General features: G+C 37.7%; 2 protein-coding genes and 1 pseudogene across 4 annotated transcripts; 1 reads left to right on the top strand and 2 right to left on the bottom strand.

Moving 5' to 3' along the window:
- The first annotated feature begins 18,353 nt into the window (after nt 1–18,353).
- LOC107763124 (UDP-glucose iridoid glucosyltransferase-like) lies at nt 18,354–20,530 on the top strand (annotated as a pseudogene).
- A 17,050-nt stretch (nt 20,531–37,580) lies between these two features.
- On the bottom strand, nt 37,581–44,584 carry LOC107763125 (mitochondrial import inner membrane translocase subunit TIM10). Of its 3 annotated transcripts, none has more exons than XM_016581569.2 (6): nt 44,479–44,549; nt 43,733–43,955; nt 43,250–43,301; nt 42,811–42,863; nt 42,482–42,590; nt 37,581–37,957 (listed from the first exon to the last, which is right to left on the bottom strand). In XM_016581569.2, exons 3-6 carry the CDS (start codon nt 43,289–43,291, stop codon nt 37,907–37,909), a joined length of 255 nt encoding a protein of 84 aa, XP_016437055.2. In that variant the 5' UTR covers nt 43,292–43,301; nt 43,733–43,955; nt 44,479–44,549; the 3' UTR covers nt 37,581–37,906. The 3 variants fall into 3 exon arrangements, with proteins under 3 accessions (XP_016437055.2, XP_016437054.2, XP_016437053.2); XM_016581568.2 differs by lacking the exon at nt 43,733–43,955 and adding an exon at nt 43,389–43,677 and having other exon boundaries at nt 44,479–44,495; XM_016581567.2 differs by lacking the exon at nt 43,733–43,955 and having other exon boundaries at nt 44,479–44,584.
- A 17,015-nt stretch (nt 44,585–61,599) lies between these two features.
- Nucleotides 61,600–61,911, bottom strand: LOC142171700 (putative mitochondrial protein AtMg00860). Its single transcript, XM_075235389.1, has one exon. The coding sequence runs from the start codon at nt 61,909–61,911 to the stop codon at nt 61,600–61,602; it is 312 nt and encodes a 103-aa protein (XP_075091490.1).
- Between the last annotated feature and the right edge of the window lie 5,141 nt (nt 61,912–67,052).

The raw sequence follows: 67,052 nt of genomic DNA, 5'->3' as shown, positions 1-67,052 counted from the left end.
ATCTTTTCTCGTCCTTTCTTCGAAGTAGGGGTGGTTGAAGGTGTGGGTGATGGTTCTTTGGGTGGTGAAGAAGGGTTTTCAGAAATGTTTGCCGTTGATGTGTGTTAGAGTGATGTGTTCTTAGAAGAGTTGAGAGAAGATAGAGAGAATTATTTGGCATGTAGAATTTTCTTCGAAAGGATAAAAGAGAAGAAATGGTTGGGTAACGGCTGATTTTTGAATTTTCTTTGGAGTATAGAATTTTCTTTGGTGTATAGAATTTCCTAGATCTTTGGCGTATAGAATTTTCTTAAGAGTGGGTAACAGCTGATTTGTGAAGCTCAGAAGTCCAATCAATCTAGGAAAGTCAGGTTGAATAGACATTGGACTCTTCCCTAGATTCTAGGCAATTATGGCGCGTGGGACTCTTTTGGTGAAACTGGTTTGTTTCTAGCGGATAGACTTGAGGGAGATTGGGATTAATGGGACTCCTTTTTTATCATGATCCAAATACAGTTATTTCAAAATATGCAGAGTGGAGAGTACATACCAAGTAATCTTGATGAACCAGGTTCTAAACTGAGAATTTTCTTGTGATACATTTTAGCACATGGCACAAGAGTATACTATTAAAAGTATGAGACTGAGCAAAATCTAATCTAATTATTTACAAAAATAATAAATTATCTAACTAGTTATTGAGTTAGAACTGATTCCTTTTAGGTGATCTTAATCATCCTTAATTCTAACATGTTCCTTTCAAAGGGATCTCTACTTAGAGCTTTTGTGAAGATGTCAGCTATTTACTTGTCAGTAGCACAAAATTCTACAGTAATCAAGCCTTTCTCATAGTTATCCCTCAAAAAGTGATGCCTAACATCCATGTGCTTAGTTTTTTTGTGATGGAACGGGTTCTTAGTCACAATAATTGCATTGGTGTTATCACAAAAGATGGGGATACAACCTACATTAATTCCAAAATCCATTAATTATTGTTTAATCAATAACAATTGAGCACAACATGAGGCAGCATCCACATATTCAGCTTCAGTAGTAGACAAAGCCACAAAATTTTGCTTTTTGATGGCCCAAGAAAGTGTGCCATACCTAAAGTGATCTTCCTATCCACAAGAAAATCTGCATAATCAGCATCAATATATCCAACTAAGTTGAAATTACTACCTTTTGGATACCATAGGTAGATGTCAGTGGTGCCTTTTAGGTATCTTAAGATCCTCTTGATAGCAATCAAGTGAGACTCCTTTGGATTTACCTAAAATCTAGCACAAAGGCCTACACTGAAAATAATGCCAGGTTTACTAGCAGTGAAAAATAACAAAGAGCCAATCGTTCCCCTATACATCTTCTGATCAACAGATGAACCAAGTTCATCTATATCTAATTTTATGGTTGTTGCTATAGGAGTGTCAATTTTCTTTAGAATCTTCCATTTTAAACCTTTTAAGCAACTCCTTCGCATACTTCTGTTGATGGATCATAGTTCCATTTGAATTTTGTTTAATTTATAAGCCTAAGAAGAAATTAAGCTCACCCATCATACTCATTTCAAATTCACTCCCCATTAGCTTGGCAAATTCATTACTTAACCTATATGTAGTTCCTTCAAAGATTATATCATCAACATATATCTGAACTACCAAGAGATTTTTACCTTTTTCTTTGAAGAACAAAATATTGTCAATTTTACCTCTCTTGTAGCCATGCTCAAGTAAGAATTTAGATAATCTTTCATGCCATGCTCTTAGAGCCAGCTTGAGCCCATAAAGTACCTTGTCAAGCTTGTATACATGATCAAGACATTCCTTGCTTTCAAATCTAGGAGGTTGCTAGACAAACACTTCTTCCTTTAGATAGCCATTGAGGAAGGCACTCTTGATATCCATCTGATGGAGAGTGAATTCCATGTAAGCAGCAAAGTCTATAAGGAGTTTAATTGCTTCCAATCTTGCAACTAGAGCAAAAGTTTTATCATAGTCTATGCCCTCCTCTTGACTATATCCTTGAACCACCAATCTTGCCTTGTTCGTTGTAACTGTTCCATCTTCATCAAGTTTCGTTTTGAAGACCCATTTAGTGCCAATTACTGATCTATCCTTAGTTTTGGTACCAGATGCCAAACTTGACTTCTCTCAAATTGGTTGAGTTCATCTTGCATTGCATTCACCCAGTCTACATCCTATAAAGCCTCAGTAATATATTTAGGTTCAATAAGAGATAAAAAGGCATCAAAAGCACTGATGTTCTTTAAAGAAGATCTGGTTTTGATTCCAGAGATTGGATCAGTGGTTATGTTCCTTCAATGTTTTGTTATTGACGAACAGGTTCATGGACAGGTTCCCTCAAGGTTTGAGGATCAGTTCCTCTTTGTTCAGTTCCTCCTGTCAGGTTATCCTGGGTGGAAGGACCTGTTCCATCGCCGGTTCCTTTCTCTGGTGCAGCTTCAGGCTAGGCTGTAGTTTTATTTGAGCTTCTTATCAGTCCAATTGCTTCATCATCTTGTTCCTGCCTCTCAGAAAGAATGTTTGTTTCATCAAAAACAATATGTACACTTTCTTCTACATACACAGTTCTTTTGTTATATATCTTATAAGCTTTACTATGTGAGAAATATACCAAGAATACTCTCTCATCTCTTCTGGGATCAAATTTACCTAGGGAGTCTTTTCCATTATTGTGCACAAAACACTTGCATCCAAATGCACTTAGGTGGGATATATTGGGCTTTCTTCCTTTAAGTAACTCATAGGGAGTCTCCTCAATAAGAGGTCTAGTCATGTACCAATTTATGATGTAGCACGCAGTATTCATAGCTTCTGCTCAGAAGCTGTGGGGAAATTTACTAGCAAGTAGCATAGTCCTAGCCATTTCCTCCAATGTCCTATTCTTTCTTTCAACCACTCCATTTTGTTGTGGAGTTATAGGAGCAGAAAAGTTATGATCTATGCCATGCTCATCATAAAATTCAGCAAATTTAGCATTCTCAAATTCAGTACCATGATCAGACCTAGTTGATGCAAGTTGGTTACCTAATTGTTTATGTGTTTTTCTAACAAATGAAGTGAACATGTCAAATTCTTCATCTTTAGATGTTAAAAACAATGTCCAAGTAAACCTAGAGTAATCATCAACAAGCACCATAACATATCTCTTACCTCATCTACTCAATGTTCTCATTGGTCCACATAGATCCATATGGATCAGTTCCATCGTCCTGGTTGTCCTTACCATTTTCTTGCTTTTAAAAGAGGATCTTACCTGCTTTCCCCTTTCACAAGCCTCACAAACTTTATCTTTCTTGAACTTAATGTTATGCAACCCTATCACCAAATCCTTGGAGACTAGTTTGTTGAGTTGGCTTAGACTGACATGTCCACGTCTCTTGTGCCAAATGAGGGGATCATTGTCCAACACATAACAAAGTGAGTTCATTATCTGAAAGTGTGGACGGATCCACCACATATATGCTATTCACTCTTTTTTCCTGCAAAACTATCTTATCAGTGGTAAGATTAATCACAAAGTATTTTGTAGAGGTGAAGGCTACTATGTTACCTCTATCACACAATTGTGATACACTTATTAGACTGTACTTCAGTCCAACTATCAAGTAGACATTCTCAATAGAGTGAGAATCAGTCTTACCTACCTTTCCAACCCTAATGATCTCACCTTTCTTTCTGTTTCCAAAGGAGACATTACCTCTTTTAAGGTCCTCAAGTGAAAGGAATTGGTTCTTGCTTCATGTCATGTGCTTAGAACATCCATTATCCATGTACCATATTTGGCTGCTTTCCTTCACTTGGACCTGCAAAAAGAAATCAGGGGTTAGTCTTAGGAACCCAAACTAGTTTGGGTCCCTTTCTATAGGCAAAAGGATAAATCAAGTTCTTTTTAGCCCAACTTGGCAGCCTATTTTTCCCTAGAACAAATTATTTGTTCTTTTTATCTGCCTTTTTTTTGTAGTGCAATCACTCTTGTAGTGACTAGTATTTCCACAATGTGTACAAATCTTAATCTCAGAGAGTGTGAGGTACTTGCTTTTACGATCCCACTTAGGTGTAGAGTTCACAAAGCCAAGTCCCCTTCTGTTGCTACTATGATGTTCTTGCAGCCATGAAAGTGCATCAGAGGACCAGTTCCATTTACAAGTTATGTCTAGCTCATGCTTAACCTTGTTCAGATCCTCCTTTAAGACTCTTACCAGTTTATCCCTTTTATACAACTCATCTTTTATTTTTCCTACATTTTCTTCTAAACTGAGTTGTGTGTGACCAATTGTCTTTTTATCTGTTCTATTTCAATTTTAGATTTTCGGATCTAAGTTCTAGGATAGTTGTATCAAGTTCACAAACCCGGTTCTTTAACACAATATTTTGACTTTCAATTCCACAAGCCTTAAGTTTCAAGTTTTTGCACTTAGCTTTCAAAATTACACATTTTTTTGACAGCTGTTCTTTTGCATTATTCACATCCTCATATTCATCAATCATCTCTAGTAATAACTCAGATAATCTTTCTTTAGACAAAAATTTAATCTTGTATTTGAGATGAAACACACTTACCTTAGTTTCTTCATCAGATTCTCCAATAGCCATTAGTGCTCGTTCGTCGTCATCATCATAATCATCTAAGATTTCTCCCCAAGCATCGACCATAGCCTTGGTTGATCCTTTGTTGTTGCCTTTCTTGGGATGAACCTGTTCCTTCGCTCAGCTCTTTCCTTCTTCCATTCAATTTCCCACAAATGATAGTTTTTGATCATGTGATCAGTCTTTTGACACTTGTACCAGCCATCATTGGTTCTCCGGATCTCTTGCCTTACTGTAACTTTCACTTATTGAAGAACCATTTCCTCTCCTTAGGTACTTCTTGAAGTCTTTGGTGATCATTTACTTTTCATCATCTTCTAGATCAGAACCTTCAGTGATTCTGAGTGCCAAACTCCTTTCCTTCTTAGGTACATCCATTTTCATAGTTTGTATCCTAAGTTCATAGGCAGTGATATTCCCAATCAATTCATCTAGTTGGGGAGTGTCAATATTCTTTGATTCCTGGATAGCAGCGATCTTGCTTTTCCAACTAATTGGCAAGACCCTAGTAAGTATCTTCTCAACTCTTTCTTCTTCAGGGATAATCCTTCCAAGAGATTTTAGTTCATTTGTCAATGTAGTGAACCTTGTGTACATCTCCCGAATGGTTTATCCATCCTTCATAGAAAATTTCTCATACTGAGAGTACAGTAGAGTTCCTCTAGATCGCTTCACTTGAGTCGTTCCTTCATGGGCCACTTGCAGTGTGTCCCAGATTTGCTTAGCAGTGGAACAACCTTGGATTCTGATGTACTAATCCGGACTAAGTCCATAAACAAGCCATTTCTTGGCTTTGGAATTCTTTTCCCACTTCTTCATATCCTCAGTATTGTAATCAGCTCTTGTCTTTGGCACATCTACTCCTTCGGCAGTTTTCTTCAAAGTAGTCAGTGGACCATCGGTGACAATGTCCCATAGCTCATAGTCCTCTCCCTGTATGTGATCTCTCATTATTGACTTCCACCAAGAGTAGTACTGGCCATTAAAAAGTGGTGGCATAGCAGTGGATTGCCCTTCCCAATTTCCATGTGGTGCACTCATCTTGATCTTCTCCTAAAGTGTTAGCCTCTTCAAGGATAACCTCACTCTGATACCAATTGATGATTTATACTTCAATACTACACAAGAGGGGGGGTTATTTGTGTGGTGTCCAATTTTTTATGTGTACAAATTATAGAAGGACATGGTTCTTCTATGTGTTCCTAACACTACAATTGCGGAATAGTAAATATACAAAATAAAGAACACTAGTATTTTTACGTGAAAAACACCTGGCTCAAAAGGTGAAAAAACCACGAACTACTTCCTAGTAGGATTTTTTCCAACACTCCACTAAATCACTGAGCCAAAACAACATTTACAAAACACTCTTGTAAACCTAAGGATTATATCTAACCCTTTGTAACAACCAGCCTCAGGCTGTTGCGACAATTTCATGTTAACTCTAACTTAAACAATACACTTAGAGTACCTAGTACAAATTCTTCTAGAGAAAGTTGAAAGGTTCAACTCAAAATCCCTACTACAATGAAACTATAATAAAAGACAGACACTTGGAACTGGTTCTTCTATCTGTTCATGTAGCTTTAGGTTCGCACACTTGAAACACACAGGAATTGCTTGCAAAATGCCTTGCTATTTTGCTCTCAACTCTTGTTTAATTTCAGCGTTTGTGCGTACCTATAAAAGAAAATAAACTAATATTTATAGAGTTAGTAGATTAAGGATTAACTAGAGTTCTAATTCTTTACTCTTCCTTGGTGGAAGAGTTCTAGTTATCTTCAACTTCTAATTCTTCCCTTATCTAGGATAGAGTTCTCTTCAAGTAAGGAGTCTTGCTCCTTATCAATTATGCAACATTTTCATTCAGAAGATATCATATATAATCACTTGTGCTTACCCTGTCACGTGCATGCCTTGTGTTGGAATCTGCTTGTGCCATGTGTATACTGTGTGTGGACCTGGTTCGTGTATGTGTTTCTTTGTCATTAAATCAAAACAAACTTACTCAAGCCAATAGTTACAAATATTTAAGATCATGAATAACAAGTACCAAGAGGGTTGGAAGGCTTAGAAGCTAAACGAATTGAAGAAAATAAGTTTCGTCGACAAGTTGGAAATGTTATAACGTGTACTTTTGGGGTGAGACTAGGGTACTTAACATGATAATGAGGTTATGTTTTGAGTTATTTTAGTTGTATGATAGTCGTGTGATATTTTTGAAGTCAACCGAGTTGTGAAACAAAAGTTAGCAAAGGTAATCACAAGTTACATTCATAATGTGCTAAAATTAGGTCAAATATATCTGAGCTTTAATCCCAATATACTTAGAATTATGGGATGATAAACATATCAAATTGAATATCTATGAGTCTAGTTTCTAATGCATTAAACCGTTTGTCGATACAATATTGAAGTAGAGATATATTCGTGTTTTTACGAGACCGCGCAAGCAGCTCCTAATAGGACCCACTTAAGCGGTTGATGATTCTCCCATTTTTAAAGATCGGGTAAAGGCTCATTTGTATTCATTTACCCAACCAGACCCTATACTCTTCGAAAACACTCTCAAAGCATCCTCCATCATTCTAGAGTGAAAACTAAAGATAAAAACATGAATCCAACGCTAGAAATCTCATGGTGCTTGCTAGATCATAGTTCTTCATCTTATGACTATTTTGAAGGATTCTTAAAAGTGAAGTAACCTCAGGTTTCATGTTGTTCTTGTTTATTAAGGTGAGAATCAGTCCGTTATTAATATATATGATAGTGTCAAGGCGAACTACAAGTATTTACACACCAACTTGAACACATATTGATTCAAGAAGAGAATAAAAATGTGGGTTGTGTTTGGCTGAAATTTCATATTGTTTCTATTGGTTAAGGTGAGTATAACAGCCTACTAAATCTTCTTGAATTTGTTTGTATGTTGGTTGCATTATTTGAGCAAAATACTACAAGATGAGACTTGAAATCGTTTGAGATGTTATTGTTTTTAAAGGACTGTTTTGGAAAGGTTATTTCCATGAACTTTAAATGGTTGGATACCTTGGATGTTGTTATTATAAATATATTGTCTACATGTTGAGCTTTCTATTGCTACTGTGAATATGTAGACAAAGGACAACATAACAATGAAAAGTTATACTTGTTGTTGTTGGATTATTGGGCTGTTTGAGGGTGAATTAGGAGATGAATAGGAGGTTAGAAATCTTCCCATTGTACTTAATATCATTATGGATATGTTTTTAAGTTAATTATTGAATTACTATGGGGTCAAAGGGTTCAAAAGGGATTCAATCTGAGCTTGCCATTCGTCGTGTTAAATAGTAGTTTTGTTGGTGATGTTTATGCACTTGTTGTTGTGTAGCTTGATTTTTGTTGTGGTATTGAAAGTATATAGGTGAAGGTTATATGCGTTCGTGTTAGTTTATGGACTTATAAAATTAAGGAAAACAGGGGAGATATTTCCCGTTTTAATATAAAATAAGCTTGTCATTTGTTGTATGATAGTTGCATCTTTAGTAGCTTAACGTGTAACGACCCGATCGGTCGTTTTGCTTTCTAGAAATTTGTTACCCTAAATAAGACTCCCCGTATGTGATTTTACTACTTTATGACTTGCGGGTATGGTTAGTTCGGTATTTGGAAGGATTCGGGTTGAAACTAGAATACTTGATTCCTTAAAGTTGGTAAAAAGGGCTAAGTATGACTGTAGTCAAAGTTTTGAGAAAACGACCTCAGAATTGGGATTTGACGGTTCCATTAGGTTCATATGATGATTTCGGACTTAGGTATGTGTTCGGATCGGGCTTTGAATGACCTGGGAGCGTCTTAGCGCTTAATAGTGAAATTGGCTCATTCAAGGTTTTAAAGTTCTTTAAATTTGGTTTGGAGTAGGTTTTGGTGTTATCGAGGTTCTATTCGGATTCCAAGACCGAGAATAGTTCCGTATGGTGATTTAAGACTTGCACGCAAAATTTGGTGTCATTCCGAATAGTCTAAGTAGGATTCGGCGCGTTCAGAGCGATTTGGAAACTTAAAGTTAATAACTTGATTTAATTTGGTTTTGGAGTGTGATTCTTGGTTTTGTTGTTGTTTTACACATTTCGAGAGTTCGAGCAGGTCCGTATTATGTTTGTGGACTTGTTGGTGCATTTGGATGTGGTCCCGAGTGGCTCGGGTGTGTTTCGAACCGCCCGGAGCTAAGTTAGAAAAAATAGAAATTCCAGTTCTGGTTCCCTTCTTCGCGAACGCAGAAGGACACTCGCATTTGCGATGAAGGATTTGGGAAGTGGGGCAATTTTCCCTTCGTGCTTGCGATCAGGAGGTCGCGTTCGCGGAGCTTTGAGATCCCAGGTCTACACGTTCGCGAAGGCCCTCTCGTGTTTGCGTAGAAGGAAGGACCTGGGGAGGGTTAGTACCCATTACCCTTCGCGTTCTTGAAGGAGCCCTCGCGTTCGCATAGGGTAGGCCAGGTAAGCCTCCGCGTTAGCGAGGTCCCGACCACGTTCGCGTAGGGCGTTTTCCTGTGCCTAAGGAGCTTTGCCTTCACGAACGCGTGGCCCTTTTCGCGTTCGCGAAGAAGGGGGCAGCTGGGTAGTGTGTTTTAAATCGGGACTTAAGTCATTTTGGGGTTCATTTACTACACCCTTGGGAGATTTTGGAGTTTCAAAGAGGGGGGTTTCAATCTAACTATTGAAGGTAAGTAATTCCTACCCAGTGTGAGTTTAATACATAGATTATGGGTACATTTTAACATGTAAATTTGTGAAATTATGGATTTAGATGAAAAACCTATGTTTTGATAAAAATGGGATTTAACCACGAAAATGGTTATGGAATTTAGTGAAAATTATATATTTGAGTTCGTGAGGTTATGGGTAACAACTTTCTTCGAACATTTCCAGAATCCGGGCATGTGGGCCTGGGGTGAATTTAAGAAATTCTTCAACTAGGGTTGGGTAATCATTATAATAGTTAGAATATAAAATTTTGAACATGTATTGATTATTTTATATAATATTTGGCTAGTTTCGAGTTGTTTGGCACCGAGTTTAGGATTTAAAGCATAGTTGTAGACCGGAAAGTGAGCTTTGTGACAAGGTAAGTCTCTTGTCTAACCTTGTAAGAGGGAATTTATCCCATATGTGATTTAAATTAATGTTTGCTTCTAATTATAGGGGCTACGTACGTACGAGATGACGAGATTTCGTGCGTAGCTACTAATTATGCTTATGTCCGGGTAGTCTTAGGACCCAAACCATGAATTATTTTAGATGTTTGAACCCTACTTGTTAATGAAAGTGCCTAAATTATATCGGAACTTGTTAGATGAATTGTGAAAGACCGTTAATGGAATTTGTATTACATTGTGTATTAGCCTTTAATAACGTTTAAGTCAAATGCTTATAAAGTATCCTCTCTTCTTGTGGAGCGGGCCGAACGTCTCGGTAGTAGATAGATGCATCTATGGTTCGTGCCGCTCGACCCTCGGCAGTGTACACATTATTCTGGATCGGGCCATACGACCTCGGCATAATCGTGTGTGTTAAAGCTCAGAGTTTAATTATATATTTATTATCATTTTATGGCTTGAGAGGTTAAAAGTATACTTGATGAGATTAACTTAGGACTTACCATGTGAGAAGGAATTATTTACTTACTTCTTGTTATTTAGTGATTAGTTTGGTTACATACCACTTGCTTATTTAGAACTTCTGTACTTTATTGGTAGCTCATAGTAAGTGTCGATGTCAACCCCCCGTCACTACTTCTTCGAGGTTAGACTTGATACTTACAGAATACATGTTGTTTATGTACTCACGCTACACTTTTGCACTAACCGTGCAGGATCTGAGGCAGGTGCATCAGGTGGACATACCGATGCACACCCTCGTTACCCGGAGGCCTAGTGGTGAGTTGCATCCTGATTCTTTCTGCAGCACCTAGATCCTTTCTTTTGTACTTATTTTTTTGTCTAAGCTATTTCAGATAGTAGTTAGAGTTTTGTGTATTCTACTAGTGCTCATACACTTGTGACACTAGATCTTTGGCACGCACTTTAGTAGACTTTATGGTTTTGGATTATTTACATATTTATGCTTGCATTCAGAAGCTTTCATTTTATTCATTTGACTCTTTATTTCATAAAATTCTGAATAAATGGAATTTAATTACTTGTAAGCCTATTAAAAGAAGTAATCTCGAAGTAAATTCATCGTAGGCTTGCCTAGCGGCGATGTTGGGCGCCATCATGGTCTATAGAAAAAATTGGGTTGTGACATAACGATAGCATTATTATCGTTACTATAGATTGAAATTCGACGAGAAGAGTTTTACATGGTTATTAGAAAGCATATGATAACGTATGTTAAGGCTAAACATTTCCTTTATTTTGGCATGATCCTGTAACTACATGCGTTTGATAGCGAGACATAATAAGAAGTTCGCATTTCTATATTTATGTACAATATCCTAGTCTCATAAGTTATCGTATTCTCCCTTATCGGGACTTTATATTCAGTTAAGTATTGTATTCTTCCAGTCAAGAGAGCAGAGGGTCTATATATATATATACAATATTACAGTGTATTCACCACCATCGAGCTATAATCGGTGGGCAGGCCTCTATTGGGAAACCTCTGATTAGATTGTAAGTTATATACCAAGCCTATTGTGGTCAAGCGCCTATGAGTGAGCCTAGAATGGCCGAGATACAGAGCCTAGTATGGTCGAGCGCCTATGAGTGAGCATACTACAGCAGAGTAGTTACACGTACCGAGCCTTATAGGGCTCGACATATATTTTACTTACTATATTGAGAGAGTTGAGTCAGTATCAACAGGTAAGCATATCTTCAGATTATCTTTGACTCCCAGTTATTTTTAGTTAATATATTATCAGTGCAGTTTCAGCTTTCAGTTATCCTGTTGCCTTACATACTTGGTACATTATTTCGAATTGACGTCCCTTTTGCTGGGGATGCTGCATTTCATGCATGCTGGTCCTAATAGACATCTGGATAGACCTTTCCAGTAGATAGAGTCAAACATCAGCTTGGTTGGTAAGCTCCACTTCCTCGGAGTTACCGGGTCTAGACCTTGGAGTCCATTTTATATATACAAGTTTGATGGATAGGTCGAAACCTTGTTCCGATCACAGTACAGCCATCAGTAGAAGCTTGTAGACATATCTTGTCAGTCATAGCAGTATGTTGGCCTTGTATGTATATATTGTTTTGGGTTTGTCAGTTGTAATAGTTAGGACGGCCTTGCCGGCCCAGCTTTATACTTATGTTCAGTTGGAGCTAGTCTCCATTCAGTTTTATATTTTGTTTAACAAATATTCCTACAACGTGGTCCTATGGCCAAAGTATCACATTTTATGTTCAGAGTCCCTCAATATCAAGTTGGTACGCTCGGGCCGAGTATGGCACCAGGTGCCGGCCACGCCTCCCCAGGTTTGGGGCATGACAATTTTGCTTGATCGAAAGTGATTTCAAAATCTTCGGGCCAGGTATTTTTGAATAACATTGAAAATCCATAGCACTTACATTAAAAGATGGAACCAAAAGAGGCACAATCTAGAACAATACGCTTACCAAGAACTAAAGATTCTTGTTTATCAAGCTTTGGGGAGCGGAGATTTGAATAAAATATTCAAAAAAGAGATTCATAAACTTTTGGATGAGGCAGAGAAAGAAAGTATTTCCAACCTTGAAAATTGAAGAGTTTCTTTACCTTTCAATTGAGGCTCTCCATGTTGTTCAGATCCACGACCCTGCAATGAGGAATTTGTTTCTCCTTGAATAAGATGAAATCATCCCTATTTGGGGTATCCTAGAAGTTGATGTTTGATTTAAGAGAACTCGTGAGGTCTGCTTTGGGATTCTTTGGGGTGAGCGACTCAAGATATTCCTCCATAGGACGCTTACCTAAGGCTCTGCATTCATGCTACGAGTATCGTCAGAGAGTTCTACATGTGAAAAGATAAACTCTTCTGAGTGGTTTAAACCTATATTGACTGGTTCAAGTAGCTAGGAGGATAATTTTGTTTTGGAGCGAGTACTCTTTCGAGTGGAGGCGGTAGGGTTTTTGGAATTTTTTTTACATTGATGGGATGAAGAGGAAAGGTTAGAAGCGATATGAACAATATAAGAGAGTGGGGTTGGAAGAGGGGACTTAAAAAGAGTGATGCGTTTGACAGTTGAGTGCAGAAATGGAAGGGGTGTTAGGGAAGAAGCGTGATGATTTGATTTCCTTTCTAGAGAATCATAAAAAGGTATGAAAAAGGGAGAGAATGGAGGCACGTAATAAATGGTAGTGACTCAAATAAGAGAATAAACGAATAGTATAGCAGTGAAGTAATAATTACCAACAAAGAGATCCTAATTTTAAGGAATAAGTGAAATAATACCTAGAAGATCACGTAATGCACAAAATTTATCTTCAACCAAGGGTTTTGTAAATATGTTCGCTAATTGGTCATTAGTACTAACAAACATTATTTTTTATATCACCTTTAAGAAAATGATCTCTAATAAAATGATGCTTGATGTCTCTATGCTTAACCCTAGAATGATGCACGGGATTTTTTGAAAGACATAGCGATAGAATTGTCACAAAATATTTAAATAGGTTTAAAAAATAAATCATAGCCACCCAGCTTATGAGAAATTCAAGTAATTGAGCACAACATTATCCAATTAGTTGTGTATAGAGCCACTGATCCTTGTTTTTTTCTATTCCGGGAAATTAACGATTTTCCCAATAATTGGCATGTCCCACTAGTATTTTTTCTGTCATATTTATCACCTGCAAGGTTAGAGTCTGAAAATACGTCAAGTTTAAAATTGTTAGAATTAGGATACCATAATCCATAAGAAGTAGTTCCAATGAGATAGAGAATTATTCGATTTACTACAGTTAAATGGGACTCCTTAGGAGCTGATTAAAACCTGACACATTTACACACGTTGAACATGATATCTGGTCGACTAGCGATTAAGTATAGCAGTGATATAATCATTCCTCTATACTTAGTTTCATCCACTGGTTTTTCTTTTTCATCTATGTCAAGGGTGGTTGATGGACTTATTGGAGTCCCAAGCGCTTTATCATTACTTATACCAAATTTTTAAATCAATTCCTTAGTGAACTTTGTCTAACATATGAATGTGCCCCTTTCTGATTGATGAATCTGTACTCTAATAAAGAATGTAAGTTCCCTCATCATACTCATTTCTAACTCACTTTGCATGAGATTTGAAAACTCCTTGCAGAAAACAAGATTAGTACTGCCAAATATAATATCACCGGCATAGATCTGAGTAGTAAGATTACCTGCAGAGGATCTCTTGATAAATAATATAGTATCTATCTTACCTCTTGTGAACCAATGATCAGTTAGAAAGAAGATAAGCCTCTCATACTAGGCTCGAGGGGTTTGCTTGAGTCCATAAAGGGATTTAGTCAACTTAAGGACCTGGTAAGGAAATTGTGAATTTTCAAATCCAGGAGGTTGTTTTACATAAACCTCCACATCAATAAAACCGTTCAAAAAGAACTTTTAACTTCTATTTGAAATAATTTGAAATCTTTAAAAGATGCATAGGCTAGAAATATATGAATTGATTTTAACCGAGTTACCTGGGCAAATGTTTCGTCATAGTCAACTGCTTCTTGTTGTGAGTAGCTTTTTGCGACTAGTCTGGCTTTATTTCTAACCACTTTGCCGTCTTTATTCAATTTATTTCTGAATACCCATTTGGTTCCGATGATTGCAACATCTACTGGCGTAGGTACCAATTTTCATACTTGAGTTTTATCAAACTGATCAAGTTCTTCTTGCATAGCGTGTACCCAGCTGGAGTCCTTCAAAGCTTCGTCAACTTTCTTTGGTTCTAGTTGGGATATGAGGGCAATGTTTGATTTTTTCTTACAATCTCCCCTGATTTTTATTCTATCATTTGGATTTATGATGATAAACTTCTATGGATATTTAGGTGCACTTCTCCATTCATTTGGGATTGTTTCAGCTTGTTGAGCAGTCGACTCATTTTGAGTTTAACGTGTTGGATGACAAATTCATTAGTCAACTTTGAAGTTTCATTGCAGCTATCGGTTGATTACTTTGATTTCTGAGATTCACTGATTTTTGGTAGATCTTGATTAATATCTTCACCACCTGCAATGATTCTTTTCTCGGTCGGCCACATGGTTAATATCATCAAAGATAATATGAACTGATTCTTCTACAGACATGGTACATTTGTTATAAACTCTAAATTATATATTGTTATTTGAATACCTAAAAAATATACTTTCATCACTTCTTGGATCGAATTTACCAAGATTGTCCTACCATTATTATGAAAAAAGTACTTTCTTCTGAAAGGGTAGAAATAGTTGATGTTTGGTAGTTCATATGGAGTTCTCTTCAAGATAGGCCGAATGATACATTTGTTAAGGATATGACATACTGTGTTGACTGCCTCTACCCAAAAGTGATTTGGCAAAGAATGCTCCAGTATCATTGTTCTGGCCATGTCTTGCTAAGTTCTCCTCCATGATCGCTTTGTATGGTTGAAATGAGATACCCTTTTTATTTATCAACCATTTTGCAAAGGATCTCAAAATTCTTTAAATCTTCATCTCTATGAGCCAGAAATATTACCCATGTAAAACATGAGTAATCATCAACAATAACAAATGCATATCGTTTTCCTCCAATGCTAGCACTTCTAGTAGGGCCAAATAAGTCCATATGAAATAATTGTAAGGTCTTGGATGTGATGTGGAGACAATGTCTTTGGGCTTAAAGGAAGTTTTAGTTTGCTTACCAAGTTGACATACATTACACACATGGTTCCTAGAAAAAATGAGTTTGGGGAGACCAATAACTAGGTCATGTCTATACAGTTTTCCAACCATGTGCATACTTGCATGGCCAAGTTTCTTATTCCAAATCCAGGGATCATTAGAAATGAATGCTAGACAAATGTGATTGTCTACGTTTTCAATGCAGTATAGAATATAAACATTTTCATGCCTCTTTCCTGGAAGGATGATTTTACGTGACTCATTCGATGGCGCAACCTATTTTCTTGAATTTTACTTTAAATCCAAAGTCACATAGTTGACTTATGCTCAGCAGGTTGTAGTTGAGTCCATCCACAAGATAAACTTTTGTTATATCATAATTATTGTTGAATGGGACTGTTTTGGTGCCAACGCTTTTACCTTTTGAATATCACCGAATCTTATATTTTTTTAATTTATTTTTGTAACTTCTTTGAATAATGTTTTGTCGCATGTCATGTGACTGGAACATGCACTGTCGAGATACTATTTTCCTTTTCGACTTTTCTTGTGGTGCTCCTGCAAAATGAGATTATTGCCTTATTTTATGTACCTAAGTTTGCTTGGGTCCTTTTTGGTTAGTTCTAGTGAGATCGGTAACATTTGAATGACAAAATCTACACAAAAGGAATACTTATGACCAGTTCTATTGAAATAATGACATATGGGAGTGGATTTTTCATTTGTATTAGATCTACGAGTGGTGTCATTGCTTGTAGATTCATTGCCAACAGGTCTCTTTTTAGTTTACTTGTAAGTCAATCAGTTAGACTTGATGGAGCTGTGACTGGTGGATTTGCGCATGCCATTAATTTGCAGTTGCAATTCCTGAACATGTTCCTGGAAGTCATCTCATTCGAGTTCACAGACTTCAAGTTTAAGTTCCCAGTCTTTTTTCTTCCTATTTAGTCTCTTCAATTCATTTTTGAATTTCTTGAGACTACTTTAGAGTGAGATCAAGAATATCTTGTAATTCATTGCATCCATCACATTCGTAAGGTCTTACCTCACTAAGCAAATGTCTATCGTTTCCTTGTTGTCGTCATCTGATATTTCTTCATCGATCCAGCAACCTGAGAACTTGTTCATATCATTTCCTAGTATAGTCTTGAAGCACAAATTTGTGATTTCTTCATGTTCTGAACTGCCTTCATCACTCCAACTTCCAAATGATTTATTTTTGTTAAATTCTCTATAGGCTTTTCTTTTGAGGTCTGGGCATTCAGCTTGCACATGACCATATTTTCCACATTCAAAATATTTTTCATCATTCTTATCTTGTTCATTGTATTGTCTATTTCTTGTAGAAGATATTCTTACCCTTTCAGTGTTCCTATATCTTCTCATCGGTCCATTCATAGTCTTGGATACCATAGCAATTTCTTCTTCTAGAGCCTCTACTTCATAGTCATTATCATCTGTAGATCCTTCATCGGAGGTTTTGAAAGTTACTGTTTTCTTCTTTTCCTCTTGTCCTCATTTTTTGAGATGCGTTTTCTCAAATGCAATGAGATCTCCGTGTAGTTCATCATAGGATAATTTGTCTAGATCTTGAGACTCAAGTTCAACTACTTTTGTTTATCATGTAATAAGCAAACTTCTTAGGATATTTTAAACTTGTTCACCACTTGAGTATAGTTTTCCAAAAGCCTACAGATCTCTAATGATTTACTGAACCAAGTAAACATTTCCTCAATAGATTCACTTTCATTCATATGAAAGAGTTCATAGTCATGGATCAGCAGATTTATTCTTGTTTCCTTGACTATGCTTGTCGCTTCATAAGTGGCTTCCAGTTTATCCCATATTTCTTTGGCCGTATCGCAGCTTGATATATTTTCATATTCTTCTCCGCTATAGTGTTGTATAGAAGATTTCGTGCATTGAAATTTACCTATATTACTGTCATTTGCTCATCAGAATAGTCATCTATATCCACTGGATCGGTAGATGTTTGTCCATTTGTCTTCTTGTTAGACTTTACTGCGGGAATTGGAGAGTCTTCCATTTTGATTACACATCATATTTTGACATCATAGGATTTCGCATAGATTTTCATGCGAACCATCCAATGTGAGAAATGTTGTCGATTGAAATATAGAGGCCTTGACTGTGATGTCCCTTCTTGGAATACCAGACATGATCTTCGATTGACTTGATTATGCCGTCTTTGAAGCATCATGGGTTAACGCCTTACTTTGCTTCTGGGATATGCCTGCAAATAAGAGTGATGTTATTTTTCACAATTGAAACTTGGATCTAACGGTATTATATTTTTCTTCTTATTTATAGTGGAAAACTCTCTTTGTTTCTGTCCCCGAGGATTAGGCTTAGCCAAACCTCATTAAATCCTTATGTTGTTTTTTCTTCTCTATTTGTTTTGTGTGCGCTTGTGTGTTAGTTAACCCACGATCTTACGCAACAAGTACAAATATGTATTTAAAAGATTTCAACTATATATATGTAAAGTTCGAGTGAAGACAATGGTTGCAGCTGCACCCACTACGGCATTACCTTCAATTTGTATCAGCCTCAAAACCTTTGTAGTTACAATTGACGAAAAATAGGGCACATTTTAACACAAAACTTTCCAACTAATAAGTTTTCCTTTCCTAACATTGCAATCGTCGCTAGCTGCATGGATTTTATCATTTTCTATTCTCCCACCATATTAATCAATTGAAAGAGAAGCAGTAAAGTTTACTAATTTTTCTTTAATTTTTATATACTGCACTCCTACCTATTGTCTAACCAAATAAATTAATTGAAAGACAAGCAGTATAGTTAAGCATAAGCCGGGTGTTTGTAGTTTACTATATGTATTGCCTATCATATCAACATCCAAATAGGGTCCCTTGATTCAAAGATCAAATGAATAGTATAACAATATGTGCTGCATATAAAGTTTTGCGAAGAACAATTATAAATTTACTGAGACATACATTTCAGAGCCCAATATTTTCTTAGTTCAAAATCCACAGCGTCTAAATTCTGAATTCGCCACTGCTGATGATCCAAATGGTTGAAGACGAAGCAGAAAAAAGTTGTGTGGTTCTGGTACCATCTCCTTTCCAAGGGCATATAACGCCTATGCTTCAACTGGCTTCTACGCTTCATGCTAAGGGATTTTCCATTGTTATAAACCACTCCGAGTTGAATCCTCCAGATAGCTCCAAACATCCTGAATTTACATTCTTGCCACTGAAGGATGGCTTGTCAAATAGTTTTTCTTCTTTATTGAACCTATTGAAAATTATACCAGTAATGAATATGAATTGCAGAGTTCCATTCCAAGACTATTTGGTCCAAATGATGGATAAATCAGAGCTCTATGGTCAAATTTCTTGCATAATCTATGACCACCTAATGTACTTCACAACTGAAGTGGTTGATCACCTTAAACTTCCAACTATTCTACTCCGGTCAAGCAGTTGTGCTTATATGCAAGCTACTTGCGCCTTTCTTCAATTCCAGGAAGAAAGTTTTACTCCCTTGCCAGGTAGGGTATGGAGAATACTGTGTTTGGTACGTCAAAAAATGTCTTTTATAGTTTCAATGCTTTGCTATTTAGAATCGTGAAAAATATTTTCTTCAATACAATTTTTTTTCCCAAATACATATGCAACCTTTGATCAATGAGTTCAACTGAACCTAGTATTTTCGACACAGAATATTTATGTATATATATAAACTTAAACCACTAACATTCCAAAAAATATTAAGTTTTGAATAAATTCAGTGCTATAAAACTTAAGTTGAACACATCAAGTTTAATTCTTAGCTCTGCCTCTAGGGAGGGATCTTTACAAGAATCCCAGATTTTAGTTCATATCAGCTCCATCAACCTTTACTATACAAATTAACAACTAAAACACATATTTTTAACCTATTCTATATACCTTCTGCAATCAATAACCTAGAAAGGAATTTCTCAAAGTAGAGTATTTCACAAACTATATTGTCACAACCTGGTCCTGAGCTTTAAGACTAATTTACCTACTTATACAATTACAGAGTCTAAGCTGCTGCATCCGGTGCCCAAAGTACCAGCCCTCAGGTTCAAGGATCTCCCATTTGTTCTCACTTCCGAAATTCCAGAGCCTCTATTGCAGTTATTAGAAAAGGTGGCTAACATAGGATCTTCTGTGACAATCATTGGGAACACTATAGAGAATCTTGAGAACCGAGCATTGTTATGGCTCCGACAACATTATCAGGTTCCTATTTTCACAATAGGACCTTTACACAAAATGGCCTCCTCCTTGCAAACCAGTTTAGCAGAAGAGGACGCCAGTTGCATTTTGTGGCTTGATACTCAAGCCACTAACTTTGTTCTTTATGTAAGCCTGGGGAGTATAGTTGTTATGGATAAAAAGGAGTTCATTGAGACAGCTTGGGGATTATTCAATAGTAACTAACCATTCTTGTGGGTAGTTAGGCCAAGTTTTACGGATGGTTCAACGTCGATTGAACATGACTTACCTAATGGCTACTGATAGCAATTGGAGATCGAGGTCGTATAGTAAAATAGGCACCACAGAAAGAAGTTTTGGCACATCCTGCAGTCGGAGGATTTTGGAGTCATTGTGGTTGGAATTCGACATTAGAAAGTATTGTTGAAGGGGTTCCCATGATTTGCAGGCCATGTTTTGGTGATCAGAATGTGAATGCAAGATACATAATGCATGTATGGAAAGTAGGCCTTGAAATAAGGCCTGATGATTTGACTAGATGTGTCATAGAAAGTACAATAAGAAAACTTATGGTGGAAGAAGAAGGCAAAGAATTGAGGCAAAGAGTACTTGAAATGAAACAACAACTCCAGATGTCTTTTCAAGATGGTGGCTCATCACATAACTCCTTGAATAGTTTAATAGAATTCATGGAATCTCTAATCAAGATCTAAGTAGAAAAAGATCGTGTATTCTTGCGATGCGATTGTTCAAAATAACAGTGGAACTACTTCCTGAACAGCAAAGAATGACATAAGTGATCTTAGAAAAGGCAAGAACTACTTTTCACTTGAAGTTTGTAGAACTGTTTTCTTACTGTGTTATCTACAGCTTAAATAACATTGTTGGACTCATAATCGTTCTATAAAAATTGCCTTTTATTTGACCAAAAAATATAACTTTCGGCTAAAACAGTTGAGTTTATATAATAATGGGTTAAACTTAGTTAAAACTAATATCTCTAGATAGTTCCGAAAACGTGAGTAATGCTAGACAGATCTGGTAGTGGGTTGACTACAACATACATTAATTGTTCAAAAAAGTGTGAGCGATGATGGAAGAAGAACTAACAATAAATGACATTTAAGTAAATAGGAGAAGTGATACACCCAATAAAGGATGAACAAGATGATTATCTCTCCTGACAATGATGAGTGATAGACAAATCCTAAAATGTTCGAATTATTCTTGGATCTGATGGAAAGGTGCAGAATAATACGAACAAGAATCCTAATAGAAAGATAATGTTTGTACCTTTCTATAAGAGAGAGAATCTTTTCTCAAAAGTTTGTTCTTATCAAAATGAATGTCACATGCCTCTTTTTCTATATATATATGAGACATAACCCTAACACACCCAAATAGTACAAGTGCAGAGAATATCTACTAGAATATTCTCTTTAATATCTCATTTTGAAAACTAGTCGTTATGACTCTACTAATGGTGTTCGATCTCGCCCGTTGTTGACATCTCGACCACAAACCTCGCTGCTTCCTGGTCGACCTCGACTGACCCGTTCCTTAGTGCTATATTGCCCTAAAAGTTTTAGGGCAGATTTTGACCTATATAGTTAGTCCCTCCACTTATTGACGCCGGCCTCAGACATCCTTGATGAGCGGATTCTATTTGTCGTGGTCGAGAAGATGGGACGATATGGCGATGTGGCCTTTCGTGAGCCGCAACTTTTGGGGTTGCATCGTTTCTAGATCGAAGTAACGTCATGATATCATGCATCATTACGGTGCATGTTTCCGATGCTTTGTGTCGTTCCGCGTGCGTCTGTTGATTGGATCTACCTCTTCGATATCTGTGCTAGGTAATGATGGCATAATTTCTTATTTTCGATGCCCGAATTCTTATAAATAGGGATGTGAGGGCAAACACTCGTGTTTTACAGATTTCCCATATCGAAACCTAGCGCCTCTTTCTTCATATTCCATAATTTTGTATCCTCCTTCCCTGCTCTAGAGATTCTCTTTGCCTTTAACTTTTCATTATTCGAATTACCTCTATTTCTTCAGAACTATGGTTAAAGTATCTTCTGGTTCCACTGAGGAAAATGACTCGGTTCCCCTGGCAATGGTTTTGCCTCCTCACGCGGAGGGCGTCTCTATAGCCGTGGAGGATAAGAACTTTCCCATGGTGGAGGAGATAATTCCTCGTGGTGATAGAGTCAAGTCTGACTTTACAAAGGCGCCAGAGGCTGAGCCAGGACTGGAGTTGGAAAAATTGGGAAAAGATGGTGAACTTCTTAGACTAAGTTTTTGTGTTTTGAAAGGCAAAATGAGGTTGGATTTTGATAATTCTTGTATGGTTGGACTCGATATCGAATGGGGGTTCGGATTTTATAATTTTGATCGGGTTCCGAGATGCGGGCCCGGGTTGACTTTTTGGGGCGATTTTTCAATTCTTTGCAAATATGGTAATTTCATTATTTAAATTAGTTTCCTATAGTTATATTTATAGTATGAAATTGTTTTGGCTAGATTCGAGCTGTTCGGGGTTGGAAAATCGAGGGAAAGGCCTTCTAGTTGATTGATTTAGCGTGGTTTGAAGTAAGTGACTTGTCTAACCTTGTGTGGGGGAAATTTCCCTTAGGATTTGGTATTGTTGTGATAACTGTGATATAAGAAGGCAGTGTACGTAAGGTGACGAGTGTGTACACGGGCTAAATATTGAAATTCTAGTTTTTACTTACGTAGTTTCCTTTCATGCTTTAATTGAGTTACTTTAACATGTTATAGTCACCATATTTAGTTTAATTTTACATGTCTACTTATCTTACCTCTTATTTGCAACTTGTCCTACATGTTTAGTTGAATTACTTGCTTCCTTTTATTCTGTATTCATTATTTAACTGTTGGATTCTTTACTTGAAATTGCTATTCTTGGAATATCTTGTTGTTGAGTTGGTATTGAGTTGCAAGGCCGTGGTTTCTATTGAGGCAAAGTGTAAGTTGTGAAATATCATTTTATTGAGTTACTCTCCGGTTGTTGTTGATGAGGCTTTGTGTACATTGTGGTTGAACCATGGGCTCCTTATTGTGAAATTTTGTTATTGTTGGCTTTTTCTAGCAAGTTGTGATATTGGACACTTGAGGTACGAATTGTGATACATTGTGATATTGATACGCATGCGATGATATAAGGTCTGGATGTTGAAACACATGCGGTGAGATAAGGTGTGCTTGATACGCTGATAGTGATAACCTTTTTCGATTCTTTCTTTTCCAGCCCGAGGATCTTCGAGGAGGACAAAATCTCCCCTTCTTGCATTCCGTAAGAGGAAAGCTGCCTCATCTTCGGTGTCTATCCCCCCTGCAATTGCGGCTAGGCCTACTCGCTCTTCTGTTTCTGTTCCCTCCTCGACCGCGGCTAGGTCTGCTCGATCTTCGGCCCCATCTACTGCTGCCTCAACATCAGTTTCTTCTCCGCCTACAAATATTTAGACAGTGGAGCTTCCGGCTACACCTTTATTCCTCTTGTGGACGATGGGGAGGAATCATCACCAAGCGATGGGAATTTGGTGCCCCGCAAGAGAAGGTTAGTTGATGTTGGTGATGAGGTTTTGTCGGGGCCATATATTCTGTGATGGATGATTTTACCATCCACGAGACGGCGGCCATAATACTTGAAGACAATGTTGAGTCGGCGTTTGAGGTCCCGATATCGACTGAGGCCGTAAAGGGCGTATCCCTTCCTTCTGCAACGACGGAAGCCGAAGAGCTGTCTGGAAGGGTTTCTGATACTTCGCAGCAAGAGAGGCCCTCGACTTCGCGACCGACTGATGGTGCTTCTTCGCCGACTAATAGGAGAGACAAAGGCGTGGCCGAAGATGGTTATGAGACGGGCTCAGACCTTGACGCTGGAGAGCTTATGATGGTGGAAGAGGCATTTACTCAACTCGAAGTGAGACTGGAGGGGTCTACGCGGACTATCGCGATCTCCGTGGACTGTGACCTATTAAAAAACATAGCCGGCCTCGCTCTCAGGGTAAATTTTTCAAGGCTTCTTTTTCTTGTCTGCTTTGTTCAAATATTTTAAGTACCGTGGCAAGTATCGGGAAATCCGCAGGCGTTTTGGCGAAGGAAGCAATTTGTTGACCCTTCGGGACGAGCTGAAGCAAAAAGATGCCGAGCTAGTGAAGGACTTCGAGAAATGCAGTGTCCTTGAGGGGACGTTGAGAAATAAAGAAGAAGAGCTTAAGGTCAGTAGGGTCGTAGAGGTTCAGTGCGGCGACCTCCAAACTCAGGTGATCGAGTTGCACAAGCAATTAGATGAGTGTCTCCTACAGATGGAGGTTCTTCACGGCGAGATCACCGAGAAGCAGAATGAGCTGGATAGAGTGGAGTTAGCTCGGTCGGGGGCTTTGAGGAAGACGGAGGCCCTTGAGGTGGTGATCCGGACCCTCCGTTTTGAGCGGGAGAACGACTTAGAAATGGCAAGGTTAAAATAGGAGTGGCTCGATGAGAGGATCGGAGAATTGGAGAAAGAGAATTCTGGCCTCTATGATCGAGTTGCTGCCCTTGAGGCCGAGAAGGTCCAATTACTGGCGCGACCATCTGCTTCTCATACTTCAAACTTTCCTGATGTTCCTCGATAATTATACAAGGAGTGGATTCATGTTGAGGCCCAGTTAGATGTGTTCCGAGATTTGCATGCGGCGGGATCTATTTTTGGGGTCGCCCTTGAAGATGCTCGAGAAGCTCGAGTCGCTTGCAGGTATGATCCTGCAATACCATAGGTCGACGAGGGCGAGAGGGATAAAGATGTAGACCAGCTTGAGCAAAACGTCTGGTATGATGTTGCATATCCTGAGGGCGAAGGCGGCGATGGCGAGGGTGTTGAAGGTCGAGAAGGTGACGTAGTTGAGGGCCAGGTCGGCGAGGATGTTGCAGGTAATGAAGGTGGTGGCCAGTAGTTTTCTTTTTTGTATTTTCTGTATATCTTTATGTGTAGTTGGTGGCATCTTCATGAGCTTTTGTAAAGATGTTTTAAGTATGAAATACCAACTTTGTTATTTGCATCTAATTTTCTTCCTGTGGTTCGTACTTGTATATATTTTTTTGTTGATTTCGTCGCTTGGTTGCCTTGATTTTCTAGCCATAACCACTCAGTTCAAATAAGGTCGAACATATACTAAGTTTAATTATCGGCGAGGATCAGTAGGTGTTAGTTCAAACAAGGTCGAATATAACGCATGTTTAACTATGGACGAGGGCCATTAGGTGTTAGTTCGACCAAGGTCGAACATAACTTACGGTTAATTATAGTCGAGGGCTAGTAGGTGTTAGTTCGAGCAAGGTCAACATAACCTACATTTAATTATGGTCGAGGGACAGTATGTGTTAGTTCGAGCAAGGTTGAACATAACCTACATTTAATTGTGGCCGAGGGACGGTAGGTGTTAGTTCGAGAAAGGTCGAACATAACATAACCTATATTTAATTATGGCTGAGGGCCAGTAGGTGTTAGTTCAAACAAGGTTGAACATAACCTACGTTTAATTGTGGCCGAGGGCTGGTAGGTGTTAGTTCGAACAAGGTTGAACATAACCTACGTTTAAAAAGATATGCTTTTAGGTGCGGAGTTTGTCGATATCATAAACTTTAAGCATTGTTGACTTGGTTGTGCATTTGGAGAAATAGAAATAAATTTCATGCATTGTTGCTTTGTTCATACACTTGGAGAAATTTACAAATTTTTGGCCGTTTGCTGGTGTTTCAGTCCCAGTCCCAGTCTATCTAGTCCCTTCATTGGTCGATCTGGAGAAGGCTTGAGAGGTCAAACAATGAACTGACCGTCCTGTGCCTCCATTTTTGTGTACTTCGACTTGAAGTATCCCTTTCGTCGCCTCATTAAAAACCTTATTGATAAAACCCAATTGGGATAAAACTCAAGTGAGGGAAAAAAGAGTACGACTTGGGGGATGCTTTATCTCTTAGAAGTTGAAGTACTTGAGGTGGGTAATATTCCAGTTGTTTGATAGTAGCTTTCCTTCCATTGTTTCTAGTTGGAATGGCCCTTTGTTCGATGTTGTTGTGATTTTGTACGGGCCGTCCAAATTTATTCCTAGTTTGCTTTCTTGTGGGTCTTTTCTTGCTTATGTTTTAGCTTTAAGCACGTAGTCCCCGACTTTGAGCGGCATGACCTTTGCCTTCTTGTTGTAATAGTGTTCTGCTTGTTGTTTTTGGGCAATCATTCTTATGTAGGCCATGTCTCTTCATTCTTCGACTTCATCGAGTTCCTGCCTTCTACTTTCATCGTTCTTTGGTCCTCTATCGTGAGAGTATCTCAAACTGGGCTCCCCGACCTCGACCGGTATCACTGCATCATTCCCATATACTAAAGAGTAGGGCGTCTCTTATGTGCTTGTCTTCAGCATTGTTCGGTAGGCCCACCAAACTTCTGGTAATATTTCTGGCCATAGTCCCTTGGCGTCTTCAAGTTTCTTCTTCATGATGTTCAGTATCGACTTGTTGGAGGACTCCGCTTTTCCGTTTCCTTCGGGGTTGTATGGTGTCGAAAGTATCCTTTTGATACGCTACTTCTCAAAAAATTCAGCGACCTTCTTCCCTGCGAATTGGGGTCCATTATCACAGCTGATCTCTTTGGGGAGGCCGAACCGGTATATGTTGTTTTTCCAAATAAAGATGATCACTTTCTGTTCACGTATTTGGGCGAACGCTCCTCTACTTCCACCCACTTAAAGAAATAGTCAGTTAAAATTAGAAGGAATCATACGTTACCTTACCCTGCTGGGAGGGGACCCACGATTTCTATCCTCTATTTGATGAACGGCCAAGGTGAGGTGACCGAATGGCGGTGTTCGCCTACTTGGTGAATTATTGGGGCGTACTTTTGGCATTGCTCGCATTTTTTCACGAAGTCTGCGGCCTTTTTTTTCATTGGTGGGACAGTAATACCCTGCTCGTATGAAGCATCTGACCAAATCCCGATTGTCGGAGTGAGCTCCACAATGGCCTTCGTGAACCACTTCAAGGACGCACTGAATCTGATTTGGGCCCAAGCATTTTGCCAGAGGGTCGTCGTACGTTCTCTTATATAGGTTTTTGTGGATAATGTCGTACCTGGCTACTTGCATTCTTGATTTCTTGGCCTCTTTTTTATCACCTGGGAGTACGTTGTCCTGCAAATATGTAACAATATGGTTGCGCGAGTCCCAAGTCAGGTTTATGGTTCTTACCTCGATTTGGTCTATCGACAAGTTGAGAAGGTGGACTACACTTCTATCTCCGGCTGTAATGTTTTTAGTGGTTGCGTCTAGTTTGGCGAGGCCGTCCACCTCGGCGTTATGTGCTCATGGGATTTGGTCGAGTTAACATTCATCGAACTCGGGCAGCAAATTTTAGAGTTTGGTCTGATATTTCTGCAATCTTTGTTCCTTGATTTGGAAAGTTCCTGTGATTTGGTTGACTGCGAGATGGGAATCGCAACATAGTCTTAACTGTTTTGCCCCATACTTGATTGCTAGCCTTAACCCTGTAATTACGGCCTCATACTCGGACTCGTTGTTAGTCATATCTAGGCACCTTATGAACTGGCAAATCAATTCACCGGTTGGGACTTCGAGTACGAGTCCCAGTTCGGACCCTGATATGTTAGACGCGCTGTCTGTGTACAGGACCTAGAGGTCTTGTATTTTGGGGAGAAGCATGGGCTGCTTCTATTTCAACTTCGAGCATTATTTTTGCGCTGAAATCGGCAACGAAGTCAGCGAGGACTTGCAACTTTATCGTTGTTCGCGGTTGATATGTGATATCGTGCTCGCTCAGTTTGATGGCCAATTTGGCCAACCTTCCCGACAACTCGGGTTTATGCAAAATGCTCCTTAGGGGGAAAGTTGTGACGATCGAGATGGGGTGGCACTGGAAATATGGTCTGAGCTTTCGCGAAGCTACGACTAAGGCCAGGGCCAATTTTTCGAGGTGAGGTTACCTCATCTCGGCATCGACTAATGTTTTGCTAATGTAATAGATGGGACATTGTGTACTTTTTTTTTCTCGAACCGGGACTGCGCACCTTTATTTTCTTGAACCAGGACTGCGCTTACAGTTACTTCGGATATATCTAGGTAAACGAGGAGACGTTCCTCTAGCTTTGGCTTTGAAAGTAGTGGTGGTGATGACAGGTACGCTTTCAACTCCTTCAGGGCCTAGATGCACTCAGAAGTCCATTGGAGGTCGTTATTCTGTTTTAGTACACCGAAGAATATATGACACCTGTCTGATGATCGTGAGATGAATCTTGAAAGATCGGCGATACGGCATGTCAACTTCTAAACCTATTTTTTGGTGGTCAAGTGTTCTGGTATCCCCTCGATGGCTTTGATTTGATCAGGATTGACCTCGATTCCTCGTATCGTCTGAGTATGTCGAAGGTCTCTCTCAGATAGTCGATGTGATCTTCTTTCCTTTTGGACTTGACTAGAATTTCGTCTATATAGACTTCCATCATTTTGCTGAGCTGGTCTTTGAACATTCTCGTCACCAACCTTTGGTAAGTTGCCCCTCCGTTTGTCATCCCGAAGGGCATGACCTTGTAGCAGTACATCCCCTGATGGGTGATGAATGTGGTTTTCTCTTGATCTTCTTCTTCCATGAGGATTTGATTTTATCCTGAATAGGCATCTAAGAAGCTCAGTAATTCATGCCCGGCCGTTGAGTCGATGAGTTGGTCGATATGGGGTAATGGAAATGAATCCTTGGGGCATGTTTTGTTCAAATCTGTGAAATCCACGCACATCCGCCATTTCCCATTCTTCTTTTTCACCATCACCACGTTGGCGACCCATTGGGGATACTTCGACTCCCTAATGAAGCCATTTTCCAATAGTGTTTCCACCTCTTCTCGCACCGTGTCATTAATCGCGAAGTTGAACTTAGCCTAACCTGCCTCACCGAAGGGGTGTAATGGGTCGATGTTTAGTTTGTGCGTGGAGAATTCTTTTGGGACACCTGGCATATCTGCATGGCTAAAAGCAAACAAATCTGCATTAGTAGTTAAGAACTGATGGAATTTACTTGGTTCCTGAAGTTTGCAGTCGATGTAAGCTTTCTTATTGTGATCGTTGGTGACTAATTGAATGGGGTCGAGGTCTTCTATGGTCGATTCCACAGCTTCGACCATATCAGGGTCTCTGATGATGTCTTTGCTATTATCATATATCGACCTCGACCCTGTTGATTGTTATGCCTTTTTTTCTTGGTCCTTTGCTTATTTAGTGGCCATGCAGTCTAGAGCGATGCGGTAGCATTCTTGAGATGTGCGTTGTTCCCCTCGTATGCTGAATATCCCCTAGAAAGTCTGGAATTTGATGACCTGGTATAAGATGGAGGGGATGGCCCTCATGGTGTGTATCCATGGTCGCCCTATTATGACATTGTATGTTGTATCTTGGTCCATGATGTGGAATGTGGTCTCCAAAGTGATGCCACCAGCCAGAACGGGAAGCGTGATTTCGTCCGATGTTCGCTCAACTGCATTGTTAAATCCAGTTAGCGTGATGCAATGCGACACTATCTTATCTTCGAGTTTCATTTGTGCAAGTACTCGAGGATGGATAATGCACGCACCACTCTCAGCGTCTACCATAATGCGTCTCACATCGGTATCTAAAATTCGTAAAGTAACAACAAGGGCATCATAGTGAGGGAAAACCAAATCGTTGATATCTGACTTATTGAAGATGATACTTTCTTCGAGTTCATCGCACCGCTCGGGGGTGATCGACCGTTTAAGCTTGTGGTTAGTGGCAAACTTTACGCTATTGATGGAAACATCTTCGTTGCCACCGATGATCATATGGACGGTGCGGGTCGGTGAGGGAGGTTTCGGCGGCCCTTGATATTATTCGTGCCCTCTGGCAAAGTTAGTCCTTCCTCGGTCGCTCAGCAACTCTTTGAGGTGTACCTGTCGTAACATGTTTACGACCTCCTGCCTTAGGGCGATGCAATCTTGATTTTGTGCCCTCGTTCTTAATGGAACTCACAAAGGGCATCCGATTTTCTTGTACTCGGATCTGACCTCATCTTTTATGGCCACTTCACCTTTGGTCTGAACTTTTCCAAGGCGTAGACTATTTCTATAGGTGACACACAAAAGTTATGAGCAAATAATAAAGGAGGCATACCTCTCTCATTCCGGTGAGTCCCTGTCCTTGATCTGGGTGGGCCTTCTTCGTGGCGGGACGAAGGGGTGCAATGGCCTCTCTGACATATGGTTGATGTCGTTCCTTGTTGGGTCGTGGAGCTGCGAGGTCCCTTCTGGTATCATTTCTTTGATCTTTTCTGGATTCGGCCTGTACCGAGGTCAGTCGATGAGTTGGTCCATTGAGGGCGTCCTCATCTGCTCAGACCTCGGCACAATATGCGTTGTGTATTTCATCCCAAGTGGTTAGGGGATACTTTATCAGTCGACTCAATAGCTTTCTAGTCGCCCTCGAACTGTCCCTACTCAGCCCGTTCTGGGAGGCTGCGACTGCCATTTCTTCTGACACGTTTGGTAGGGTCATCCTTACTCAATTGAAACGAGCGAGGAAGTCCCTCAGTCCCTCTCCTGGAGATTGCTTAATAGCAAATATGTCGTTCACTCTTGCCTCGGCTTTCTTGGCCCCAGCATGGACCGTTACGAACTTGTCTGCCATCTCTTCGAAAGTTTCAATAGAGCGCGCATGTAGTTGTGAATACCATGTCAACGCTCCTCCTGTGAGGGTTTCACCGAATTTATTCAACAAAATAGAGGATACTTGTTCTTTGGCGAGATCATTGTCTTTCACGGCGGTGACATAGTGAGTCACATGATCTTCAGGGTCAGTCGTGCCATCATATATTTTTAGATAGGGCGGCATTTTGAAGGTCTTCGGTATGGCATGTGGGGCTGTATCGTCACTGTATGGCTGCTCGATAAATCGGTCGGCATCTCACTTCGACAACAGTTTGGGGGTGTCAGGTATTTTATCGACTCTTTCCTGGTGTTCTTTCACTTAATCTCGGTGTACCTTGTTCTCGTTCTCCATTTTCTCCATCCTTTCCAAAATGGTTGCAAGAGCGTTATCACCTGCATTATCAATGACGTTGTGAGTAATACTTGTTGTTGGAGGTGGAGGGAGTTGGTCACACTGTTCGTTCGCCCGTTGCACAGTGTAAATCCTTGTATTTTCCACAGTTGCGTCTTGGGCGGACTTGTTGAGGATGCCAGTTAGCACGTCGGTTAGTCATGCTTCGAAGAGCTTTTTTACAGCTGGGGCGTCTCTTCCCCTGCAGATGTGGAGGCTTTCTTACCAAGAGATTTTGTGATGCTGCAGTGAGGAGGGGGTGACCCATCTCGCCTAGGGGAGGCATTGGCCATTGCGTCTTCGTTCGTTGTTTCACAACTCTCATTGATGACGCTCATGAGGTTGGTTATGAGATCACTTATTATTCTCGTCCTTTCTTCTATGTTATCTGCCATATTGGATTTGTGCATACAAAGAAAGGAGATCTTGTTCTTGCTCTTCTTTCTTTTTTACGTTAGCGATCCGTGTTAGTTATAAATCTAAAAGAAACTAAAATTTTAATTAGAAATTTCCCACAGACGACGCCAAATTATTTGACCAAAAAATATAACTTTCGGCTAAAATAGTTGAGTTTATATAATAATGGGTTAAACTTAGTTAAAAATAATATCTCTAGATGTGAGTTCCGAAAACATGAATAACATTAGACAGATCTGGTAGTGGATTGACTACATTAATTGTTCTAAAAAGTATGAGAAATAATGGAGGAAGAACTAACAATAAATGGCATTTAAGTAAATATGAGAAGTGGTTTACCCAATAAAGGATGAACTAGATGATTGTCTCTCCTAACAATGATGAGTGACAGACAAATCCTAGAATGTTCGAATTATTCTTGGATCTGATGGAAATGTGTGAAATAATATGAGGAAGAATCTTGATGGAAAGATAGTGTTTGTATCTTTCTATAAGAGAGAGAATCTTTTCTCAAAAGTTTGTTCTTATCAAAATGAATGTCACACGCCCTACATTGCTGTCTCTTTTTCTATATATATGAGACATAACCCTAACACACCCTAATAGTACAAGTGTAGAGAATATCCACTAAAATATTTTCTTTAATATCCCATTTTGAAAAATAGTCGTTACGACTCTACTAATGGTGTTCGATCTCGCCCGTTGACATCTCGACCACAAACCTCGCTGCTTCCTGGTCGACCTCGATTGACCCATTCCTTAGTGCTATATTGCCCTAAATATTTTTGGGCAGATTTTGACTTATACACCTTTCACTAAAACAATTGATGTGTAAAATCTCACTCTTTTATTTCACTCTCATCTGTCATCATTTACAAAATCAATTAAGAGAGAAAAGTTAGAGTTGAATAGCATAGAAAGTGATAGAAGGTAGAAGCAGCTAAATAATACGGATTAACCGAATACCAATTTCAGTTATTTAAGTTTTACCAATATTTTTATATGAAAAGAAAGACATAATAGGATACTCTTTTTAGGGGTAAATTTCACATATGGTCATATAACTATGTCTTTTTTTCACCAAAGTCATATAACTTTATTTTCTCATACAAAAATCATATAACTATGATTTTTTTTTCTTCACAAAAGTCATATAACTTTATTTTCTCACACAAAAATTATAAAACTTTCATTAACTTACATAAAAATTATAGTGGTCGGAAAATAAATTTTTTGATCCTATTTTCTTATTTTACGTTTTTTTATTTTTTATTTTCAGTCTAATAAATAATTATTCAATTAAAATAGGAGAAATATGAGTATATTTTTAGCCCTCCAAAAATAATAGCTGATAAAATATTTTTTATATATGTGTGTATTATATAAATATAACATACACATTCTATATATATTTTATCTAGCAAATGCAATTAGTTTCGATGGGTCAGTTAATTTTATATTTTTCCCTTAAAATAGGAATGACCCAACCCAGTATGAACCAATAACTATATATGCAAGTTAAAATAATATGAAAAGTGAATTCTTCCCCCCATAAAAACTTAGTTTGGAATGCATGAGATTCTAACAAAAATAAAGAAATAAAAGTTATAATTAGAGAGTACTTGAAATAAAAATGCTATTAATTTGAATAAAAATCTCGGAAAGAAAAATATAATACAGAAGTATCATATTTTTGAAGGATTTACTATTCACTTTTAGTATTATTTTAATTTTTATATATGAGTATTGGGTCGGGTTGGGTCATCCCTATTTATTAGACTGAAATAAAAAATAAAAACTACAAAATAAAAAAATACTACTGAAAATTTGTATTTTCTGATCACTATGATTTTTGTGTGGGTTAGTAAAAGTTTTATGATTTTTATGTGAGAAAACATAGTTATATGACTGGTGAAAAAAAATCATAGTTATATGATTTTTGTGTGAGAAAATAAAGTTATATGATTTTAGTGAAAAAAAGTCATAGTTATATGATCATTTATGAAATTTACTCTTCCCGGAGATATACAACCACATCTTCAACAATACATACGTGAATTTGTAGCATCGTGGTAGCAGCACGTTTCGAACTCGATGGATAACGGACCCCTCTCTACCTCCCCACTTAAAATCTTTACTGAACTATGACCGGCTTTCCCGTTCATCGTATCGACCGATCCAGACCCCGTACCTGTCCCCGATGAAAGTCAGGATGAAACCGCTCTGCTTAAATGTAGGTTAAATGTACGCTTTTTTCTGTGTCAAAATTCAATCCCTGACATGCACCTAAATCATAATTTGTGTTCTTACCACTGGGCCAAACCCAATGGGCAAATTATACAAAAAGATTTTTCAACCACATAAAGATAGTAGTACTCTTTATATCCTAATTTAGACAACACTATTTCATCTTAAAACATCCCAACATGTTTGACACAATTAAACTACTTTCACAACTTACAATAATCTAAAATCATTTACATACTTAAATTCAAAAGTTTATGAGATATTTTCACTATCAAGCTAACTTTGCAACCATTACTTTCATACTCTCTGCCACTACCACTAATGTATCCATAAGTCAAGTTAACATCTTAAGCTCCAATGCTCCATACCAACCATAAGTTTGACATATAAATAGTGGCGGAACCAGCATTTTTATTAAAGGGAATCAAAATATAAAGAAATAAACTCACCAAGAAGTCAAGGGGTGTCATTATATATATATATTTATTTATTTATTTTTATTTTTATTTTTTAAATACCGAGCTAAATAGTATAATTTTCCGACGAATGGATGTCGGTTGACACCCCTTGGGTGCATGTTGCTCCGCCACTGCATATAAATACTCAGAAGGGAGAATAATTGGTAATTAAAAATAATAAAATAAAATAAAATAAAAGATAAAGAGACAAGTTTCTAGTTGCAAAATTTCAAGGCCAATTGCCCATAAACCAAAAAGTAATATAAATTGAGAGGAAAAGAGCCCACATTTGCGTAATATTCGATCGTAATATAATGGGGTTAGAAGCGGATAACTGTAGATGGGTCACTCACTATTTTTGACTTTTTTCCCAATTATACTATATTATAAATTTATTTATCCGTAGTAAAGAGATTATCACTTAATTATAGTCTCATATACGAATTAACAATTATATACAAATTAGTGATAATATGCTATTCTTCCCCTTTAGAATCTCAATATCAAACTCGCGAACCAATACCAGTCTTCATTATTCAGCCTCTGTTCAAAATAACGTCGTAAAGGGTAGGGGACTACCTGTACAAGAAACGAAAAGGTTGTGCTTCTCATTGGGAAAATATGGTCTTGGATTTTCTATAGGAAATTAATGCTAGTTATATGTACTGCCAAAGCAGATTGAACTGAAAACCTGTTAATCCATTAAAAACTCTATTTAAAAAGTTTTGAAGCTTTGAATTTAAAAATCGAATTTTACAAAAGTATTATTTATTTGGATTGGATATTGTTACAAATAATTGAGAATATTTTTTGAAGATTATAGCTCAATTTTAAAAGAATTTGGTGAAGATTCGAGTTGATTTTAGTTGAAATTTCATATTAAAACTCGAAAAAGAAGACATAAATAAATTGTATATACATTTTATACGTCGCGTGTACAAACGACATAGAAAATATATACAACTAACACAATTGTATACAAGTTGCATATAAGCTCTAGCTTTTTTTCCATTTCTATACAACAAAAAATTATATTTAAGTTGTATATAATAATTTTCACCGAATTTATATAAATTTTAAAAACTGTAATTACTTTCTGTAAATAGAAAAACCTAACTAAAACCGAGTAAATAAGTTTATAATTTCATATATATGTATATACAAATAAAATTCCTTTTTTTTTTCATGAGTCTCTTGCCAAATCGGGACAAATGGTTGCACGGTTAATGTTCCAAGCCCAAATGTTATAGACCAACCTAAAAACATTAGAGAATCTGACGGCGTCAATAAGGGCTGCATTTTAAGATGCAACACTTCGTGGGGCGTTTGTGGATGGAAGCACCGGGCCAGATGGCTCAAAAGGGCCACAGAAGGATGTTGAGTTCTTCTTTTCTTTCTTTTTTTTAACATAGACATGGTGTTGGAGCGGACGGAAAATGGGCCCGTGCAAAGCGTGTGAAAAGGAAGACGCGACAATGATGTCATAACCTTGCCAAAATATGGTGATAAGGCTATAACATCACCGTCGCCTCTCCCCTTTTACAAGCTTTGCATAGTCCCTCTTTCATCGGCTCCATCACTATGTGCGGGTTATAACAAAAGAAGACTCAGTATCCTTGTGCAGCGGTTCTAAGCCGTCTGGCCTAGTGTTTTCATCTACGGACGTTCCACGTAGTGTAGCCTCTCTTACAATGCAGCTCTTATAGACACCATCATTTGCTCCAATCCAATATCTTCACTTTAGTCTACTCAAGGATAAAACTCAAAGGTTAATTACTATCGAATTGGTCTCACTATCATAAATGCACAAGATTCGATTTATCTCATTAAAGGCACACAGATTCACCTTTTCATCATTTCATCATGAATTTTTTTTTATAACTGTAGTGTCCGGGCCAGCTTGCGTGCACCTCAATTAATTTCACGGGATACCTGCCACCTCCCACCAGTAACAGGTACCAGGTAACTCTATCCACCAAGGCTTGGATAGATGGGAAGAAATCACCTAGTAACTTTTGCCTCGGCTAGAATTTGAACCTCATACCTCATGGTTCTCACTCACTTCACTGACTACTAGGCAACACCCTCGGGTATCATTCCATCATGATGCAAATCCTAACTATTCTAGAAAATATATAAAAATTAGATAAGATATATTGCATAGCACTTCTCACTTATAGTGTTTCTAATGTGAAAATTAATCTTTATCTTGTAATAAAAGTTAAAATATTAGCAATTTTACATCTTAAATAGGACAATGCCTCCTTCATTATTTGAATTCTAACATTAAACAATTCGAGTAAATTACACTAGCATCCCTATAATATTATGACTCAATTATATATATTCGTTGTATTTTAACGTTAAAAACTTACTCTCTTTTGTGAAGGGAATCCTACGAACATATTATTATTTTTGTTAATTTGATAATTTGGGCCGGGGAAATTAAATGATTAACTGTATATTGAATCATGTACGACTTTTGTAGGATCCCATTGCATATGAGGGTTTTAAGTGTCTTGATTGAAACATAGAGATAAAAATCATATTTGTGTAGAATTTGCAGTATATAAAAATTATAAGTGTTTGATTTTGAATACGGAGAATGTAGCCGCAATTGAGGCATATTAGGATAACGTTTACAGTAATTAGTCCCAGAATATGCGTGTTGTGCATTTACCCAATACCAATGAGCATTCAATTAAAATTTAACATAAATATTATATTTAACAATATGTTTAAATCATAAAATAAAAAATTTAAAAGATATAAGTTTTTGAAAATTACGAATGTTAATTATATTACAACAAAAGAAAAAAATCGTGTGTGGCATTAAATGACTACATTTTTATCAAAAGTTTGTCCACTGCTTTTTCCAATTGATCAAAACTGCAGTTTATTACCAAAGAACTCTACCTTTAAAAAGTTAAACTCAACACAAAATGTTAGTTGGCTTTTAAGCTAATAAATGGATCCTAAAAATGTCTATAAAAAAACTTAAGTCTCTAAGAAAAAAGGTTGTCTTCATCGAAAATATATTAAGGCTGGCAAAATAAATGAATTTGACAAAATAAACCAAACGCCTCCTTAGAGGCTCCCTGTAGCTCTGTTGTCTAATATTTGAAAACGATATTGACTAAATCAATTCTAAAACTTTTTGTTATTGCCAATCGTTAAATCATTCAAATAATAGTGAACTATTTTTTTCTTTCAATTAAATTGTGACTTGTGAGATAATTCAATCAGTTGATTATTCATTTTTACTGAAGTCATTATATATATAAGCCTTGAAAGACAATATGAATGAGAGAAAAAAGAAAAAAAGCACTTACCTTGAACGCCGGTTTCTTTGCATCCTTAACAAGAATTCTGGAAAAGAGATAATGAGCCTTATATTTTAGTTTCTATTTGTAAAATAAACAATATATACATATTAAAAAGACTTGACAAAAATTTCAGTATATTCTAGTTTGGACAAAAGTTCTAGTATTTTGCCTATGAACCAATATATACATATTGTTACACCCCTTGGAATGCGGCTTTTTCCCGGACCATGCGTGAACGCAAAATGCTTTGTCCAACAAGGTTATATTTGGACCGACTTACATGCACCTCGACTAGTTCCACACATTTTTATTTGAATTAAAGGATGTCTTGATAGAATAACATTTCTTACTAACATCAATAAGGACCACGCTTACAAGAAAGGCCATGGTAAATTGAAAGTCTAGATAGGAAATTCATCTAACAATGACAAATGTGGAAAGAGGAAATTTCAGTTGCATTAAGAAGGACAATATGACAAAGCTTTAATTAAAATACTTCCATATAAAGAACGGAGCCGCTGGAACTAATCCTAAAATAAGAACGAAAACCTATATGCATTTCTTTATCAACCGCAAAAATACATTACTGTAAATCTCAGAAAAACATCAAAATTTCAAGGTTTTGGTGGCGATAACAAAACCATAATGCTAATTCATATGATATCCTGGTCTTTATATGGTCAGGCGTAGAAGAATTTCACATGGGTGATCGTCCATTACCGAGCATCTGACCGATAAGGTTTGTTGCCTGAAAATAAAAATAAAAAGTGACTTGAATATTTGACAAGTGCAGATGTACCAAAGCTATCTACATTTTCAGCATAAAATTACCAGAGGACATCTGAAACATATTTGAAGAACAAAATTGTATGCTAGTTAAAAGAAAGAAATGGGATAACAATGTATGCTGCAGTTGTATTCAACTCGAGAAGCCCGTTAATGTGCATAGAGTTTGAGAAGCATGCATGTGGCATGAATTTACCACAAGCTGAAGAATCACAAAAAACATAAAAGTAACACCGATACGATTGTTTGACAAAAAATTAGCAACTAAAAAGAGGTCTGACTTATAAGTAGCTGTTCACTATGTTCAGATTTAAATTTTTGATTTGGCTCAAATTAGGGCTCTTTAACCAAGAATATATTGGTATTTTTACCAGCTTCTCTTATGCTTTTTGATGGATTTATGCCCCATTTACTGTGACTAATTGACTAACCATGGTTTGATGTGAGAGCATAAAATATGGAATAGCATCAAACACTTACATAAAATTGAGCAAAGGCCAAAACTGAAGAAGGAACTGAAGGAGCAAAAATTCAGCCTTCGTAGCCAAATGCTTCAGGTCTTCACAATAAAAAGGAGTTGCGAAATAAAGGGACGACAAAGTTTGAAAAATAAGCAAAGGGTGAACATTGTGAAAAGAAAAGAAGGTGAGTGTTGAATTCTATAGTGCTTAGTAAGATCGTAATCACTTATTACCCATATTTCTATCCTACCCCTATTCAAAAGCCTACATTATATTCATTCAAGTCCTAAATAATTCCAAACTAGGTGCACCTACATTAGAGGAGATTTCTACCAAATACTTCAATTGCTTATTATCATTTCAGCACTTTTATCCAAACACATAACTGATTATTTAATAAATAAGTTTCAGCACTTAAAAGTGTTTTTCAACACCTAATGCTTATCAAATATCAACTACTTTAAATCAACTAAGCGAAACATGCTCTTAAGATCCTTGTTCACTACTCTCCAATAATATAATGATATATACTACATAGAAATAGATAGATATAGATACTAAATTGACATTAAGCTCCTTTTAAAATTTTAGTTTAATATTCAACTACTTTGGGCCAATGACAATAGTATTTGCACCAAAGCACGATTAAACACTAATTATTGTTATCGCATTGAAGATTATTTTCCCAAAATATCAAAAAATACACATCAACTAAATCTTGATATTCACAAGAGACAAATCGTTCCTCATACAATTAGCGCAATAGGATATATAGATTTTTGGAAGTCGATTATCTGCTTGCGAGCCACATCTTGATTTAGGCATCACATAGGCCAATTTGGATATCTTCACGGATCAACTTGGGCTACTCTTTTCTTATGGGTTATTTTGGGCATAGCCCAAATCATCCCACCAGCAAAATACATTTTACCCAACCCATTAAATTTTGGGGCGGGTTATAGACTTCTGGCCAAATTTGCAACCCCTAGATTTAAAAAAAAAAAACACTTCCAAAATAATGAAACGACATCCTCTAACTCTCTATTAGCCCAAGCATCATCATCTCAATTGAGTGGCGAAATTGACCCAATAATATATAACTCACCCAACCTGACAAAGATTTAACCGGACGGACAAAATGTGTTTTGCTGGTCTACTTATTTGGGCTATGCCCAGAGTAACCCATTAGAAAACAGTAGCTGAATTAACCCGTGGAGATGTCCAATACTGACTCGTGCCCTAACTTCACCCTTGGGCTAGGCATTAGTAGGTAAATAGTCCCCTACACACACGCCTAATCCGATAATAAAACGAGGTCAACCCTTGCTCTTCAGTTCTATTCCTAATCTATACCCGTATATGATTTATAACCCCACACAATTGCCAATTGAAATACTTCCAAAAGTCATATTCTAGTTTTCTTTCTACTTTTTGTTCATTATTATTTTCAAGTTATTTACGAATATGAAAAATTGTTTTCAATTCTCTTTCTTGAAGGATAAGTGTGTCCCACGTATTAGTTTCCTGGAAGTGATTATATCTAAGCTTGTTTGTTGTAACTAGTAAGCCACATACTAAATGTTAAGTGATGGTAGATTGGTAGTAACTAATAAAAGCTAATTAACATTTCTACAATTTTTAAAAAGCTTTGAAGTCTCAAGATTATTGGTGAGACTATTATTTTCATAATGTTTCTTCAGTTCTGTGCTAAGATTAAATACATCAATTAAGTGCGAGGGAATTATAAAAAATGTTACATAAATAAGAGAAATAGGTATGAAAAAATTAAGTATCTGCTGTTGATTTTACTAACAAGATTGGTTGAGGGCAGGTTGAGAATCTTAATTGATGCCTCCAAAAAGAATGAATAAAAAGCCCAACCCATTTAGGTCCAAATAAACTTTTGGCAGGTTGGGTCATGATCCACTTGTTGATTCAGCCCATTTTAACTTGCACAATGTCGAAGTAAACTGCCCAATTGCCACCCCTAAGTCTTAATTAACTGGTCCGGAATCCACTAAACTATTCAATTACCTATTTTCAAACTTCTTCTACCACCTAGCTATCATTTCAAAACATATGGAAAAAAACTCTTTTGGCCACAAACTAGAGTCCAATTATTTTACTTAACTTTGGAGACATAGCACTCTTTGCCTTGCAATATGTAATCTCAAGTCTTAATCAGCTTTCATGGACTAAAATGAATGTACTAATAGCCTATTTGGCCGTACTTCTTTTTGGCCAAAAGTACTTTTTCCAAAGTTATGGTGTTTTGCCAAATTTTTAGAAGAAAAGAAAAAGTACTTTTGAGTAGAAGCATAAGCAGTTTTTGAGAAGTAAAAAAACTAGCTTCTACCCAAAAATACTTTTGAAAAAATTACACTTAGAAGCACTTTTTAAAGCTTGGCCAAACACTAATTGCTCCTCAAAAGTGCTTTACAAATTAATTAGCCAAACACAAATTGCTTCTCACTTTCAAAATAAGTTGATTTTAGAAGCACGACCAAACAGGATATAAATTTCTATATTAAACTAGCATGAGTATCACACACCCCCTTAGACTTTATAAAATGGAACTTTTCCTAAATCTAGGGGTGTACAAAGAAAACCGATAAACCGTACTAAACCGACAATCCGAGTCAAACCGGAAAAAAAAATCCGATGCGGTTTGGTTTGATTTGGTTTGGTATTGAAAAATAAAACCCGACCATAATTGGCTTGGTTTGGTTTTAACTAAAAAAAGTCAAACTGAAACCAAACCAACCTGATAGTACATTTATATAATTTTTAAAAATATTTTATACATATAAATATTTATAGTAATGTAATTTATAAATATTTCTTAAACTTTTTCATAATTTTATCTTTTAACGTATTATTTCAAGTTTAGACTTAACATTCTTGAATGGTAAATCAATTTTAAACCCCATAAATGTAGTAACTCAAATAAAGTTCAAATAAATACTAATGCTAACAAAAGAAATTCAATTTAATACTAGGAATGACGATAGTGTTGGATAATTATTTTAGTTTTACATTGGTTTATAATGAAAATGCATCGCTTAGTTTATCTTTTTCTTTAGTGCTTAGTTATGTAATTAATATTAGTACTTAGTAGCTATACTTACTTTAGCATGACTTATATAGTATTTTTAGATTATGTTAATTTTTATTATGGCTTATTAATTAGCAATATTTGTTTTATGTAATTTTATTATTTTATCTTTGTTATTGAATACTTTAGTATAATGCTATGACTTATCTCATATTATTGTGTTAGTTTCTTGGAAAATACATTATATAGTTATGTTTTACTAGGACTTAAGAAATATTTGGAGCACAAGTTACATATTTTATGCTATGAAGACTTTACCGAAAGAAAACCCGAAAACCCGAAAAAATCCGAAAAACCCTAGAAAAACCGAGATTGAAAAAGCCAACTTTGTTGGTTTGGTTTGGTTTATAAATTTAAAAACCCGACACCATTGGTTTGGTTTGATAATTGAAAAATCCGAACCAACCCGACCTATGTACACCCCTACATAAATCCATTGTATATTGACTAAAGTACTCATTGAGGCTATCTACCCTGTCCCTTTCCCCAACCTCTGGTGACCCCATCCAGTGACCTTTACGGCTTTTCCCTAACTCCCATGCTAAAATGGTAAGAATTACCACTCAGTATGAGTGCTTTGTTTAGATGAAAAACATAATACTTGTTTGCTTTAGTCCACAACGACAAGACAGCCCGGAAAAAATTAGTATATGAACTGGGTTGTTTTTATTATAAGGTCACTATCTGAACTGTTATCTAAACCTAGAAACTGATAGAGTTCCTGGAAAAGCGCATGACACACAAAATGTAAGGAAGAAAATACTCATAGTTTCCGCTGCTTTTTGAGTGAAAAGGCAGCTATAATTTCAAAATTAATACATTAAAGTTCATTTAACGGCAACCAGATCACTTATCCTCAGACCAAAAGGAAACAAAAAAAGTATTAGAATGAAATCATCGAATCATTTACCTGCCAATATTTTGATACACAACGATCGATGCAGCTATTTTCGCCAATATTTAGCTCAGGGTCCTTGTACTTTCTCTCGACACACTTGTTGAAGCATGTCTGAGTGAGCCTAGATCACAACAATAAACATCAATGTATGTAAGTTCAGAAATTTTGTACACATGCCTTCAATGGAAGTAACTAAGCAACAATATTGGAGCGGAATTAGAAGGAAAACTGAATCATATGGATAATCACCAAATCTTTTAATTTTTTTACTCCAAGAAGATTTCATTGTGCTATTAGGTTAAGACTTATGATTGAAATGGCTACAATTTGGAACACCTTACTTGTTAAACAATTCAACCCTGTACTCCATCTCCTTCTCAGCCATGCCAAAAATCTGCATACATAAGGAAAAAGGTGAGGGGGTGTAAGAACCAGAAACATTTTAGCTTGAAAAGTTCTGCATTTAACGTCTTACATAGAATGCAAATACAGTCAAACCTCTCTATAACAGCCTAGGTTGTTCCAGATTTTTTTGGTTGTTATAGCGAAGTGCTGTTATAAATAACATATATTATAACATAGCATGGAAATTAGTTCCAAAGAAACTTGGCTCTTGTAGTGAATGGTAGTTATATAGCGATGTTGTGATAGAGAGGTCTGACGGTATTTTGAAATTTGGAAGCTGGAATTACTAACAAATGTGTGATAATCACACAGGAAGCATTTTTCCTTACAGAAAAACAAAGACTAAATGATAAACGCATCACAAAAGTAAAGAACCTGCTCCTTGTCAACGGTTGTTGGTAGGTTATTAGCAGCCATCTTTACGGACCTATGAGATAAAAAACAACACTTACATCAAAAAGCCTAATTATAGGTCTGAACCCAATGCAAAAAAAAAAAAAAAAAGGGAACATACGGTAAAATATGCTAAAAGAACTTTAGCAGTTTAGCAAAAATCGAGGAATGTGAGAACGTTGTCCAATCACAATACACCTTATGTCCTGGGCAATGAATTTACTGTATGTTTAGAAGTCACTGCTGCACCCACTGCCTTCAACTCGATGTTGTGTACATGTTTGTGTACAAGAAGTCTTATTACTGGTCTGAATCCAGTCTAAGAAGCATACAGCAAGATCTGCCAAGAAAACTTTAGCCTAAAGGATGATGCCCAATCATCATACCCCTTTATGCCGTGGACAATGAATCTGCTATATGTGTAGCAAGTGTTAATGCACACACTAGTTAGGATCAAGTGCTTACCATTATGCCAAAAGCTATAGTTGATAGCAAGGGCGCAACTTATTTCTTAACCAAGCCCACCAAGCAAGCGCCATGTTCGATCATGATTCCGACCCGAGCCACCCGAGCTCCCTTGCGGGCCTTGCCATAGGCAGGATGTTGGCGTTACCCAACAACACTACCTTAGACTCCATATGTGTATACGCACACCTTTTGCCGGCAAACTACCCTTAGCCTACCTCATCTATAAGCATTTTTGTTAGTCCACCTGCTAGATCACATTGACTACTCTACCACTACTACTACTACATGTACGAAGTAAGGACAATGTCAAGTGGGCAAAGAATCTACTGCAAATGCATTTGTAGAAGGAGCGGATGTACAGTATTAGATACGTGTTCAGCCAAATTTGGCTCAGACCCTATATGTGTTAAGATATTTACTAAATATGTAGATATATTAAATTTGAACCCAGTAACTCAAATGGTCATTGGTTTCACGGGCATTCTGAACCACATAAAGTTCAAATACTGGATTCGCCTCTAGTTTGTTGCTAGTGCGGATTCATCCAACGCCTTCGTGTTGAGGTGTTTGTGTCGTGTTGAGGTGTCTGTTTAACACACAGTATATGAATCTATTGCTACAAAAGATCATAGCGTGTAGTGATAATTTTCGTGCTACTGATAAAAATTCCTAAATCTTCACAATTACGCATGTAGCTAATTCATGTTTAAACAAACGTGAAACAAAAAGTTAATGAAATTTACCGATAAATGGTGTCTTCTGTGCTCTTTCGTCTTTACAGAGAAGGGAGAAAAGGAAAAACAAATTATTCAATAGGGTTTAACTAGGGGTTTATTCGAAGTGAATGGAACTTTTGGAGGGTGGAACCCGACCCGAATTCTATAGTTCATGGGCAGTTTGACCGCTTAGTGTTTTTTTTCAGTAGTTGTTAAGGTTAATTTTGTGGAAGGAATAATTACAACTATTTTGACACTGCTAATGACTTATTATTTCCTATCCAACCAAAATATTGAAACGAGGCACACATTTCATGTATATATATATATATATATATATATATATATATATATATATATATACATGAAATGTGTGCCTATCTAAAGTACGAATAATTTATATTAAATGTTGAACGACAAAAATATTCTCGAAATATTGATCGACTTTTATAACCTTTAATATTTATATAAACTTTTATAACTTTTAATATTTATATAATTTAAGTATATAATTGTAAATCACATAAGACATGATTAGTTTTCCATTTAAACTACACCTACATCGAGCCTACAAAGTCGCTTTTGGGTCAAATCTCCTCACAACCTAATTCTTCGCCGTAGCCTACTTATATTACACCACAAAATTTGTTTAACGTTTTTCCTTTTTGTAGTTTAAAAATAATTATTCTTATGATACTCCATAAACTAAAGACGACAGTCATTGTACTCGTGGATCTGCTTGTTTTCATAATGAAACATAAGAGCCTTACAACCAACTATAGTCAAGAGTTCTCTTAATTTCTTGCATTGCACTATTTTTCAGGTATTATCTTTTGTAATTAGCTAAACAACTTTTTTAGGAATTACTATTAGTTATTGTGTAATTAGAAAATAGTTTGGATACTTTCACTTTGTTTTCACAATATCTAGGATGTTCAATCCATCTAAAAAATTGCAAGTGAGTCATTTTTTACTAGATGAGGAGACAAAATACTCATAATTTTCCTTTTAATAAGGAGGAGATACCATAGTTAATAGGATTTATGCTAGATGAGGAGACGAATATGATTTTTTTACCTGGAATGTGTTTCTTGATTATGTCTTATTAATATAGTATAGCAATTAATTGAAGTAACAAAATTTGTCAAACTTCCCAAATTTTTTATTAGTTCTTTATTATTTTTTAAAGATTGGCGTACAACTTCAAACTACATGTTAGGCAGGATTTTTTTTCATGTTAATATAAGGATCAACTTCAAACTACATGTTAGGCAGAATTTTTTTTCATGTTAATATAAGGATCAGTAGGTTTGTAATAATTAGTTTTCTTTCCCGTTCCTTTATTTTTGTTGATTAAATATAAGTAAAATTCAATCACAATATATCAGATAAAATATGTCATTCTGTCATATGAACTTTAACACACTCCCTTATTCCACTACATATTCTTTTCTTTTTATAATTAAGCTATATGTTTTCAGTTAACCTGATCCACTTCTATTTTCAGAAAAAACTAATATTTCTTTTTGAATTTTCTAAAAAAGAATCGAGTTCCTTAAAAATGGGCTAAAAAGGAAGGGTGTTGCAGCAACCCCTTTGGGAGGGTGCTACTTACGAAACAAATCTAATTTACTACTTACAACATTAAGAAGATATTAATTAAAAAAATATTCAGAATAATTTAGTAGTGAAAAAAGGCCCATGCGATGAGGTCCAAAGTACAATATTTTTATTTTTGAAAATACTCTTCATAATTTTTATTTTTAAAAAAAATGAAATACAATGTCAAAATATCTACATAAGGTGATATAACCCTTCTTGAATAATCAACATGTTAAAACAACTTCCTAACAAAATTATACTTTCATTCAACATCAGTGCAAGTTTGTATTGTACATAAATTTTAAGCTATCGGGGATAAAAAGAAAAACTAGTTTTCTCCTTTGTACATATTTACAAGACAAAATGTAAATTCAGCATATTACAAAACTAGAGTTATTAACACCCTAAAACAGCAAAATAAGTTACCAAATTCAAGTTACAAGATTTTGGTCTTAAGATCCAACAAGCCTCCGAATAACATACATAAGTGTGACATATATATCATGTACATGTCCCAAAACTATACAAAATCATGGTGCATATGCAAATGTGATCTCCATAAGTGCTCCCAAAAAGACTACTTCATAAGGCCATCTTCAAATTTCATCTCGTACATTACCAACGATAGAAAACAACTACCGCTAAGTATAAAGCTTAGTGGCGCATAAATGTGATGACCCAAAATATCATTTTTAAATTTAATAATTAATTCTGTGTTCTAAGACCTCAAAAGGCACTAATTATTATTTCTCGACTTGCGTGTGTAGTCCGTACAATTTTTCGAAAAGTTTTTATGTGAAAAATGTATTAAAATGTGAAATAGAGCTTTAAAACTCAACTGGGTTGACTTTGGTCAACATTTTGAGAAAAAGGATTCAGATTAGTATTTTGACAGTTCCAGTAGGTCCGTATCGCGATTTGGAACTTGGGCGTATGCCCGGAGTCGAATTCCGAGGTTCCTAACCCAAGATATAGATTTTTGATGAAAAATTAAAAGTTTGAAAGCTTAATGAATTTTAAGAATTTACTGATGTTGGATTTAATGACACCGGGTATTTATTTTAGTTTCGGAGCCCGGTATAGGTCCACTATAATACTTATGACTTGTCTGCCGAATTTGGCGAGAAACAGAGTTGATTTGACGTGATTCAGACGTCTTTACATAAAAATATAAGTTTTAAAATTTTCTTGAAAATTTCCTATGATTTCGTGTCTGATTCGTAGTTCTAGGTGTTATTTTGGAGATTTGATCACACGAGCAAGTTCGTATGAGGTTTTTTGGACTTGTGTGCATGTTTGGTTTGGAGCCCCGAGGGCTCGGGTGAGTTTCAGATAGTTAACGGGTTGAATTTTGGACTTGGAACTCTGCTGGAATTTTTTTGATGCACTGTCTGGTTTCCTTCTTTGCATTTGCGATAGAGGAATCGCGTTCGCGGAGAGGAACTTGAGGTAGGTGAAATTTACTCTTCGTGTTAGCGAAGAGGGGGCCGCGTTCGCGAAGGATAGAGGGCAGCGTTCATCGTGAACGCGTGGAAGCGTTCGCGTTTGCGTAGAAGGCGAGGTCTGGCCGGGCACCAAGCGATAAAGCTTCGCGTTCGCGTAGGGTGGGTGTATCGCATTCGTGAAGGCCAAATTTGGCAAGGCTTCGCGTTCGCGAGGTTACCTTCGCGTTCACGTAGAGCAAAGTTTTGGCAGCACAAAAATGTGCTTCGCGAACGTGAGGCACTGACCGCGTTCGCAAAGGGTAAAAATCCAAGAAACAAAACTTAAGTTCTAGAAAATGGGATTTGTCCCATTTTCAACCATTTTCCGTTTTTGAGCTCGAGTAAGGCGATTCTTGGGCAATTTTCACGAGAAAACATTGGGGTAAGTGTTCCTTATCCTATATTGATTATATTTCATGATTCCATACTCATTTATATCATAAATACGTGAAATTTTGGGAGAAAAATCAGTTTTTTAAAAAATCTTCCAAAAACGAATATTTAAGATTTGAAGGTTCATTTGACATCGGAATTTTATAATTTTTATATGGTTGGGCTCGTCTCCGAATGGGTATTCGGATTTCATAAGTTTTTTCGAGATTTGAGATATGGGCCCCACTATTAATTTTTAAAGTGAATTTCAGATTTTATTCGTAAAATTAGTAAATTCATATGGAATTAATTCCTACGATTTATATTGAGTATATCGAATTGTTTGTGAATTGATTTGAAGCTTTTGGAGTCAAATTTAAAAGAAAAAGGTGTGGTCGAGTAATTGATTGAAATTGCAAAGCGAGGTAAGTATCGTGGTTAACCTTGACTTGAGGAAATAGAACCCTTAAATTATTTGTTATTATAAACGCATGTGAACGACGTATAAGCGAGTTAACGAGTGTCTATACATCGTCAAATTAATTGTTTGCATAATTATTTAAAAATCATAAATTGTTCTAAGACACAAATTAGTTGTTATAATAATCGTTTTCTCCTATTCTTTGTCAAATATTAATTCTGAATTTCCTGCAATAATTTTTACATGCTATTTGATTTATGTGTCTTAATTGTTACTTGACATTTAGCATATTAAATGTTAAACTGCCTATTTTCTCCATAATTTTCACAGTTAATTGTTAATTGCCATTGTTTGTTCATAAATAAATTATAATTATTGTGTATCTTGATGCTTAATAGTTCTCATTGGGCATGGTATTTATTGGAGATTTGGAGTAATGTTTATTACATTTATGAGTTGTTGGAATATATTGGGGGAACGGGTTGCACGCCGCAACGGAAATAATAAGTAAATATATATATATATATATATATATATATATATATATATATATATATATATATATATATATATATATTGGGGGATCGGATTGCACGCCGCAACAGACTTATTTAAAAGTCTATATTGGGGAATCGGATTGCACGCCGCAACAGACTTATTTAAATGTCTATATTGGGGGATCGGATTGCACGCGCAACAAACTTATTTAAAAGTATATATATACTTGATTAAAATAAATATATGGGAGGATTGAAAATGAATATGTTGTGGGAGCAGGTTGTACGATGCAACGGAAATTGGTTGAAATAATAATTGGTTATGACTGTTGAGTTGGCTTCAACTATTAAAAATGGGTTATCTGATTTAATTCTATTATGGTGGTTATCACTATTATTACGTACAGGTTAATGTAAGTGACCTGCCTTAGCCTCGTCACTACTTCGTCGAGGTTAGGCTCGGCACTTACCAGTACATGGGGTCGGTTGTACTGATACTATACTTTGTACTTCTTGTGCAGATTTCGGAGTTGGTCCCAGCGGCATACCATAGACTTGCTCGGATTTCAGCTACCCAGAGGAGACTTGAGGTATAACTACACGGCGTCCGCAATTCTGAAGTCCCTGACTACTTTACTTTAGATGTGTGTTTGTTTTCAGACAGTTTATTTTATTTAGACCCTTTATTTGTATTATTCTAGAAGCTCGTCCACTTGTGACACCAATTCTGGAATGGTATTTAGACATCGCTATTTTTATGGATTAATCACTACATTTCAAACTTTACTTCCGCATTGGCTTCTTTGTTATTAATTAATTTAAAATTGTTTTAAAATGGCGAATATTATTCTAACGTTAGCTTCCCTAACAAGTGAAATGTTAGGCGCCATCACGGTCCCGAAGGTGGAAATTTTGGATCATGACAGTTGGTATCAGAGCACTAGGTTACATAGGTCTCACGAGTCACGAGCAAGCTTAGTAAAGTATAAAGGATCGGTACAAGACGTATGTACTTATCTCTCATAGGCTATGAAGTTTAGGAACAATATCACTTCTTTCTTATTCTATCGTGCTAATTTATTTTATCATCGATGATTGAACCATTCTACTCTTATTCTCTCGTATATGGTGAGAACACGTAATACATCTACCGATGAACAAGGACCAGAGCCCCCGGTGGCAACTATGGCCAGGGGTAGAGGTCGAGGCCGAGGTCATGCTAGAGGTAGAGGTAGAGCTCAGTTCTGAGCTCGAGCAGCTGCACCTGTTGTATAACCTCAGGTGGATGTTCAGGAGGATGTTCCAGTTCAGAATGTACCAGTTGGACCAGTTCAGGTCCCGGAAGGATTCATAGCTACTCTAGTGCTTCAGGACCTTTAGTCTGTTTGGTGAGTCTTATGGAGGGTGTGACCTAGAATGGTACATTTCCAGTGGGACTAGTCATCTCACATGCTGGGGGAGGAGCACAAACTCCCACTACTCCCGCTCTGGAGTAGATGGGTCCCCAGAATCAGGCTCCAGCAGCCCCGTCAGTTGGGGTAGTTCAGCTAGTTGTTGCGGCACAGACCGGTGATAGGCCCGCGATGTCTTTTGAGGCCTTATTGAGACTGGATAAGTTCACTTTAGTGGTACACCTTCTGAGGACCCACGGGATTATCTTGACCGCTGCCATGAGGTGCTGCGAAACATGGGTATAGTGAGACTAATGGGGTTGATTTTGCTGTATTTTAGATGACGGGTTCCGCCAAGAGCTAGTGGAGAGATTATAGATTGACCAGACTAGTTGGATCGCTTGTACTTACCTCGGAGCATTTCTCTCTGTTATTTCTGGAGAAGTTCCTTCCTATCACACTGAGAAAGGAATTCCGCAAGCAATTTGAGCATCTACAGCAGGGCAGTATGACTGTTACTCGGTATGAGTCCCGTTTTGTGGATTTGGCCCATCATGCTCTTCTTTTATTACCCACGGAGGGAGAGAGAGTGAGGATATTTATTGAGGGACTCACTCACCTTATTAGGCTTCAGATGGCCAAGGAGACCAGAAGCGAAATTTCTTTTCAAGTAGCTGTTATTGTTGCAAGGAGGATCGAGATGGTTCTTGCACATGAGAGAGGGCAGAGGTCTGATAAGAGGCCTCGTTAGTTCGGTGGTTTTAGTGGTGCCTCACCTGGAGGCAGGGGTAATTTTGGTAGGGGTCATCCTCCCAGACTATTTCATTCAGCACTTTATACAACTCTTGGTGCTTCAGGAAGTCACAGTCCTATTATGCCTTACTCTGGGCACCCAACATTTAGTGCACATTCAGCTCCTATAATTGCATCACCACTCCATAGTTACTACAATGGTTATCCGTCCCATTCGGGTCAGCTTCAGCTTCAGCAGACACGACATCAGGATGTGTGTTATGAGTATGGGAACATTGGTCACATTGGGAGGTATTGCCCTAGGTTGGCGAGTAACAGATCTTGGCAGGATTCTCGTGCCATCATACCGGCACCGGTTGCTTCACCGCTTGCTCAGCCAGCTAGAGGCAATGGTCAGGCAGCTAGAGGTAGAGGTCAGGCCATTAGAGGTGGAGGTCAGTCCATTATAGGTAGAGGTCAGACCGTTAGAGGTGGAGGCCAGCCAGTTAGAGGTCGTCCTAGAGACGCAGTTCAAAGTGGTGGGCCCAACCTCGATTTTATGCTTTTCCAACTAGGCCTGAGGCCGAGTCATCTGATGTTGTGATCACAGGTATTATTCCAGTTTTCCATAGAGATGCTTTAGTTCTATTTGATCCAGGATCTACTTATTCCTATGTGTCCTCCTATTTTGCTTCATATTTGGTTGTGCCTTGTGATTCTCTGAGTGCTTCTGTGTGTGTATCTACACCTGTGGGAGATTCTGTTGTAGTAGATCATGTCTATCGTTCGTGTGTGGTTACTATTGGTAGTCTTGAGACTAGTGTGGATATTCTATTTCTTGATATGGTAGATTTTGAAGTCATCTTGGGTATGGATTGGTTGTCCCCTTATCATGCTATATTGGATTGTCATGCCAATATAGTGACCCTAGCCATGTCGGGGTTACCTCGTTTAGAGTGAAAAGGAACTCCTGGTCATTCTGCCATGAGGGTTATTTCTTATATGAAATCTCGGCGTATGGTAGAGAAAGAGTGTCTAGCCTATTTGGCTTATATTCGCAATCCCAGTGCGGATGTCCCTTCTATGGACTCAGTACCAGTTGTTCGTGAATTTCCAGAAGTATTTCATGCAGATTTGCCGGGGATGCCACCCGACAGATATATTGACTTATGTATTGATTTGGCCCCGGGCACTCAGCCCATTTCTATTCCACCATACTGTATGGCCCTGCCGTAGTTGAAAGAATTGAAGGAGCAGTTACAAGGCTTTCTTGATCAGGGATTCATTAGACCAGTGTCTCGCCCTGGGGTGCACCAGTATTATTTGTAAAGAAGAAAGATGGTTCAATGCGAATGTGTATAGATTATCGGCAGTTGAACAAGGCTACTATCAAGAACAAGTATCCACTGCCAAGAATTGATGACTTATTCGATCAGCTTTAGGGTGCCAAGATGTTTCAAAGATCGACTTGAGGTCTGGTTACCATCAGTTAAAGATTAGGGCATCTGATGTCCCTAAAACAGCTTTTCGGACACGGTATGGGCATTACGAATTTTTAGTGATGTCATTTGGGCTAACAAATGCCCAAGAAGCATTTATGGATTTGATGAATCGGTGTTCAAGCCCTATTTGGATTCTTTTGTAGTTGTATTCATTGATGATATCTTGATTTACTCCAGCAGTCGAGAGGAGCATGAGCATCATCTTCGGAGTGTGCTTCATACTTTGAAGAATAATCAATTATATGCCAAATTTTCAAAGATGTGAGTTTTGGTTAGACTCAGTTGCCTTTTGGGGCATGTTGTATCGGTAGAAGGCATAAATGTGGATCCTAAGAAGATTGAGGTTGTTCAGAATTGGCCTAGACCTACTTTAGTTACGGAGATTCGGAGTTTTCTGAGTTTAGCAGGTTATTATCGTCGGTTCATGGGAAGGTTTTCATCTATAACAAGCCCATTGACTAGACTGGCCCAGAAAGGTGTCCCATTCAGATGGTCAGACGAGTGTGAGTTGAGCTTTCAGAAGCTCAAGACCACTTTGACTACGGCACCAGTGTTGGTATTACCCACAGGTTTAGGGTGATTGCATATGCGTCACGGCAGTTAAAAGTTCACGAGAAGAATTATCATGTTCATGACTTAGAATTGGTAGCCATTGTTCATGCGCTGAAGATTTGGAGGCATTATCTCTACGGTGTCTAGTGTGAGGTATTTACTGATCATCGTAGCCTTCAGTATCTGTTCAAACAAAAAGATCTTAATTTGAGGCAGAGAATATGCTTGGAATTGTTGAAAGACCATGATATCACCATTTTGTATCACCTCGGAAAGGCCAATGTGGTGGCCGATACTTTGAGTAGAAAGGCTGTGAGTATGGGCAGCCTTGCTTATATTCCGGTTGGTGAGAGACCGTTAGCTGTAGATGTTAAGACTTTGGCTAATCAATTCGTGAGGTTAGATGTTTCAGAACCTAGTCGGGTTCTAGCTTGCACAGTCGCTCGGTCATCTTTATATGAGCATATCCGAGAGCGACAGTATGATGATCCTCATTTACTTGTCCTTAAGGACACGGTGCGACACGGTGATGCCAAACATGTTGTTGTAGGGAAAGATGGAGTTCTGTGAATGCAGGGTCATATTTGTGTGTCTAATATTGACGGGCTTCGTGAATTAATCCTTGAAGAGGCACACAGTTCCAGGTATTCTATTCATCCAAGTACCGTCATATCAAGATTTACGGCAACATTATTGGTGGAGGAGAATGAAAAAGGATATAGTTGCATATGTAGCTCGGTGTCTGAATTGTCAGCAAGTTAAGTACGAGTATCAGAGACCTGGTGGTTTGCTTCAGAAGTTAGAAATTCCTGAGTGGAAATGGGAGCGTATAACAATGGATTTTGTTGTTGGACTCCCACGGACTCAGAGAAAATTTGACGCAGTTTGGGTCATTGTGGACAGGTTGACCAAGTCAGCACATTTCATTCTAGTGGCAGTTACCTATTCTTCAGAGAGGTTAGCTGAAATTTACATTCGTGAGATTGTCTGCCTTCACGGTGTGCCAGTGTCTATTATTTCAGATCTAGGTACGCAATTTACCTCACACTTCTGGAGGGCTGTACATCGTGAATTAGGCATGCGGGTTGAGTTAAGTACAACATTTCATCCACAGACAGACGGACAGTCAAAGCGCACTATTCAGATATTGGAAGATATGCTTCGCGCTTGTGTTATAGAATTGGAGGTTCTTGGGATCGCTCTTGCCACTTGCGGAGTTTCTTATAATAATAGCTACCAGTCAAACATTCAGATGGATCCATATGAGTCATTATACGAAAGGCGATGACGTTCGCCAGTTGGTTGGTTTGAACCGGGAGAGGCTCGGTTGTTGGGTACCGATTTGGTACAGGATGCCTTGGATAAGGTCAAGATTATTCAGGATCGACTTCGCACAGCTCAGTCTAGGCAAAAGTGTTATACCGACCGTAAAGTTCATGATATTGCATTCATGATTGGAGAAAGAATATTACTGTGGGTTTCACCTATGAAATGTGTAATGAGGTTCGGAAAGAAGGGCAAGTGGAGCCCTAGGTATATTGGACCCTTTGAAATTCTTGAAAGGGTGGGTAAAGTAGCCTACATGCTTGCATTAGCACCTAGTTTATCAGCGCTTCATCTGGTGTTCCATATGTCTATGCTCCGAAAATATCATGGTGATCCGTCCCATGTTTTAGATTTCAGCTCAGTCCAATTGGACAAATATTTGACTAATGAGGAGGAACCGATAGTTATTCTAACCCGGCAGGTCAGACAGTTGAGGTCTAAGAGTTATCCTTTAGTTCGGGTGCACTGGAGAGGTCAGTCGGTAGAGGTATCTACCTGGGAGTCCAAGTCAGACATGCAGAGTAAATATCCATACTTATTCACCAGCTCAGGTACTTTTTCTAACTTCGTTCGAGGACAAACGTTTGTTTTAGAGGTGAAGAATGTGATTAGCTAAAATGTCATTGTTAAATTTAATAATTAATTATGTATTTTAAGACCTCAAAAAGCACTAATTATTATTCCTCGACTTACGTGCACAATCCGTACAATTTTTTGGGAAGTTTTTATGTGAAAAATGGATTAAAATGTGGAAAAGAGCTTTAAAACTCAACTGTGTTGACTTTGGTCAACATTTTGAGCAAACAGACTCGGATCAGTGTTTTGATAGTTCCGATAGGTCCGTATCATGATTTGAGACTTGGACGTATACCCGGAGTCGAATTCCGAGGTCTCTAGCCCGAGATATAGAATTTTGATGAAAAATTAAAAGTTTGAAAGCTTAATGAATTTTAAGAATTTACTGATGTTGGATTTATTGACATCGGGTCTATATTTTGGTTTCGGAGCCCGGTATAGGTTCACTATAATATTTATGACTTGTCTGCGTAATTTGGCGAGAAACGTAGTTGATTTGCGTGATTCGGACGTCCGATTGTAAAAATATAAGTTTTAAAATTTTCTTAAAAATTTCCTATGATTTGGTGTCTGATTCGTAGTTATAGGTATTATTTTGGCGATTTGATCACGCGAGCAAGTTCGTATGAGGTTTTAGACTTGTGTGCATGTTTTGTTTGGAGCCCTGAGGGCTCGGGTGAGTTTCGGATGGTTAACGGGTTGAATATTGGACTTGGAACTCTGCTGGAAAATTTCTGATGCACTGTCTGGTTTCCTTCTTCACGTTCGCGATATACGAATTGCATTCGCGAAGAGGAACTTGAGTTAGGTAAAATTTACTCTTCATGTTCGCGAAGAGGGGGCCGCGTTCACGAAGGGTAGAGGGCATTGTTCATCGCAAACGCGTGGAAGCGTTCGCGTTCGCGTAGAAGGTGAGGCCTGGCCGGGCACCAAACAATAAAGCTTCGTGTTCGCGTAGGGTGTATCGCGTTCGCAAAGGCCAAATTTGGCAAGGCTTCGCGTTCGTGAGGTTGCCTTCGCGTTCGCGTAGTGCAAAGTTTTGGCAGCACAAAAATGTGCTTCGCGAATGTGAGGCACTGACCGCGTTCGCGAAGGATAAAAATCCGAGAAATAGAACTTAAGTTCTAGAAAATGGGATTCGTCCCATTTTCAACCATTTTTCATTTTTGAGCTCGGGTAAGGCGATTCTTGGGCGATTTTCACGGAAAAATATTGGGGTAAGTGTTCCTTATCCTATATTAATTATATTTCATGATTCCATACTCATTTTTATCATGAATCCATGAAATTTTGGGAGATAAATCATATTTTTATAAAATCTTCCAAAAACGAAAATTTAAGATTTGAAGGTCCAATTGACATCGGAATTTGATAATTTTTGTAAGGTTGGACTCATCTCTGAATGGGTGTTCGTATTTCGTAAGTTTTTCTGATATTTGAGATGTTGGCCCCACTTTCAAATTTTAAAGTAAATTTCGGATTTTATTCGGAAAATTAGTAAATTCATATGGAATTAATACTACGATTTGTATTGAGTATATCGAATTTTTTGTGAATAAATTTGAAGCTTTTGGAGTCAAATTTAAAATAAAAATGTGTGGTCGAGTAATTGATTGAAATTGCAAAGCGAGGTAAGTATCGTGGTTAACCTTGACTTGAGGGAATAGAACCCTTAAATTATTTGTTATGTGAAATGCATGTGAACGACGTATAGGCGAGGTGACGAGTGTCTATACGTCATCAAATTAATTGTTTGCATAATTATTTGAAAATTATAAATTGTTCTAAGACACGAATTAATTGTTATAATAATCGTTTCTCTCCTATTCTTTGTCAAATATTAATTCTGAAATTCGTACAATAATTGTTACATGATATTTGATTTATGTGTCTTAATTGTTACTTGACATTTAGCATATTAAATGTTAAACTGCCTATTTTCTCCACGATTTTTACAATTAATTGTTAATTGCCATTGTTTGTTCATAAATAAATTATAATTATTGTATGCCTTGATGCTCAATAGTTCTCATTGGATGTGGTATTTATTGGAGTAATGTTTATTACATCTATGAGTTGTTGGAATATATTGGGGGAACGGGTTGCACGCCGCAACAGAAATAAAAAGTAATATATATATATATATATATATATATATATATATATATATATATATATATTGGAAAATCGGATTGCACGCCGCAACAAACTTATTTAAAAGTCTATATTGGGGGATCGGATTGTACGCCGCAACAGACTTATTTAAAAGTCTATATTGGGGGATAGGATTGCACGCGCGCAACAAACTTATTTAAAAGTATATATATACTTGGTTAAAATAAATATACGAGAGGATTGAAAATGAATATGTTGTGGGAACAGATTGTACGCTGCAACGGAAATTGGTTGAAATAATAATTGGTTATGACTGTTGAGTTGGCTTCAACTATTAAAAATGAGTTATCTGATTTAATTCTATTATTGTGGTTGTCACTATTATTGCGTACATGTTAATGTAAGTGACTTGCCTTAGCCTCGTCACTACTTCGTCGAGGTTAGGCTCGGCACTTACCAGTACATGGGGTCGGTTGTACTAATACTATACTCTGCACTTCTTGTGCAGGTTTCGGAGTTGGTCCCAGCGGCGTACCATAGACTTGTTCGGATTTCAGCTACCCAGAAGAGACTTGAGCTATAACTGCACGGCGTCCGCAATTCTGAAGTCCCTCACTACTTTACTTTAGCTGTGTGTTTGTTTTCAGACAGTTTATTTTATTTAGACCCTTTATTTGTATTATTTTAGAAGCTCGTGCATTTGTGACACCAATTATGGGATGGTATGTAGACATCACTATTTTTATGGATTAATCACTACATTTCAAACTTTACTTCCATATTGGTTTCTTTGTTATTAATTAATTTAAAATTGTTTAAAAATGGCTAATATTATTCTAACATTGGCTTGCGTAGCAAGTGAAATGTTAGGCGCCATCACGGTCCCGAAGGTGGGAATTTTGGATTGTGACAATAAACTTTGGGCTTTGAGCCATTAAATTCTTCAATTCCCCTTTTGAGTCATAGGTAGCTTAAATTTAACATAATTTAAAATAAGTGAACTAATATATCAAAAATGTCAAATATCAAACCTTGAAGTGTTTCCAAATATCAATAATAATGTACAAGAGTCGAGAAAACGTATACTTTCAATCAAAGAGAGTTTGCCAAATATTCATTTTTCGCCCAATATGTACGTCATGGCATCACACTAAGCATAATCGGATATCAAGATGGGCCGACGCCCCAAATCAAGTAGGGTCAAAACCCAATAGTCAAGAAAATCAAGAACCATATAAAAAATGGCTTTCTAGTTCGTACTTAACACGAACAAGTTTCATAATTTAAGACGAATTACAAATCCAAAGTCAAGATGGCAAAAGATACGAATCAAGAGGCATGCCAAGATGAGTGACAAAGTCACTGCCACAAGAAAGATAAAGTCCCAACAAGAATGCAAAACGATCAAGTAATCCGTACGAGTGGGCGATGTAGTGAATATCTTACAATACTTGATATAACACGAATACATCGATATAAATTGAAAACAAGAAAAAACTAAAATATCAGATTATTTTAAAATATTCCAGCAAGTAAAAAGAGTACAAATTTTATACACAAACCTTGGTGTTTTTCCACAAAATAGGTCAACCACAACTTGAGGACGTTCGAATCGTCTACGCCTTAGACAAACCAAATCCGTCCACTTTCTCAAACACTTCCCCTTAGATTTTACAAGGGTATATATACCTTAAATACATAATCAAATATCTATATAAGTTCAGTGATTTAACATGTCAAACTAAACATGATATTGGTGAAAATTACCCAAAATATTTGAAATAGAAATTCTGGACAGTATCACTATCTTATGTTGTGACTCAGTTTTGAAGATGAAAAAGGACAAATAAGTCTGTATGGTCTTCATTACAGTTGTAGATATATGCCTTATCATTTCAGAACATCTTGAATCACCCCAATATCAGTTTATTACAAAACGTTATGCTAAAATTACTAATAGTAGTACAAGGAGTATTTTTAAAACTAAAAATATGGGCAGCACCTGGCCTGTACTTTATGATCCCTTTTCGGGTAAATACAGGAAAAAAAATATTTTGATTCCTGAATAAGAATTATAGATATATGAAATAGCTTTCCAGAAAGTCTTGGATCGCTTAAAACGGAGCTCTACACAAAATATATGAAGAAAACATTAATAGTTGTCTAGTGTAAAAACGGGTTTAGTAACTTACCACAAAAGAGAGGAGCAACTTGAGCTTCACCAAGAACGAGTTTTGCTGGTTGGTTTAGTGGAGATTTATGATGGTTTTCATGAAATTTTTCAGGTGATAATAAGGAGAGAAGGTAGGGGTTTTCTTTGTCTTGAAAGAATAAAATATGAGAGGAGGTTATGGAAAAGCAAGTCAACCAAAGTAATATCTAAACTTTGGATAAATATGAAAAATGCGGCTGCCCAACCTACTAAATATCTTTAGATAAATACAAAATGGTGGCAGCCCAAAATCTTAATTATATAATGTATTTAATAACAATTCATCAAAATAATATTAAGTGTTACACACAGCAACACCATGGAACTTCTTTGCTAATATTAACACAACCTAAAGTAAGAAATTTTCATATATTGTCAATTTCACGTTTAGGAAGTGCGAAGTAAAATATTTCCTCATTATAAAGATACTCAATCGATAATACAAATATTAGTAAAAAATTGGGGTGTTACAACCCTCTCACCCTTAAATAAATTCCGTCCTGAAATTTTACCTTATACTAGTCCCTAAACAAATGTGGATGTTGAACTCGCATATCCGCTTCTCGTTCATAGGTAGCTTCTTCGCCAGATGATTTTTCCAAAGAACTTTTACTAAGGGATGCTCTTGTTTCTAAGCTCTTTTAACTTACTCGCTAAGATTTGGATTGGTTCTTCTCCATATGTCAAATCAGGATTGACCTCAATAGATTCAATAGGAAGAACATGAGATGGATCTGAGCGGTATCTTCTAAGCATAGAAACATGGAAGACGTTGTGAATCTTGTCTAACTCTGGTGGAAGAGCTAGTTTATAAGTAACTGGGCTAACTCTTTCAAGCACTTCAGAAGGTCCAATAAATCGTGAACCAAGTTTACCTTTTTGGCCAAATCTCATAATCTTCTTCCATGGAGAAACCTTTGAAAATACCTTATCACCCGCTTTATACTCAATTTCACGCATCTTAAGATCAGCATAAGACTTTTGTCTGTCTGAGGCAATTTTTAAGCGATCCTTGATGTTTTTCCTTATCTTTAGTTTGTTAAACGATCTCACGACCCACCAATTTTTTTTCACCAACCTCGTTCCAACAAAGAGGCGTTATGTATTTTCTCCCATATAAAGCTTCATAAGGAGGCATGTCTATACTTGATTGGTAGCTATTATTGTAAGCAAATTCTATCAGGGCTAAGTGTTTGTCCCAACTACCCTCAAACTCAATAATGCAGGCTCGAAGCATATCCACCAAGATTTGTATTACACTCTCAGACTGGCAGTCTGTTTGTGGATGGAGAGTTGTACTAAAATTCAACCTAGAACCCAAAGTTTCTTGCAAGCTAAACCAAAATCTGGATGTAAACCTTGGATCTCTATCAGACACAATAGAAACAGGGATTCCATGCAACCTCACAATCTCATTAATGTATAATTCTGCCAAATGTTGCAGTGAGTAGTCCATGCTGATTGCCAAGAAATGAGCATCTTAGTTAGTCTATCTACAGTGAAGCAAATTGCATCATGATTCCTTTGAGTGTGTGGAAAAGTCCAGAAATAAGGTCCATTATTATCCTTTCCCATTTTCACTCAAGTATTGACAAGGGTTGCAGTAGACCAGCTGGGACTTGATGTTCAACTTTTATTTGTTGACATATCAAGCATTTGGAAATGAACTCTGCAATGTCTTTCTTGATACCACTCTAACAGTAGTGCTCCTTGATGGTCCGGTATATTTTAGTACCCCCAGGATGCATTGCATAAGGTGAACTATGTGCTTCAATCAAGATATGCTTCTTTAATTCATCATCGTTAGGAACACACAACCTATTTTTATAAAATAAGGTGCCATTTTTCTTCAATATAAAATATGATTTTCTTCCATTTTGGACTTCTTCAACCCGTTTCACAAGCTTCTCATCTAACTTCTGCGCTTCTTGAACCTGCTCAAGTAAGACTGGCTTGACTTGCAAATTAGCAATGATAGAACCATTAGAATTAAATAAAAGACAAGAATTTATGGCTCTTAATTCAAGAGGCAGAGGCAAAGGACTTAGAGTTAAACTTGCAAGGGAATTGCAACTCAACGCATCTGCAACCACATTGGCTTTACCAGGATGATAATCAATCGTGCAATCATAATCTTTGATGAGTTCAAGCCATCTACGTTGTCTCGAGTTTAACTCTTTTTGTGTACCCAAGTACTTTAAACTCGTGTGATCAGTAAATATGTGACACTTCTTCCCGTACAAGTAATGCCTCCAAATTTTTAAGGCAAAAACAATGGCAGCAAGTTCAAGATCGTGAGTGGGAGAATTCAACTCATGCGATTTCAACCTTCGAGAGGCATAAGAAATTACTTTCCCTTCTTGCATCTAAACACAACCCAAGCCACAATGAGATGCATCACTGTATATCACAAAATCTTTCCCTTCAGCTGGCAAAAAAAGTATTGGAGCTTGTGTCAACAAGGATTTGAGATTTTCAAAGCTCTCTTGACACTTATCATCCCACACAAACTTGGAGTCTTTGCCCAAAAGTTTAGTCAAAAGAGAAGTTATAATAGAGAAGCCTTTCACGAACCTCCTATAGTATCCTGCTAAACCCAAGAAATTTTTTATCTCAGTTGGAGTTTTAGGGGGGTTACAATCAACAATAGCTTGAATCTTACTAGGATCAACCTTCATACCTTGAGCTGATACAATATGCCCCAAACAACCACTTCACTCAGTCAAAATTCATATTTGGAAAGCTTTGCATAGAGTTAGCTCCATTTCAGAATTTGTATGACAATCCGGAGATGTTTATCATGATCTTCTCTATTATCGGAATAGACTAAAATATTATCAATAAACACCACCACCGATTGATCAAGATAAGGCTTGAATACACTGTTCATTAGATATGTTTATCCAAAAAATTGGATATAGTTAAATTTGTGTATGGTTCTAAGGACACGTGATATAACTTGGTACAAATTGTAGAGGGAAATAGAAATATATGTATTCTTGACAAATGGAATGAAATATAAGGCAGATAAAAAGGAAATGTTGATGTACAAGGCAAAGTAAATGAGCCCAAAAGTGTTAATCCCTCTAAAGTTGTCTTTGTTACAATGTATCCCTTTATGCTTACAAGGATTCCTCTCTTTATAGTAGAGAGATCCTACTTTATCTATAATAAAAAATATATAGTGGAGAACCCATGATGAATTATATTTTCCTCGATTCCCACCGAGATTCTCTCCCCTAGTACTGTTGCAACGGGTCTTGTCTGTGAGCTCGATACTGGCTCGAGCTCGGTATTGGATCGAGCCCTCGGCCTTGGTTCGATCTCGATTCTGACTTGGAGTCTCAATATTCGGGGTGAGTGTTGGTCGGTCTATGCATCTTCGATAATCTCCGCTTTGCCTCGTAGGAGATTTGGATATGAGCTTGATAATGATACCGAGCTTGTCATTGATCGGTCTTAGAGCTCGAAGCTTGACGCCCTTACTTCGGACCTCGACCTGTCATCATGCAGATACCCTTTGATCGAAGTATTATCATCTCGACCAGTCCGTACGACTGACTTAATCGGTTTTGACCATACACAGATAATCCCCTCGTTTCTCGAAAATGATGTAGCGAGAAACGATATGATTTTCCACCGGTACGGTTATACGTACACTGACGTCTGCATCGAGTTTGATCATGATGTATGTGATAGCGGTCCTGTCGGTTCTGTTTATCGAGGAATTTAAAGCGTGTCAAGTGGCGGTCGGCCATTACCGAGATTGAACTGCCATCGCTTAACCTATAAATATCACATATTTCTACCATTAATCACCTTTACATTCTCTGGTCAAAATTTTCTTTCTGTGTTTTTCACTACAAAAAATATTCCTTTGAAACATCATACACCCTTTTATTCCTTTCTTCTAAGTTCGAGAAAAATGGTGAAAACATCAAAGACCGTTCCTAGAAAGGAGAGGCCTCTTCTTCGCAGCCCGCCGCCAATAAAACACCGGCGGAGCTACGGCCAGAGGAGTGTGTTCCCAAAACATGCCTTCTTACCTCTGATTTCAAGCTTGAAAAAGGCATGCTTGTTCCCGATCGATGCAAACCGGTATCGAGATATTTATGCTCGATAACTAAAAAGCAACTTGAACAGTTAAAGGCATATTGTAACTGGGGCAATAAGGAAGTGGTGATTCCGACGTCCGACGACGATATTACCACCCATGTGGAAGGGTTCTTAAGTATGTATACCTACCCGTTTACGTTAGGACCTCTTGACCCTATTATTATCGACTTTTGTTGGCAATACCAAATAACTCTAGGCCAGATTCATCCTTTCTTTTTAGCGGATCGTTATTCTGGTTCGTTTCTTTGCAAACATGATCGAGGGGATGCCTTTCACCCTCGATCATCTTATTAGACTGTATAGTCCCTACCTCTTTTGAGGCGGATCGATAAAACTACATCGTCGGGCTACCAAGGTATTGTTCTCGAGTATAAACAAGGATAATGATCGAGGTTGGATGGGCATGTTTGTTCGAGTGAAGACTTTGGACCTTATCCCTGCTGAAAAGATGCAATTCCTCGAAGAATGGAATATGAATCGTGAGTGTACTTTACTATTTTATTCCCTATTGCTTTGTTTCTTTGTTTGTTTTCTTGCCAATATCCCTTTTCTGATGCAGCAATTCCTTGGATGCATGGCGCCATTCCCTACCTTAAGAGCTAGGTATTGGCTCTAGCTTCAAACTCCTCTTACGTCGAACGTTCGTGGCGTGATCTGGCAAAGGGCAGATGGGAGCCGAAAATCATGGTAAGCCTATCTTTCATGTTTTGGGAGTTCGAATGAAACATTCGCCTTATACTTAACCGATTTCCTCGTGTGTAGGCCTACACAAAGACGCAATTTTGAGGGCCCTGCCCGGCGAGGAAGAGACCTCGATCCCAACTTCCAAACTGCCTAAGAGAAATAAGAGGAAAAGGGCCTCTACTTCTGAGAATCCAAAATCAAAGGCAAGTTCGACTCGTAAGTCAAAGAAGAATACCATCCCTTTGACCTCAGAGTCGGTTCAACACCTAAGAGATGAATATGAAGAAGAAGAAGATGAGGAGTTCATGTTGATGGCCCGAACAAAGAAAACCACCGATGCTCCACAGGTAGGTGGATCGATGGTGGTTTATACAGCTCCGGCTCAAACCGAGGGTATATCGGAGAAGGATTCGAGCAGAGTTCCTAAAGTCGTTGCAGATCGAGGATGTTTCCAATTGAAGCCAACAGATTGGGGACTGACTATGACCACATCTTGACGTAAGGCACGACGTAGTGGATGAGCACTTTTATATCTGAAGGGGTTGTTGTCAAATCTCTTCGAACCGAAGGAAACTCCCCAAGTGACTCACCTGGGGTAGCAGCAATCGAAGACTCGCCCACCTTTCCTACTTTTTTCTGAAGGGGTGATTCGGGAATCCCAAGCTTTGGGGGCCCTCGAACTAAACATGCCTCATGAGGGGACGATCCCTTCCGTGGTCTTTTTACTGGCATCGAGGATGATGCCGGTAACAGTGAGGCATCAGATTTTTTCCATGGAGTGCGGCAAGATTTGGATCAGGTAAACCTTAACTTATTTTATTGGTATTATCTCTCATGTCTATTTTTCTTTTTTCACTTTGTTTCTTCTCCCATCATAGGCTGTGGCAACTTATCGAGAAGCATGTTCTCTATCCCGAGCAGAGCTACATCGATATGAGGTTGATATCCAACGGGTTACGGAGGAGAGGAATGTCCCGAAACTCCTCTTAGGGCAAAAAGGGGAGGAAATCAAGGATCTCCGAGCTGAGTTGACCAAAGCTCACCAATATCAGACCGATCTGTCCGAGCAGGTAATGATACTATTAAAAGCCTATGGGCTCGATACTGGAATGATGGCTAATCTTTCAGTCTCACAGCTGCAGCAGAATCTTGAGTTGATTGGGAAACTCCGCGAGGAGTTTGATGAGATAAAGATGTAGTCCTTAAAATGGAAAAAAAAATACGGACCGCCTTGCTGCAGAGAGAGAGAATGCTCGGGCCCAGTTGTTATCGACCGAAAGTCAACTTCAGAGCCTGAAGGAGAAAAGCTTGGCTCAAGCGAGGGAAAGGGAGGAGCTCGAGGCTCGGTTGGCCTCTAAACTTGCTGAGGCTGAAAAAACAAAGACAGATGCGGACCCAATGGTGGCCGTTTACCAAGCTAATTCTGAAGTCGCTATGTTCCATGCGAGAGAGGTTTCCGATACCGCTCGAACTCGAGCATATTGGATCACCAAATTTTCCAAATGCCAAACTCGGAGGGAAACCCTCGAGGAGATCCATGCTCGGGGCTTTGATCTTTCTGAAGAGATAACAAAGGCAAGAGAGCTTGAAGCTGAAGCTGGGGCTTTGGCCTCTGATGATGAAGACGATGATGATGACAACGACGATGACGATGACGGGAGCAAAAGCGGGTCTCAGAGTGGGGAGGAGCCCGATGTAGAAAAAACTGCTCCCGTAGATAATTAGGTTCCTTTGTAAGGCCCTAATCGATCGTTTTGTAAATATAATTATGTATATAAAGTCTTTTTTTTTTTTCAGCTGGTCTCTGTTCCCATTCTTGAGGATTTTGTTTACTTGTGTTTTATGAAAATGTACAGCCCTTACGCTTCATATAATTTGCTTGAACTCGAAGTAGCATAGCCCTTAGGCTTAATAGTCGAGTGAGTGATTGATCGAACTCAAAATATTTGTAGCCCGTAGGCTTTTTATGGTCGAGTGATTTTCTCAAACTTAAAGTAAAATAGCTCTTAGGCTTAATAATTGAGTGAGTGACTCTTTCGAACTTCGAACTCAAAGTACCGTAGCCCATAGGCTTTTTATGGCCGAGTGATTTGTTCGAACTCGAAGTAAGATAGCCTTTAGGCTTAATAATTGAGTGAGTGATTGCTTCGAACTCTAATTTAATGTATCGTAGCCCGTAGACTTTTTATGATCGAGTGAGTGGTTGCTCGAACTCGAAGTAAGATAGACCTTAGGCTTAATAATTGAGTGAGTGATTGCTTTGAACTCGAACTCAAAATATCGCAGCCCGTAGGCTTTTTATGGTCGAGTGAGTGATTACTCGAACTCGAAGTAAGATAGACCTTAGGCTTAATAATTTAGTGAGTGATTGCTTCGAACTCGAACTCAAAGTATCGTAGCCCGTAGGCTTTTTATGATCGAGTGAGTGATTGTTCGAACTCGAAGTAAGATAGCCCTTAGGCTTAATAATTGAGAAAGTGATTGCTTCGAACTCGAAATCAAAGCATCGTAGCCCGTAGGCATTTTATGATCGAGTGAGTGATTGCTCAAACTCGAAGTGAGATAGCCCTTAGGCTTAATAATTAAGTGAGTGATTGCTTCGAACTCGAACTTAAAGTGTCGTATCTCGTAGGCTTTTTATGATCGAGTGAGTGATTGCTCGAACTCGAAGTAAGATAGCCCTTAGGCTTAATAATTGAGTGAGTGATTGCTTCGAACTCGAACTCAAAGTATCATAACTTGTAGGCTTTTTATGATCGAGTGAGTGATTGCTCGAACTCGAAGTAAGATAGCCCTTAGGCTTAATAATTGAGTGAGCAATTGCTTTGAACTCAAACTCAAAGTATTTGTGGCCCGTAGGCTTTTTTGATCGCTCGTATCAAAATTATTTTGATGGTGGTTGGCCTTTAAGACTGTTTGAATCATGAAGTAGGAAGATCTTTTCAAAGTGTGAGATATCTGAAAAGAAGAAGTTTTCCTTTATAAGTCATTATACATGTGTTTGTATCTTGTGCCAGGG

The sequence above is a fragment of the Nicotiana tabacum genome, chromosome 17 (assembly GCF_000715075.1).
Source record: "Nicotiana tabacum cultivar K326 chromosome 17, ASM71507v2, whole genome shotgun sequence".
Classification (NCBI taxonomy): Eukaryota; Viridiplantae; Streptophyta; class Magnoliopsida; order Solanales; family Solanaceae; genus Nicotiana; species Nicotiana tabacum.
Note: the sequence above shows the minus strand (reverse complement) of the source record. Positions and strands in the feature narration are given on the sequence as shown.

What these genes read in the sequence shown, in the direction of transcription:
- LOC142171700 (XM_075235389.1), bottom strand. Translation starts at nt 61,911, where the DNA reads ATGAAGGTTGATCCTAGTAAGATTCAAGCTATTGTTGATTGTAACCCC.
- LOC107763125 (XM_016581567.2), bottom strand. Translation starts at nt 43,291, where the DNA reads ATGGCTGCTAATAACCTACCAACAACCGTTGACAAGGAGCAG. An exon ending in CAACCGTTGACAAGGAGCAG is followed by an intron (nt 42,864 to 43,249) that starts GTTCTTTACTTT and finishes TTATGTATGCAG; the next exon opens with ATTTTTGGCATGGCTGAGAA. An exon ending in GTGTATCAAAATATTGGCAG is followed by an intron (nt 37,958 to 42,481) that starts GTAAATGATTCG and finishes TTTTATTTTCAG; the next exon opens with GCAACAAACCTTATCGGTCA.